The 72,089-nt window shown below is 42.2% G+C and overlaps 1 non-coding gene across 1 annotated transcript; it reads left to right on the plus strand.

Annotated features, from left to right (window-relative positions):
- Window positions 1-39,803: 39,803 nt before the first annotated feature.
- On the plus strand, window positions 39,804-39,941 carry LOC119930170. The gene has a single exon (XR_005451658.1). It is a non-coding gene; the product is annotated as a small nucleolar RNA SNORA7 (small nucleolar RNA).
- Window positions 39,942-72,089: the final 32,148 nt, after the last annotated feature.

The raw sequence follows: 72,089 nt of genomic DNA on the forward strand, positions 1-72,089 counted from the left end.
GTAGGGACTGTCTCTATATGTTGCCAACTTGTACTTCCCAAGCGTTTAGTACAGTGCTCTGCACACAGTAAGCGCTCAATACGATTGATTGATTGCAACCTCCCTAGAGCTTAGAAAAGTGCTGTAAGTGCTTAATAAATGCCATTATTATTATTATTAAGATCATACATGAGACAAGTAGTGGAACCCAGGTCCTTTGATTCCCAAGCCTATGCTTTTTCCACTAGGCCAATGCCTCGGTGCATTTTTGTATTTTGACATTGAAACACTTTGCTTTAGGCCCTACTTCATCCCCTGTGTAGGAGAGACAATGGGTGCCTGAAATCATGGAGTCTTTCTTCTGCTAAGATTGGATGGGAGAGGAATCTGCTTTATGCTATAAGGGGGTGAGCCTGGGTTAGGGAGGTTGGTGGTAAGTTCTGCTGCCCACAATGTCATGCTTCTATGTGTCCATCTATTCATTTTTCTGGGGCTATTGGCCTGAGTGCCCAGGGCCTGAAGGAATGAAGTCTGAGAACACTTATGGATATACATCTATAACTTTCCTTTTCTATCTCCCTCCCTCTCTCAGTCTGTTTCCAATAAAAATTGTGTGTGCCTTCGTAGACACAGAAATTGTTAAGAATCATTTTGAACTACAATTTTTAATGAGAGAACACACTTCACAAAGGGTGTGCTTACTCTGAGCTTCATGAAGCTCTTTGAATTTTTGTTTATTTGAACTTTGAAAGGCCAAATGTATTCACAGATTCTAGTCTATTTTCAGTAAGATGTCGCTAAATTATAGAATGAGTGAAAATTATTTCCTTATAAAAAATATATAGTTTTGTTCCAAAAACTGCTACCTTGATTTTTTTCATCCCCGTTCCTCTTTACCTTTTCCATTCATGGGGAAAAATGAAGTTGTCCCTGAGCAGCGTGGCTCAGAGGTAAGAACTTAGGCTTTGGAGTCAGAGGTCAGGGGTTCAAATCCCAGCTGTCCCACACGGGGCTCTCAATCTAAGAGGGAAAGAGAAAGGGTATTGAAGCTCCATTTACATATGAGGAACTCGGACACTAGGAAGTTAAATGACTTGCCTAAGATCAATCAATCAATCATATTTATTGAGTGCTTACTTTGTGCAGAGCACTGTACTAAGCACTTGGGAAGTACAAGTTGGCAACATATAGGGACAGTCCCTACCCAACAGTGGGCTCACAGTCTAGAAGATCACACAACAGTCAAGCGGTGGAGTCAAGATTAGAACAGAGGTCCTCTGATTTTCAGGCCATGTACTTTTCACTAGTCCAAACTGCCTCACAGCCATAGCCACTGGCTACCATGGATCTACCAACAGAAAGATTGCCTTACATTACTTAGCAAAATAAGTAGATTTCAGGGCAATACCAGGTGAGTGTGAGAGTGGGTGGTCCCACTTTCCTCTTCAATCTATGCACTTTGCAGAACCAAGAGGCTGCGTGGCCCCCATTTTGAATGTACACATCTAGGATGAGACTTTCTCCGTCAGTCAGTTGTTATTTATTGAGTGCTTACTGTGTGCAGAGCACTATACTAAGTACTAAGAGCTGGTAGACACGTTCCCTGTCCCCAACGCGTTTACAGGCTGAAGGGGAAGACAGACAGACATTCATGTGAATGATTTATGATTATGTACAAAAGTGGTGTGCAGCTGGAGGAGGGGTGAATGAAGGGTGAAAATCCCGTTGCAAGGGTGATGCAAAGAGTGGGAGAAAGGGAAATATCATGTGAGAAAGGGATGATTTCTTCTTAGTACACTCTCATTCTAGCTGTGTAGTTTAGATGCATAGATCGGAAGTGAACTGGCTCTTAGAATAAGTACAGGATGATATAACATCAAGAAAATTTGCAAATGAGAATTTAAAAAATGCACAAAAAGTGATATATATATAAATGACTGAAAATGCATTATGGCATTTGGCACATAGTAAGCACAGCGTGGCTCGGCTTGGGAGTCAGAGGTCATCGGTTCAAATCCAGGATCTGCCAATTGTCAGCTGCATGACCTTGGGTAAGTCACTTAGCTTCTCTGTGCCTCAATTACCTCATCTGTAAAATGGGGATTGAGACTGTGAGCCCCACGTGGGACAACCTGATCACCTTGTATCCTCCCCAGCACTTAGAACAGTGCTTTGCACATAGTAAGTGCTTAACAAATGCCATCACTTCCCCCCCTCTAGACTGTGAGCCCATTGTTGGGTAGGGACCGTCTCTACATGTTGCCGACTTGTACTTCCCAAGCACTTAGTACAGAGCTCTGCACACAGTAAGCGCCCAATAAATACGATTGAATGAATAAGCGCTTGACAAATACTATTATTTTTATTGTTATTATTATTATATAGCTTTGGCCACGATCGCACATACTCCAATGGTTTATACCATCTCACAAAGACCATTGTTCACCTCAAATCCTCCTGTTCACCATCAGAAGAGCAGCAGGAGATGGACCTCAGCTCTAAAATTTCAAGCACCTCCCTCCTCTGATCACCTAAAAAAAAATAAGAGCACTTTAAATCAAGGACGTGTTTTAAAGATGGCTGTGAATAACCTGATCCTATGCAATCAGTATATGGAGGATATGGAATTTATCTGTGGATAATGAATATCCTTGTGACTGTGGAACTCATAAATGATAAGGTCAACCCCATCTTGTGAAAGCAAATCCTCTATTTTAAGCAAATTAATAAAGTGAAGGACCTAAAGTTCTAGAATAAGAGTGACAAACCCTATTCAATTTTTGTCTTCCTCTGATTCCTATTTTTCCAGCCCTTTGGTTTTCTGAACACCAGGAGAATTCACTTAGCATGCATTTATTTGAATTTTCAGTTTCCTGCCTGTGGTTAAATGGAGATGCATTGTAAAATTCTTAAGAAGAGCACACCTGATCCCTGAATTAGATAATCTTTTTTTATTATAGATTTAATGAGTGGGACCTATGGCTATAGAAGAAAATTACTATACATTTTAATGGAGCTGCCCATCGTAGAGTCATTTGAGGAAGATGTACTGAAGGGTATTATACAATATTAACATCTCAGAAATGGTTTCCACTAAGTTCATTTGTCCTGAGTGAACTCATCTGCCCATGAAAACTATTTTCCATGATTGATTAATCTATCAATAGCATTTGAGCACTTACTGTGGGCAGAGCACTTGGGAGATTATACAGAGTTGATAGACACATTCCTTGCCCAGAAGGAGTTTGTAGTCTAGAAGGATATGTACATAGGGATATGGATATGTACATAAGTGCTGTGTGGTGACTATAAAGTGCTTTATATAGAGATGGAGTGAGAAGGACCGGGATTCTAATCCCAGCTCTGCCATGTCTGCTGTGTGACCTTGGGCAAGTCATTTCACTTTTCTGTGCCTCAGTTACCTCATCTGTAAAATGGGGATTAAAGTGTGAGCCCCTGGTGGGATGGGGCCTCACTTCTCTGGGCCTCAGTTACGTCCTCTGTAAAATGGGGATTAAGACTGTGAGCCCCACGTGGGACAACCTGATCACCTTGTAAATTCCCCAGCGCTTAGAACAGTGCTTTGCACATAGTAAGCACTTAATAAATGCCATTATTATTATTATTATTATTATTATCATGGGCACTGTGTCCAACCTGATGAGCTTGCATCTACTCTAGTCCTTAGAACAGTGCTTGGCACATAACAAGCCCTTAAAAAGTACCGTAATTATTATTATTAAGGGGTACAGTCCCAAGTAGATTCATTCATTCATTCAATCGTATTTATTGCGCGCTTACTGTGTGCAGAGCACTGTACTAAGCGCTTGGGAAGTACAAGTTGGCAACATATAGAGACAGTCGCTACCCAACAGCAGAAGTAGATGAGACACAGAAGGGTGTCTCAAAGGTGGAAAGAAAAGGCTAAGTCAGGGAAGGCCTCATATGATATGCCTGGGGCTTTGTAAGATGGGGAAAATGGTGGACTATCAGATATAAATGAAGAGGGAGCTGTAGGCTAGGAGGATGTGGGCAGGGGCTTGGGGGTGAGACATGAGATTGCGATTCAAGTTGCCAACTTGTACTTCCCAAGCGCTTAGTACAGTGCTCTGCACACAGTAAGCGCTCAATAAATATGATTGAATGAGTGAATGATATGTAATAATAATAATTGTGGTATTTGTTAAGTGCATACTATGTGCCAAGCACTGTTCTAAGTGCTGGGGTAGATACAAGGTAATCAGGTTGTCCCATGTGGGGCTCACAGTATTAATCCCCATTTTCTAGATGAGGTCACTGAGGGCAAATGAAGTGACCTGTCCAAAGTCCCACAGCTGACAAATGGTGGAGCCGAGATTAGAACCCACAACCTCTGACTCTCATGCCCAGGCTTCTGCCACTAAGCCATGCTGCTTCTAGGGGTAATTTGGCACTAGAGGAGTGATGTGTGTGGGCTGGGTTACTGTAGAAAAGTGATATAGGTGGGGAAGAGTTGATTGCCGGCCTTAAACCTGGTGGCAAGGAGTTTCTCTTGGGTGCAGTGGTTGATGGATACCCACTGAACCATCGAAGATTTTTGTGAAGTGGAGAGAGGTGGACTGAAATTTCTTTTTTTAGAAAAAAATGATCAGAGCAGCAGAGTGAAGTGAGGCCTGGAAAAACAGTAGACAGGGAGGTCAGCACAGAGGCTCATGTAGTATTTCAAGGTGGGATGTAATAAGTGCTTGGATCAGCATGGAAGCAGTTTGGATGGAAAAGAGGCAGATTCTAGAGAGGTTATAAAGGTAGAAAAGAACCAACACGATTTGACCACAGACTAACTGCAGGTTGAGAAGATGTCAAGGTTACGGGATTGTGAGACGGGGAGAATGATGGAGTTGTGATGAAATGTTACAGCAGGAGTTTCAATTTTACTCACTGATTGCACTTTGTGCTCTTGACTGTCTCCGACTCTGCATATCTGTGTTTGTTTAAAAGATAAAATTAAAAGGGTGAAAGGGGAAATGCAGTTTTTGTGAAGTTGCTTCTTATCTACATACACTATAGCCAGAATTTTCTGTTTTAAGCATCACCTAATTCTAGTTAGGAATGTCATCAGATCAGCTGAAACCAATATATATAGGTTTGAAAAAAATATATATATTTGAAAATATGTATATATTTTAGCTTGGTTGCTAAATTTGGGAAAGCAATAAGAGGGCACCTAAATCACTAGTGGTATCATCAATGATATTTTTTGAGTGTTTACAATGTGCAGAGCACTGTACTAAGTGCTTGGGAAAGTCCAGTGCAACAGAGTTGGTAGATATGTTCCATGCCCACTTGGGTCTTAATACCAGGACCAAATCACCAGATTTCTTCTTTAATTTAATTCGTGATTTTGTGCATCCGTGAAGCGTTAATGTTATTTGCAAAGTGTCAGCTCCATTTGAGGTAAGCTCCTTGTGGACAGGAAACGCCTTGTAGTTCCTATCGCACTTTTTCAAGTGTTAGTACATCAGTCTATCAATCATATTTATTGAGCACTTATTGTGTGCACTGCATTATACTAAGTACATTACATTGCATCCAATGGGTGCTCAATAAGCACAGTTTAATAATGATGATAATAATAATAATGAAGGTATTTGTTAAGTGCTTACTTTGTGTGAAGCTCTGTTCTAAGAGCTGGGGGGGTGGGGGGTACAAGGTGATCAGGTTGTCCCACGTGGGGCTCACAGGCTTAGAGAAGCAGCATGGCTCAATGGAAAGAGCACGGGCTTTGGAGTCAGAGGTCATGGGTTCAAATCTCAGCTCCGCCAATTGTCAGCTGTGTGACTTTGGGCAAGTCACTTCACTTCTCTGTGCCTCAGCTACTTCATTTGTAAAATGGGGATTAAGACTGTGAGCCCCCCGTGGAACAACCTAATCACCTTGTAACCTCCCCAGTTCTTAGAACAGTGCTTTGCACATAGTAAGCACTTAATAAATGCCATCATTATTATTATTAATCCCCATTTTACAGCTGAGGTCATTGGGGCACAGAGAAGCTAAGTGGCTTGCCCAAGGTCACACAGCTGACAAGTGGCTGAGCTGGGATTCGAACCCATGACCTCTGACTCCCAAGACCGGGCTCTTTCCACTGAGCCACGCTGCTTCTCTACTCCATTCCACGAGTTGTTCATTTCAGTACCACAAATTGAACCCTCCTGATTTCCAATGCACCAAGACTGCCAACCATCGGTAAACCAGTGCAGCTGTGCCTGCTGCTGAATGCTCAGGAATATTGGCATATTGAAGCCCACCACTGCCACAGGTTTTTATGGCCATCAGAATATTTTTTATGGGCTTTATAGAGATGAGCAATTTGGGCTCATTTTTAGAGAGTTTTTGTGAATGCACAGCTGCTCCACTGCTTTCGGCAGCAACGGCTGAGACATTTGAGTAAATTTCCCGGATAACTGGCACCCCTTCAATGTACCCAGTTCTGAATAACATGGAAGTTGCTTTCTTGCATAACCTTGAATTTAGGAAAACCTGGTTTTTAGTACCTGTTCTGCCCATGTTTCCATGGACTCTGTGCATGCAGAAAGGCTTTAGAAGAGCATTTCCTAATTCTGCTGTAGCATTCTATTGAAGGTGCAAGGTGAAAATACATGTTCTGGCAGGACTGAGAGCACTGAAACCCCTCAAAATGTTTTAGGTTATCTCTTCATTGTCCAACAGTCATCCGCTTCACAGTTTTTCAATAAATCTGTTCATTTTGTTAACCTTCTGCAGGAGACCCTTTGTGGAATCCTGTTATCTACTTCCCTTTGTTATATAGGGGTGAGGATGTCCCTCCTAATGTCCCCATCAAGCCCATACCTTAGTTTTCTGAAAGTCCAGATTTAATTATAAACTAATTACGTAAAGATATTTCCTTTATGAAAATTTATCCATTATAAATGGCTACAATCAGTAGAATACAAATTTAATCACTCAACTATGTCCAGTTGGTTGAATTAAAAAAAAAAAAGTTGATAGGAATTTCACTGCATCCTTATCAGTTCCTTTTTTTTTCTGAGGGAAGAAAATTTCCATAACATTTGGATTGAGAGGGGAGAATTAAATTCCCCAGATTCCAATTCAACAGTAATTGACAGGACTGTTTGAAAGATTCATGGTAACAGGTAGAATTAAATGAGTTATTATCATAGTGTTCAGAATGGCAAGAGTGAAGATTTATTTCTTTTCCAGTAGCACTATCATACTATTGAAATATGCTATTTTACATTCTTTGAAACTGTATTCCTCCACAGAAATCATTTCATTAAATGGGATTGAAAATGGTTACCCTATGGTCAAATTAATCACTAGCATATATGTACCATTTCTATAGTCCTAGTTATTCATTCATTCATTCATTCAGTGGTATTTGAGTGCTTACTATGTGCAGAACACTGTACTAAGCTCTTGGAAAGTACAATTCAGCAATCAAGAGAGACAATCCCTGCCCACACCGGGCTTACAGTTTAGAAGTGGGGAGACAGATATCAAAACAAGTAAACAGGCATTGATATAAATAAATAGAATTATATAATATAGACATCAAAACCAGTAAACAATCATTAATGTAAATAAAGAGAATTATAGATATGTACATATAGGCACAAGGTACATATATATACATCACCCATAAAAAAGGAAAAGTTAAGACTCTTTTGGGGGGGCTTCTTTTTCCCAAGGGCCTGTATGCAATACCATGATAAATAGAGTTATGAAAATGCTTCCTATTCCCTACTCCAATTTTCCAGATGTCCTGAAAATGTAGACGGTTAGGGGGCCTTCTTTCAAAAGTAATCCAGATCTCTATCACAATTAACAGGGGTTTCACTTGACCTAAAATTGAGGAAATCAATGAGTCAGTGGCATTTATTGACCCCTATTATGTGCAGAGCACTGTACTAAACATTTGGGAGTGTGCAAGGCAATAGTTAGAACACACTATTCTTTCTCACAAGGAGCTTACTGAAACCAACATTTCTTGTTTCTCATATGGGTCATCAAATGTTTAAAATCTTTTCAGAAATAGAGGAAAATTTTGCCAATCAGGTTTCAATACACGTTAAATTCTCTCCGTAAACATACTCCCCATATAAACCAGATTTGTGAGTTTTATTCATATCGGACCACCTTGATTGCTGATTTTATTTTGACTCCCTATAAAGTTTGACTCTTCAAAAACAAGAACTAGATAAATATTTCCACATTTTAAAATTGCATTTACATATTTTGTATGATGCCATTTAGGTTTCTTCTCTAGTTTTCTCTCCACAGTCACTGACAGGGGTCTTTTTTTACATATAACAAGCAGAAGAATAGGGAGAGAAATGTACTAATTGGTTCCTTTTCTAATGGAAACCTGTGATTTCTACCTCCCTCTTGATGTGCCTTGTCTGCCCTTTACCGCTGAGCCACATAAACAGGCAATTCCATCTCTATGATGCTGTTCAACTGAATATTTTTGACATATAATAGGCTGTAGTTAAATATTAGCTAGATTTTTTTTTATGAGGGTGAATTAACTCAGCAGATGAAATTTCTCAGATGCTCCCGGCTGTCTGAGATTTTGATTATTTTGATTTTTTTTTTCAAGCATAGGTTTTTCTCTCCTTAAGAAGAAATGTTAATTCTACTGGCTGTGTTAAAAGATCCAGACCACGGAGAATTGAAAAGAAATATTAAACCCCGGGGCACTTGGAAGTGCAAGCCATGGTCGACTAGAGACTTCAGCTAATGCCTAACAAGACCTCCCAAAGATGTTTTTATGAGGATTTTGATATATAGAGATCAAGAAAGGAACTTCTGTTTAGTTAGAAGGGAAAAGAGATCAAAATTACATGGAATATAGCTAAGTGGTCCATTTCTATGGAAGAAGAGGGTTGATGAGGTAAAGAGAGAGGAGTTAATCATGAAAATGATCCTCTCTGTTAATGTAAAGCAGACATGAAAACTATAATGGACTCTGGGCATAATCTTTTGACATCTTGAAGAATATTCATACTGATGAAGTACTGATTTAGAAAAATGAGAATGAACATAGTTTTCTTTTCCTGTGCTATTCAGCGTTTTAGGTATCCCAACCAAGAAGAAAGTCCATTTAGTATTTCATTAGAGAAAATAATATCCTGTTGTTGAAGATAATAAGTAATGTGGATGGTAAAAATGAAACACAAAACTCTTGATGAAGAGATGTAGTTGACAAGATGCCAATGAAAGAAACAATGTGTGTGATTCTAAGACAATGACCTGAAAAACTGAACCCCAGTGTTGAATTTGTGTGTGCATATTACAAAGTGATTAAATATCGTAATTGTAAGCCAGGCCCTGTGGTGAATACGACATAAACATCTTAAACACCTCCTTGAAAGGCATCACACAGCAATTCTTGCAAACGTATCCGCTTCGCTATATTAGCTAAATATACTGAAATGTCGCATTCATCACTTCTGTCGTCTAGAAAGGCAGAGTGAGACTGCTAAGAAATTTAGAAATACAGATCACCAAACTGTTCCTTTTTTATAGGTAGAATAGATAAGATTAGAAATTTAGCAACTTGCTTTTGAAAAGCCAAGAATATTCTAACGATCTTAGAAGTTTCACATCATATAGCCCTAAAAACACTAACAAGTCTGCTGCATGAAGTTCTGTTCCAAGGAAGTTCTACTCCAAAGATTTAGTCGAGTGCATATTAAGTTGCTCAGATATTTTGATCATGTTATGCCTCAGTGCTTTTTCAAGGCTGCCATGTAGAGTGAAGAGAAATACTCAACTCTGGCACACTTCTAAGCATAAGCCACACTTGCCCATCCAGCTGAATGAGGAAACCATATGTAGAGGAAGGCGAATGCTTTTGAAGGTAAAATAATGCAGATTATCTAATGTCTAAGTAGAGCTTTGGACAATTGGGAGACAACAGCAACAAGCACATCAACCTGGTTTATAGCTATTGAAAATGAGATGGTGTAGAGCAGAGGTTTTGAAAAAGATGCAACTCTAAGAGGAAGAAATGAAGAAGGTATCAGGCGCCGAGGTAGTAAAGGTGGCTATAGCATTTAGGCCAATTGCAAGGCTCTCTCAGAGGTCTTCCAATATTTGAGATGCTCAAAATTCTTGCCAGAAGAGAAGTGGAAAGGTATCATGGTCTAGTGGAAAGGGTGTGGAATGGAGAATTAGAAGACTGAGGTTCTAATTTCAGCTCTGCCACACACGAGCAATTTGATCTTGGGAAAATTCCTCAGTCTCTATAGGCTTCAGTTTTCTCATGTGTCAGTCAGATTGACTAACTGAAAACAGGGAGCCCTACCTACCTCTTAGATTCTGAGCTCAGGGTGCGATAGAGACTGTGCCAAGCCTGATTATCTTGTTATAAGTCTCTGGTAGGATAGATTTCAGCCTTGAAAGACAGAGCGTGAGTTTGAGGGTAAATCATTATGTTCCTGGGTAGCTGAATCTCCATTCATACAAGTGAAGGTGGATGTTCAGCAATGTTATGAAGAATATGATTGATAGCCAGTTTGAATAACTGCATTCCACTCCCCACCCTCCACCCGTCCACCTGCCACCCTGTCCATTTTTTCCTGAATATGAGAGTTTTGCTTTAAGTATCCAGATAATTATTTCAGTCCCCCATTTCACTTTGCCTGAGGAGATGCAGCTGGGGAGTGCACATTTTCAAAGCACTGAAAGTAAAACATTGGCCTTCTAAAAGGCAGATTTTTATCTACATTTAGAGGAAGACAGAACACAGAATAGGTTTGAAATGCACTTTATCTGTTATGAATAAAATTACCAAATAAAGAGAAATACCAACTGTACTCCCCATTATTTAGAAATAATGTTTAATTTTTCGCTAATATATTGGCCCATTTCTGGTGGCAACTCATGGTTTAGCATTTGATACGATACGTACTTTTAGAACAGAAGCCCAAGATAATGTGGCTCCTCATATTGCTGAATTTATTATCTTATGAATCAACTGATTTCTCCCGCATACTAGTTTCACTGGAGTTATGCTACAGAGCAGAGTAGGGAATCCATATTGAATCTGAATTTTTTTATGGTATTTAAGCACTTTCTCTTTACTAAGCTCTGAAGTAGATACAAGCCTATCAGTATGGATAGAGTCCCTGTTCTACATGGGGCTCCCAGCCTTAATCCCATTTTTATAGATGAGGTAACTGAGGCAGAGAGAAGTTAGGAGACTTGCCAAAGTCACGCAGCGGACAAGTGATGGGGGCAAGATTAGAACCCAGGTCCTGACTCTCAGGCATGTGCTCTAGCCACTAGGCCACGCTGATTCTCTGCTTAATTCCCAGTACTGCTCTGCATACAGTATGTGCACAATAATTACAACTGGTTGATGTACACTTTCAATTTCGCATGCAGCAGATGCTTGAGTATCCTGCTATCATACATCCTCTGTGTTTCTGCTAATTTCACCTAAATTTAGATGAGCTGGGTTCCATGACCTTGTTTTTGGTAATTTTTGCCTTGTTCTCTAATGGCTCAAAAATGCCATCAAAAGGAACCTGGATGTGCTGGGTTGTTTTTTTTTAAATATCTAAGTGCTCACTATGTGCCAAGCATTGTTTTAAGTGCTGAGGTGATTCATTCATTCATTCAATCGTATTTAGTAAGAGCTTACTGTGTGCAGAGCACTCTATTAAGCACTTGGTAAAGTACAATACAGTCGTAGAGAGAGACAATCCCTGCCCACATTGAGCTCACAGTCTAGAGGTCAGGAGACAGACATCAGTACTGGTAAACAGGCATCAGGGCATCAGTACAAGTAAACAGGCATTGATATAAATAAATAAAATTACAGATATATACATAAGTGCTGTGGGGAGGGGTGGGGGGGAAGAGAAAAGGGAGCAAATTAGGGTGATGTGGAAGGGAGGGGGAGATGAGGAAAAGTGGAGGGTAGTCTGGGAAGGCCTCTCGGAGGAGATGTGCCTTTAGTGAGGCTTTGAAGGGGCAGGGGGGAGGTAGGAGGGGACAAGGTGATGGAGAGCCTTAAAGTCAATAGTGAGGAGTTTTTGTTTGATATAAAGGTAGATAGGTAGATACTAGCTAATCAAGTTGGACACAGTTCATGTCCAACATAAGACCCACACTCTTAATCCCCATTTTACAGATGAGGTAACTGAGTCACAGGGAAGTGTGGTAACTTGCCCAGTGTCACACAGTGGACAAGCGGTGGAGCTGGGATTAGAACACAGGTCTTCTGAATCCCAGTACACTGTACTAAGTGCTTGGAAGAGTATAATACAACAGAGTTAGCAAATGTGTTCCCTGCCCATAACAAACTTGTATCACAGATATCCTGGAGAAGATTAGATATCACTACTACTTTATAGACCCCCAGTTGGGCATGAAGCTTAAAATCCTGTTGGCACCCAATTCTTTCTCACCCGATCTTCTCAAAGGCATGCTGACCATTTTGGGTGGCTGCTATATTCTACTTCTCTGTATCAGTGGACACCTAGGCAGTGTAATTCAGTGACAGGATTGGTTCTTTGCTGTTGTTGGAAATCTATGATGGTGAGTAGGTATAGAGTGTACAAAAGTATTGGTCTCCAAGTTCTCAAAATGTTTCAGATCAAGGTTTGAAGTTATAAAACTGTAAATATCTTGCCAGGTAACACTCAGTGAAAACTGGTTTCTAGTGGTAGAGGAACTGGAGAAATGCCTGTGATCCCTCCAGTCGTTATAAAACTCTCAGAGCTCAGACAGGTAAATTTAGTTTAAAACAGTGAAAGGATAGAAAGAGGAAAGTTATGCCCAATATAAATGCTTACAATTTCCTAAATACATAGGCTTCATTTCACAAGCAGACTGCCTTCAATACACTATAAATACTAAGGAAACTTCTTTCTGTAATACAGAATGTTTTCCAGGTGCTCAGTTTTCAAGGGTCTGAGCTAGTGTGAATTTTGATATCTTGTAGCATTTGCTAAACATCCCACATATTAAGGAGGAGCTTATATTAGTATCTGAGGACTAGTTCATTTTATTGTTTGTGGGTTTCGGCAAGAATGCTGTCAGATTAAGGTATTTACCATTTTCAGGGCTCCATGGAAAGTCCTACATCAAAAGTTTGAGGTAGGACCAGGCTTTCGCATGTTGGCTGGTTTTCAAGGTTTCAAAGGGACCCTTCAACAATAATAGAGAACATAGGTGGGATCACTGACAATGATCAGTGGCAGGCAGTGAGACTTAGAAGAAAAAGCATTGGACTGGGAGTCAGAAGACCTGGGTTCATGATCTGACTGCCACATGCCTGCTGGGTGACCATGGAAAAGTAACAACTTTTTTGTTCTTTAGTTTCCACTTTGTAGAATAAGGATTAGATACCTCCTCTTTCTTCCCCTCATTAATATTAGGGTAATTGGTAAACACTCTCTGTGTGTCAAACACTGTTCTAAACACTGGGGTAAATACAAGTTGTTAAGACTATACACAGTAATAATAATAATAATGATGATGGCATTTATTAAGCACTTACTATGTGCAAAGCACTGTTCTAAGCACTGGGAAGGTTACAAAGTGGTCAGGTTGTCCCATGGGGGGCTCATATCCTTAATCCCCATTTTACAGCTGAGGTAACTGAGGCCCCGATCAGTGAAGTGACTTTCCCAAAGTCACACAGCTGACAAGTGGTGGAGCTGGGATTTGAACCCATGACCTCTGACTCCAAAGCCCGGGCTCTTTCCACTGAGCCACGTTGCTTCTCTACTTCATCATCATGATGTGATGAGGATGTACTTCATCATCAGTACATGATGATGGTATTTGCTAAGTGCTTAATATGTGCCAAACACTGTTCTAAGCTCTGGAGTAGATATAGGTAATTAGGTTGTCCCACATGGGGCTCACAGTCTTAATCCCCATTTTACAGATGAGGGAACTGAGGCACAGAGAGATGAAGTGACTTGCCCAAAGTCACACAGCTGACAAGTGGCAGAGCCAAGATTGGAACCCTCAACCTCTGATTCCCAAGCTCATGCTCTTTCCACTAAGCCACACTGCTTCTCTCACATGTCCCACATGCGGCGCTCAGTTCGAGGAGGAGGAAGAGCAGGCACTGAATCCCCATCCTGGGTGTGAGGAAACTGAGGCACAGAGAAGTGAGGTGACTTGCCCAAGGTTACACAGCAGGCAAGTGGCAAAACTGGGATTAGAACTCAAGTCCTCTGACATCCAGGCCCATGCTTTCCCACTTTTTCTTTTTCCCCTTTTTTCACTAGGCCCTGCTGCTCCTTCTTCCCCTTGTTCTCGGAGTTCCACTCGTGATCAGAGGCTGTCCAATCTGATTTTCTCGTATCTACCCTAGTGCTTGGCACATAAGTGCTCAAAAAGTGCCATTATTATTATTATTTTTAAAATTATTTACTCAATCTACATCAACCTCATTTCATTCACATTTATCTTCTGGCTCTTGTTCTCCCTCTGGCCTAGAATTACCTCTATCTGCGTCTGTCAGATCACGATTCTCTCCATCTTCAAAGTCCCTCTAAAATCACATTTCCACCAAGAAGACATCTGTGACTAATCTCTCATTTCCCCCCTCTATTCACCCTCCCTTTTGGGTCATTTATACAGTTGGGTTTGTACCCCTTAAACACTTGGTTACCTTGCTCCACCCCCACAGTACTTTCCTACACATCTTTATGCTCCACTGCTTCCCTTATCTGTAGTTTATTTTAGTATCTGTCTCCCCAACTGGACTGTAAGCTCCTTGAGGGCAGGGAAGTTGTCTGTCAACTCTATTGTACTGTACTCCCACAAACTCCTACACAGTGCTCTACACACAGTAAGCACTCAGTAAATAACATTTATTATGATTATTATTACCACCACCTGCACAAAATGTCCTCGTAGTCTCAGAATGGTCCTATATATAGTATTTAATGTCAATGAGGGCCTTCTAGCTTTGGTGATGAGATGGGTTCTTAGTTTTGTGGTCAGCCAAGACCTCTGGAACACCTCAGCTCTAGCATCCCGCCACTAAGTCTCATGCTGCTTAGCTTGAGCTGCATTTCCTGATCAAGTTTTCTGTAGACCTCCTTTTTTTTTTACGAGGGAGTACTGCGAGGAAGCAACACGGCTTAACAGTTTGAGCATGTCCTAATCTCGGCTCCACCACACTTCTATTGTGTGACTTTGGACAAGTCACTTCACTTATCTGTACCTCAATTGCTTCATCTGTAAAATGGAGATGAAGAGTGTGAGCCCCAAGTGGGACAGGGACTGTATCAACCTGATTAACTTGTATCTACCCTAACACTCGACAAATATCATAATTATTATTATTATGATTATCATTTTCATGCTTCTACTGTCTTGCTGCCCCCTCCCTGAGTCTGGAAACTTTGGGTTGAGGACTTCAGCTCTACTTCTCTGTCAGGGGATTCAGAATGCTTTCCCTCCCATCAGCAGGATTTAGAGCAAAGAAAGGATGAGTAAAAAATATCCATCTTCCCATCCCTATGTGGACCATTCTCGGTTGAAATTTTAATAGCATGTATCAGCCGACAGCTGTACAGTCCCAAATAATGAAATTTTCTTGGTTAAATTGGCCCTTATATCCATCCCAACTGTGGAAGCAGAACCCCGGCTTGTGTTGTTATAATCTCCAGAATCAAGTGCCCTAAGGTGTGCTATGACATTTGATGAAATTAAAAAACAGTATTAAAGATAAGTGTGTCAAAGGACAAAGGAGAAACAACCTGACCTAGTAGAAAAAGCCCAGGCCTGGAGTCAGAGTAGTTAATAATAATAATGATGGTATTTGTTAAGCGCTTACTACGTGCAAAGCACTGTTCTAAACTCAGGGGGGATACAAGGTGATCAGGCTGTCCCACGTGGGGCTCACAGCCTTTAATCCCCATTTTACAGATGAGGGAACTGAGGCACAGAGAAGTTAACTGACTTGCCCAAAGTCACACAGCTGACAATTGGTGGAGCTGGGATTTGAACCCATGACCTCTGGCTCCATACTTAGGTTACAGCCCTGGCTGTAACACTTTTCTGTGGTGATTTTAGGCAAGTCAGTTAATTTTCCTGGACCTTGGTTTCTTCGTCTGCAAAATGGGAATTCAATACCCATCCTCCCTCCTACTTAAACTGTGAGCCGCACATGGGACAGTGACTGTATCTAACCTGATTAGTTTGTATCTACTCCACGGCTTAGTACAGTGCTCGGCATAGGATAAGTATTTTACCAATACCACAGTTATGAAATATTAGTCCAGAGGTGACAAACAAAGGAAACTCATCACCCAGGCCCTCTGATCGCTATGACTGATTTATTACTGCGCCGTCTTAATATTTGGTAAGCAGAGACAAAGCTTGATGTCAGGATAGGCCTTGGTGAGGAAGTGAAACCCTTTGATGTTCAGTCCTTAACTTCATTCTTCTTCTACCAATGAATGCACTGCCAGCTGATAGCTGTCATTCAGTCCAGACTGGCTCAGCTATCTGCCAATCAAGAGGCATGGCTAGAGGCAGGGCACAGACCCTAGCTCATAAACAATTTGGATGCTCTGAGGCCCCAATTAAATTTTAGCACCGAAACCATCTCTTCGTCATGGCAAACACATTCTTTCTCTATCTTGAAATTGACGAGGCCTTGGGAGAACAAATGACTTTCGAAATCCTTCACAAGGTGGTTGCAATTTTCCCCATCAAAAAAAGAAATCCCCTGTCAATATGTTAATTTTGAAAATGGCTGCTGTCAGGTAGGCCTGGGATCCAGACATTCTGGTTGGATACCCTTTTGCAAGCCACATAATCAAATTGACCAAATGAAAATAGCAATGGGCAGCAGCTGAAATGAAAATCTACCTGTCTTCAGCTGATACCTATATGTTAAATTACCTTTCCCAATTTAAGAACATTAGATTGTAAGCTCCTGGTGGGCAGTGAGCGTATTTTTAGATTCTGCTGTATTCCCCCAGGCATGTAGTTCAGTTCTCTGTGCTAAGTAAGAGCCCAAAAAATATGGCTGGTTACTTCAGTTGACACACTGTTATGTTTTTTCAAATTTCCTCAAAACTCATTAAGAGTCAGCACAGGCTGCATCTACAAACCACAATTTGAGAAATCCAGCTGTAGATCCTTTGCAGAACATGTGAATTTGGGCCAAGGTAATATGGAAGGCAAATTGTGAGTTTAGGGGAGGAAAAAAGTCTGAAAAATAATCTCCGAAGCTGGGCCTGTTCTGCTAAAATCAAAACCCAGTCTCTGGGAGGTGGATAATTGATGAAGATCAAGGTTACCGGTGGCCCATAGGAAAATTTCATACGTTGATAGGTCCCTTGGGTTTGCAGGAGAGGCTCTGATCCACTGAGCCAATAGCAAGAGTGTATGCTGTCCGCATTGAAGGCTAATTGCTCTTTTATTGTCTAATAATTATGGAATTAACACATGGTCCTCCTGTAAATATTGAGCCTCTTCCTGTGGAATTTAAATTCCTACAATGCTGGCAGCCTGAGAAGTGCAGCTGGAAGGAATGCTGCCCTGCTACCTGGCCGAGAAATGTGTTAGTGACACACTGGAGGATCCTTCAGCCCAAGCCCCTTCTGCCTGCCAGAGATTAGGAAAGGAGTATGGACCCAAGATTACTGAAGGTTGTCTAAACAAGTGAACATACGCTTCTGCAAAAAGGATAGGGGAGAGTGTGTGCGTGTGTGGGTGTGTGTGGCCTCCTTCCGTCTTCATTTGAAGGCTTAATTTGGAGATTTTTGCTAAGGAAAATATTACTATAGCAACCGATTCCCTCTCAACTCTCCCATTCCCATCCACCCCTAAAGAGGGAAAGGATGTATTCCCAGTGACTTCTTTCAACAACTCCCTCCCTGCCAATCAAAAGAAGAAAATTAAACCTAAGTTTTTGATTTTAGGTTGACAGCATTTTAGGGGGTGCTGAGTAGCTCACCAAAGCTCATTAGCTCTTTCAGACTGTAAACTCCTTGTGGGCAGGGGATGTTTTCCACCATCTGTTGTGCTGTACAGTGCTCTACAAAAAGTAAGCACTCACTAAAAACCATTGTTTTACTACACTGGTTCTCCAGAAAAGCTGTGATCAAAACCCAATTCAGACCCCAGGGTACTTTCCTCATGGCCAGATCCTCTCCTCCTTGGGTCTCATGCCAGCTAGCAAACGAGCAGGCAGTTCTAGTTTAGTTTAGTTTATCTCTGGAGTTCACCATGCTGATATGTTTCTGAAGACTGAAGTATGGTTTATTCTTAATGACCTGTTAAATGCCAAAGGAAAAGATAAAATTATATTTAGGGTAATGCTTGAAATTTGCCAGTTTGAGAGGTTGAAGGTTTTCTTTTGTGCTTTTATATGGAACTTCTTCTCCCTTTCCCAACTTTCCCAAGTAGACACCTTGTTAAGAAACTGCAATCAGTTAACAAAATATTTTATGACGTGTGGAGTTTGATTTTGGTGTGATAAATAAATAAATATATGTGTGTGTGGTGTGTGTGTATACGTATATACACACACACACACCACACACACACATAAAAACTATATACATATATATATAAATATATAAATATATTATAAATGTATTTATATAAATATAAATAAATGTATATATATTTACATGCACACCAGTAACAAGTTCCCTGATAGCATTTGAGGAATCGGGATGCATTTGTGAATGTCTCCATCAAGCCAATAAAGCAGAAATTTACCTAAGAAAATTAGAATATTTTTCAAATTGAAGCTTCTACATAGGACACATTTGCAAATGCAAATGTGTCCTATGAGTGGTATGGCTTTTACGCAATCACCTCGCGCTGTATCTAATACGGTCAAAATGAATGGCTGAAAGACAGGGATGTCTGGCAGAAGGTCATTTTAACTGGTAGTGCCAAAGTGACAATATCAAAGGTCACTACTGATTTTCCTAGTGGTTGCCAAACTGTAACGATGATTTATGCTATCCATCTTAACCATATGGGTTGAGACATCATCTTTAGTTGCAGCTCCATGGCAATAATGGATATATCTATAAAGTATATATTATAAATTATTGGTACTAATGTCTTTCTCCCCTTCTAGACTATAAACTCATTGGGGACAAGGAAGGTGTCTAGAGAGGCAGCATGGCTACAGAAGCAACATGGCTCAGTGGAAAGAGCACGGGCTTTGGAGTCAGATGCCATGGGTTCAAATTCCGGTTCCGCCAATTGTCAGCTGTGTGACTTTGGGCAAGTCACTTCATTTCTCTGGGCCTCAGTTCCCTCATCTGTAAAATGGGGATGAAGACTGTGAGCCCCACATGGGACAACCTGATCACCTGGTATCCCCCCAGCTCTTAGAACGGTGCTTTGCACATAGTAAGTGCTTAACAAATACTATCATTATTATTACCAGCTCTGTCGTACTCTCTCAAGTGCTTAGTCCAGTGCTCTGCACATGGTAAGCTCTCAATAAATACCATTAATGATGATGCTGCCACACATGACATTGAATTATAATGATGATAAAAAATTATGGTATTTAAGTGCTTACTATGTGCCAAGCACTGTAATAAGCACTGGGATAGATACAAGATAAGCAGGTCCCCCATGGGGCTCACATTCTAAGTAGGAGAAAGGACAGGTTTTGAATTCCTATTTTGCAGATGACGGAACTGAGGCTCAGATGAGTGAAGTGACTTGCCCCAGGTCACCCAGCAGACAAGGGGCAGAGCTGGAACTAGAACCCAGGTCCTCAGACCCCCAGCCGCGGGCTCTTTTCACTAGGCCAAACAAACAAATCTGGGGTTGTGGTTACTTGGAAGAAATGTGGACTAGATCTCTGGTGTCTTCACGAGGCTCCAAGGTATGTGTTCCCAAAAGACTTGCCAAGTGAAAACAGTCCAGTCAATCACATGTATTGATTGAGTGTCTACTGTGTGCAGAACATTGTGTTGAGCTTTTGGGAGGGCACTGTAGACTGGTAGGGGGAATGTTTTCACTCCAACCATTTTACAAGCTCTTGAAAATATCCTCAATTTTTCATCTGGCAAATGGTACATGATTAGTGGGACTGGGCTTGCTTTCTGTGTAAGTACTTTGAAGGCACAGCCCTGGAGAAACAGCGTGGCTCAGTGGAAAGAGCCTGGGCTTTGGAGTCAGAGGTCATGGGTTCAAATCCCGGCTCCACACTTATCAGCTGTGTGACTTTGGGCAAGTCACTTAATTTCTCTGGGCCTCAGTTGCCTCATCTGTAAAATGGGGATGAAGACTGTGAGCCCCCCGTGGGACAATCTGATCACCTTGTTAACTTTCCCAGCTCTTAGAACAGTGCTTTGCACATAGCGAGTGCTTAATAAATGCTATCCAAAAAGGCAGGGATTACATCAATCAATCATTTATTGAGTGCTTACTGTGTGCAGAGTACTAAGCACTTGGGAGAGTACAGTATAACAATATAGCAGTTACATACACTGCCCACAATGAACTTACAGTCTACAGGGGGAGAGAGACATTAATACAAATGAATAAATTACGGCTGTGTTCACAAGTGTTGTAGGTCTAGATGGGGGTGTGAGGATGATGCAAAATAGGGTGATGCTGAAGAGAGTGGGAGAATAATAATTTCACCTCCTTCATCTCCCCTTCCTCCCCCTCCCCATCTCCCCCGCCTTACCTGCTTCCCCTCCCCACAGCACCTGTATATATGTATATATGTTTGTACATATTTTTTACTCTATTTTATTTGTACGTATTTATTCTATCTATTTTATTTTGTTAATATGTTTTGTTTTGTTGTCTGTCTCCCCCTTCTAGACTGTGAGCCTGCTGTTGGGTAGGGACTGTCTCTATATGTTGCCAACTTGTACTTCCCAAGCGATTGGTACAGTGCTGTGCACACAGTAAGCACTCAATAAATACGATTGAATGAATGAATGAATAATAGCGATGGTATTTGTTAAGCGTTTACTATGTGCAAAGCACTGTTCTAAGGGCAGGAGGGCGGGGGATACAAAGTGATCAGGTTGTCCCTCGTGGGGCTCACAGTCTTAATCCCCATTTTACAGATGAGGGAACTGAGGCACAGAGAAGTGAAGTGATTAGCCCATGAGGGCTTATTCAGGGACAGTTTCTTGGAGGAGATGTGCCTTCAAAAAAGCTTTGAAGGTATTGAGAGTAATTGTCTGTCAGATATGAAGAGGGAGGGTGTTCCAAGCCAGAGGCAGGAAATGGGTGAGAGGTTGATGGCAAGGTCAGAGGTAGATAAGATAGAGGTAGAGTGAAAAGATTGGCATTAGAGGAGTAAAGTGTGTAGCCTGAATTGTTGGAGAATAGCCAGGTGAGGTTAGGAGGGGGGAAAAATGATCTAGTGCTTTAATGGTGAGGAGTTTCTGTTTGATGAGTAGACGGATGGGCATTCACTGGAGGTTATTGAGGAGTGGGAAAACGTGTCCTGAGCATTTTGTAGAAAACATTTGTGCAGCAGAGTGAAGTGTGGATTGAAATGTGGAGAGAGAGGAGGTAAAGAGCAAGGAGGCAGATAAAGTAATCAAGGTGGGTTAGAATACGTGCTTGGATTAACACGATAGCAGTTTAAGTGGGGAGGAAAGGGAGGATTTTAGCCATGTTGTGAAGGTTGAACTGACAGGATATAGTGATAGATTGAATATGTGGTTTGAATGAGAGAGAGAAGACAAGGATAACAACAAAGTTATGGGTCTACCATCATTTTATATTGTATACCTCCTAGTGCTTAGTACAGTGTTCTGCACACGTAAACACTCAAATACTATTGACTGCTTTGGGAATCCTGTCTGCTAACTCTGTTGTACTCTCTCAAGCACTTAGTGCAGTGCTCTGCGCACAGTAAGTGCTCAGTAAATACAATTCATTGATCATAATAAATGCAACTCTGTCGTCATTTGGTATTTTGAAAGAAAATAATAATAATAATGATAATGGCATTTATTAAGCAGTATGCGCAAAGCACTGTTCTAAGCGCTGGGGAGGTTACAAGGTGATCAGGTTGTCCCACGGGGGGCTCACAGTCTTAATCCCCATTTTACAGATGAGGTAACTGAGGCCCAGAGAAGTGAAGTGACTTGCCCAAAGTCACACAGCTGAAAATTGGAGGAGCCAGGATTTGAACCCCTGATCCAAAGTTCCAAAGCCCGTGCTCTTTCCACTGAGCCATGCTGCTTCTAAAAATGTGTGGCTTGTCCCTGATCCCCCCTTCAGAATATTTCAAGGGAAGCAAAAGCCAAGGCAGCTGGTTCAAAGGTACATGGTAGCCAAGTTCTCCATTGCCATTTGGATGAAAAGTAAAGATTGAATTATAATAGCCATTGGGAAAATCTCCTAAAGCATTTAGCATCGTGGTTTTCAAACTGAATTCAATTCAGGGGAGTTTAATTTACTAATGATTACATTTATAGGGCACTTACTATGTACTAAGCCACGTACTGTGTCCTAAGCACTGGGTTAGATACAGACTGTAATAATGATAAATAATAATGGCATTTATTAAGTGCTTACTATGTGCAAAACACTGTTCTAAGTGCTGGGGAGGTTACAACGTGATGAGGTTGTCCCACGGGGGGCTCACAGTCTTCATCCCCATTTTCCAGATGAGGTAACTGAGGCACAGAGAAGTGAAGTGACTTGCCCAAAGTCACACAGCTGACAATTGGCAGAGCCGGGATTTGAACCCATGACTTTTGACTCCAAAGCCCTGGATTTTTCCACTGAGCCACGCTGCTTCTCCTACTCAATCCCTGTCTGGTGCAGGGCTCAAGTCAAATCAATCAATCAATTGTATTTATTGAGCGCTTACTGTATGTCTCATTCCCATCTGACACAAGAGGAACCAGAGGCCTAGAAAGCCCAAGTAACCGCTGGCCAGTGGCAGAGCAGGGACTTGAACCCAGCCCTTCTGACACTGAATCCAGACTTATAGCTGACAACCGTTAAGGAAAATTTATAAAGAAAAAGATACCAATGGTGCAGAGTCTTCCTGGGACACAAGGGTAAATTTTTTCATCATGAAACCTATCTTTTGAAAATTCAAGAGAACATTAATCCTCAGTGTTTTAATTAAATTTCCTTCATTGTTCCATATATTTGATTAGAAAACAATGTTCATTGATTTACAGGAAGTAAATGATTGAACCATTAGCCTCAGCCCTTTTGGATTTTATTGAATTAAAATTATTTGGTACAAATGGTAATTACATTTGACGAGTTCCAAACAAAACTACAGTGCTCTATTCCTCCTTTTTTTTATTAACCAAATTCATAACTCAGGTGTTAATTGATGGGGTTTTCTTGGGGGAGCCATGTGGATTATTTTTCATCTACTGACAGTTGATATTTTTTCCAACAATTCCCCAGGAACCTGTGTTTTTTGTCAAATTGACTCCATACCCCTCCCTAGTCAGCCAGTAGTATTTGAGTATTTACTCTGTGTAGAACACCTTACTAAGCGCCTACCTAATTTTGGTCCCTTAATCCGGATCCACAGAAAGAATTATCCCAAGTGAGCCCCGTCAAGACCTCTCAGGCCCCAGTCTGTTTTGGAAGATTCTTTAAAATGACCAATTTCATGTTAATCTCCGCAGCTCTCTTTCCCATATGAGCTGTTCCCTCCAACACAATGGCCTCTATGTAGTCAGTCGATAAAATGTGTGATGATATCTGTCAAGGGCCATTAGTAGCAACAAACAAAGTTTATGACTGAATGCAGCAGAATATGTTTTTGACCTTCTGAAGGAGTTGTTGCTAGGGTCGGGTCTGCCTGTGTTCTGACTGAGGCAGGCTCTGATCTTGGTTTGTTGGGTGCAATTTAGTATGTAAAATGGGGAAATAATTCCACATGCCCTTCACCCCCCCATGTTTTCCCAGCTATCACAATTTCTTCAAGGCTACCTGCATCATAGACAGATCACCTACAAGGCTTGAATGCTTTTCTCCAAAGGGCTGAACACAAGATCAGAAATCCCACGGGTTCATTCAGCTGAATAGAGCCATTGAAAAGCAATGCCAAACACAACCAGCAACAGCCCCCCAAATCTTGCCCACTCAGTGCCATTTGCCACAAGATAACTTGGTGAAAGAGTGTCGATGGCTGCGTGCAAGCCAATACCATCAATGGACAAATAAATCAGGGGCAAGGCCCTTGCTGATGGTGGAGAATCCATCAATCAATCAGTGGCATTTATTGAGCACTTACTATGGCAGAGCACTGTATTAAGAGCTTGGGAGAGTACAATATAACAGAATTAGCAGACACATTCACAGTCCATAATGCGTCTTGGGAGGGTCAGACATTAATATGAAGAAACCCCCAAATAAAGAATTTGTAGATGGGCCTTAATTGCTTGAGACAAATGCCCATTTGAAGCCTCTAGAAAAAGTACCCTAACATTAGTCAACGGTTTTTGATCAATTATTGTGTGCAGAGCACTCTACTAAGTGCTTGGGAGGGTACAATGCAACACAGTTCGTAGACATGTCCTTTGGCCACAGGAAGCTTAATGTAGAGGGGGAGACATGTTAAAATAGATTATGAATACGTGCATAAATGCTGTGTGACTGAAGGTGGGGGTGAATATTAAGTGCTTTAAGGGAACAAATCCAAGTAAGGGAAATGAGGATTTAGTTGAGGAAGGCCTCGTGGAGGTGTGATTTTAATAAGGCTTTGAAGGTGAAGGGAGAGTGGTGGTCTGTTGGATATGAAGTGGGAGGGAGTTCCAGGCCAGACAGAGGATGTGGGCAAGGTGTCAGAAGTGAGGTAGATAATCTCACCGTACAGTGAGTAGAACTGAATTAGGGGAGTGAAGTGAGTGAGTTGGACTGTAGAACAACCCAGGTGAGAACAAGCTCAATGAGCCCTTTTGGTAAGGAGTTTCTGTTTGATGCGGAGGTGTATGGATGAACACTGGAGGCTCTTGAACAGGAGGAAAACCTGGACTTACTGGTTTTAGCAGAGTGATGTGTGGACTGAAGTGGGAAGAGACAGGAGACAGGGAGGTCAGTGAGGTGCCTGATGGAGTAGTCAAGGTGGGATAAGAGAAGTGGTTGGATCAGGATTGTAACAGGTAGCTAGGAAAGGGAAGGTTTTAGCAATGTTGTGAAGGTAGAACCAGCATTTTTTGAAGACAGATTGAATATGAGAGTTGAATTCACAAGATAAGTTGAGAATAATGGCAAGGTTATGGGCTTGTGAGACAGTGAGGATGATGGTGACTTTTCTTTTTTTTAATGGTACTTGTTAAGCACTTACTACCTGCCAGGCACTGTACTAAGTGCTGGGGTAGATCAAGATAATCACATTGGACACAGTCCATGTTCCACATAGGGCTCACAATCTTTAATCCCCATTTAACAGATAAGAGGCACCGAGACATTAAGTGACTTGCCCAGGGGCACACAGCAGAGGAGTGAAGCCAGGATTAGAACCCAGGTCCTCTGATTCTGATGTCCAGTCTTTCTCCACTACGCCACGCTGCTTCTCATTGGCCATGCTGCTTCTCGTGCTTTCTGCAGTAATGGGAAAATCAGAAGGAGGGCATGATTTGGGAAGAAAGATGAGGAGTTCTGTTCTGGACATGTTAAGTTTGAGGTGTTAGTGGAACATCCAGGTAGAGATGTCCTGAGTGAGAGCATTGTACTAAGCACTTAGGAGAGTACAAGTCATCAAAGTCAGTAGACACTCATCTCCTTGTCTGCAAAAACCCAGTGAAAGCATTTCCAGTTCCAACATGCCAAATTATACGATGGAGAAGCAGTGTGGCTCAGTGGAAGGAGCCTGGGCTTGGGAGTCAGAGGTCATGGGTTCTAATCCCTGCTCTGCCACTTGTCTGCTGTGTTACCTTGGACAACTCACTTCACTTCTCTGGGCCCCAGTTACCTCATCTGGAAAATGGGGATTGATTGTGAGTCCCACGTGGGACAACCTGATCACCTTGTATCCCCCCAGCGCTTAGAACAGTGCTTCACACATAGTAAGAGCTTAACAAATGCCATTATTAGTATTATTACTATGTATTAATTACCAAGCCTCCTTCTTTAGCTAGAAAACAGGGATGATATCATTGGCACTGTTAAGTGGGATCTGTTTGTTTTCTTTTCCTTAAAATTGCCATCAACATCCCTAATGCAGACGGGGTCTGCATTATTTCTTTTTCATATACTCCACTTTGAATTTTTTCTGGCTTCAATTGCTTTTTTTTAATTGAAAAAAACCTATTTCTAGTTTAAAGAGTTGATTAATAAAGGGCAATGGCAGTGATAAAAAGATCCTTTTTTTTCAGTGTGATTAAATTATTAGAACCCTCCAGGCAGTGATTGCGGACATCTTAATACTATAATGGAAGGTGTTTCTTTCTGCTCCAGTTCCTGGTGAAGTGCACTGAGGATTGCCAGTGAAATCTGTCCTCAACTTTTCAGTAGTGCGAGACACCCGATGAACAGTTGTGCAGGAATCAAACAGATTGTCTGTGAGTAAACCTTGATGTCCCAAACAATTGTCTATAACAGGAATGATCACATCATTGTAACATCATAAGCCAAGACTCTTAAGAGCTAGAAGTAACGCATTCTGAAATTAAAAATTGAAGGTATCTTAAACGGCTAATTTTAGCAAGTTGAACTTCACGGAAACATATACAAATTAATCTCCAAATATCTGACTGAATTTCTCAGAGGTTTTCCTTGATCTTACTTGAGGTGAGACTGTTATTTAATTAAGTTTGACTGAAGAAAACATAAAAGAAAGCATCAAGGAGGAGCAGATTTTTATAGCTTGTTTCAAAGTACATAAGGGCAGCATATTTACATACATCAGCATATACTATTTTCTTAGATTTAATAAACATGAAGAACTATGGATGCTTGAAATGTATTTGTGGAAAGATGAAAAAGGCTTGCATAGCCAGGATTCTAAACAACTCCCAGCTTTCTCCATCCAAGCTAACTATGCCATTTCCCCTGGTCCCCATGGCTTCTTTCTGCTTTCACTGTCTCCTGTTTCCATGCCAATACTTATCCCTCTGTATGGAGTTGCATTCCCCATGATCACACCCTGGTGGTTCTTAGTCATCTAGTGGTTTAATTATGATATTTATTCCAAACGTGTGTGTGTGTGTGAATCCCATATGCAAACTCAAGACCTAGATTTCCAGTATATGTAGCTAAAAGTCCAAATTGTTCCAGTGCCTTTTTGTTCTGTGAAAGTAAGATTTGTCCTGTGTCTCAAAACCTCCTTCTGCCCCCAAATCCACTGATTTTGTGGTCTAGTTCAGTGTTCTAATGATAATAATGATGGTATTTGTTATGTTCTTACTATGTGTCAAGTACTGTTCTAAGTGCTGGGGTATACAAAAAGTAATCAGGTTGTCCCCACAAAGGGCTCACAGTCTTAGTCCCCATTTTACAGATGAGGTAACTGAGGCACAGAGATGTCAAGTGGCTTGCCCAAGGTCACACAGCAGACAGGTATCTCCAGCCTTCTGTATATACATTTATTCAATTGTACATTCCATTTATTCTGATTACCCTGTAAATATTTTCACATCTGTCTTTCACAGTAAAGTGCCAACTCCTTGTGAAGAGAGAATGTAACCTTTTTGTTTGTATTAAGGACTTGGGGAGCACTGGTCACCTAGTGCTCAATAAATGCCATTATAGCTAGTAAGCACCCTCTAGACCACAAGCTCGTGGACAGGGAATGTGTCTGTTTATTGTTCTTTCATTCATTCCATCATAATTATCGAGTGCTTACTTGTGTGCAGAGCACTGTACCAGGTGCTTGGGAGATTACAGTATAACAATAAACCAATATATTCCCTGCCCACAACGAGCTCACAGTCTAGAGGAGTTATTGCTATATTGTACTCTCCCAAACACTTAATACAGTGTTCTGCACACTGTAGGTGCTCAGCGAATACAACTGACTGACTGCCGACTGCTACTACTACTAATGATGGTATTTGTAAGCACTTATTATGTGTCAAGCTCTGTTCTAAGTGCTGGGGTAGATACAAGCTAATCAGGTTGGACATAGTCCCTGTCCCACATGGGGCTCTCAGTCCTGATCCCCATTTTACAGATGAGGTAACTGAGGCACAGAGGAAGTGAAGTGACTTGCCCAAGGGCACACAACCAACAAGAGGCAGAGCCAGGATTAGAAGACCAGCTCCTTCTAACTCCAGGCCCGTGGTCTTTCCACTAGGCCATGCTGCTTCCCTTCAGCAAGCACTCAACTGATGTTGGCTAATGCTATCCTTAAGGATAGGGCATTCCTGAATAAGAGGATATAATGAAGAAGGGACACCATTCAGGGTGGACTTGGGAAGAAGTGTTTGCAATTTGTAGAACTGGAAGGCAAACCTCTACTGAATATTCAAGTTCACCAATGGAGAAATCCCCTAATGGTGGAGTTACTGTGGTTGTCAAGAGTAGAAGTGCCTCAGAGAAGCATTGGGGCAAACATTACTTCCACTTCTGTACCCCTCTGCTCAATTTCTAAGCTCCTTGAGAGCAGAGATTGTGTCTAGATCGAGACTCCCAAGGGACAGGGACCTAATCTAATTCTCAACTGAATATTCTCTCCTAGCGCTTAGAACAGTGGTTGATACATAGGAAAAATTTAAGAAATGCAATAATAATAATAATACTAACACTAATGTATTCTCCTAAATGCACTGCAAGCAGTGCTCGATAAATATTATTGATTGACATATTTCAGAGGCAATTGCTTCTTATCTCGAAAACATTTCCCTTAATACTGTAGAGGTGGAGTAAGGCATGCCTAACATATCTTTATCAGAAGTTCTTATAACATTATTATAACCCTCACTGTTAAAACAGAGAATGTTTCAGCTCTAAGCTTCCCCTGAGTTTTCAACAGTGGCCGAGCATATAGTTCCATTCCTTCACACTTACCGTCTGATGGTATTAAGTTATCAATACCTTAGATTGTACTGCTCTGCCTTAGGGACCATAAATCTTTGGGAGTATCTACCGCACAATAAATAACTGTCAGATGTGTACACCCATTATGCATATATTAATAATCAGTCATGGCATCCATTCATTACTCAGTCTGGCCATGGATTCTGCCAACAGCGGTTCACATTATTTATTTGGAGAGCGACTTCAAAACCTAGCCCTCTGAGCATTCAAAATCAGCTTTGTCCTAGAAGTTTGTCAGTTGGTGAAGAAACTTCGTTGCTTGCTAATCGTGACAGACTGTGTAAAGTCATAACTCTAGCATGTTGCTCATTTATCCCCACTTTTCCCTCATGAATTTTAAATTGCAATAGGACATTCTACTGCTTCTGGACTAAAACGAGATATTCTCCTTTGAACTCATTAATGAGCAAAATGGAACATGCGTTAGGGCTCTTTTGTGGCTAAGAGAAGCAGCATGGCCTTGTGGACAGAGTACGGCACTGGAGTCAGAAGGCCCTAGGTTCTAATCCTGCCTCTTCCACTTGTCTGCTGCGTGACCCCAGTTACCTCATCTGTCAAATGGGGATTAAGACTTTGAGCCCCACATGGGACAACCTGATTACTTTGTAATCTACCCCAGGGCTTAGAACAATGCTTGGCATATAGTAAGTACTTAACAAATACCATAAAAAAGAGTTCCCTAAGGGAATGGAATGTCAAAAGAACAGCCCCCCCCCCCCCAATTTTATTCCATATAAAAAGCAAATGTGGCAATTATCCCACGAATCAAAGGACTGTAAATCAAGGGAACCAGGACCACTTTGAGACCCGTTCATGATTTCAGGACCAGCTTGAAGCTCAGAGCTAGGCTCACAAAGATTTAAGATCTTTTCTAGCAGGACACGCTAGGAATTATTGAATCTGTGGGTATCCTTTTGGGGAAGGCAGAATGAACAAGTCTATATACTGCTTCTGAACCCCATGTTGCTCTCTGTTGACTTCTGGTAATCTGGGCCTTGCCTAAATTGGGGACGTGTCAGGGCTGAACTTAGAACCTGAGAGGCGGAAGAGAGGCTGCAAAGAGCCAAAGTTCATTCATTCAATTGTATTTATTAAGCGCTTACTGTGTGCAGAACCCTGTACTAAGCACTTGGAAAGTACAATGCAGCAATAAAGAGAGACAATCCCTGCCCACAATGGGCTTTTTAACAGCACCTTTCACTTACCTAGTTCTGAGAGCCTTGGCCAGTTGGCAGGTTCAGGGGTGTAAAAGAGGAATTTCAGGAAAGTGTGTTATAAAATCCCATGGAAAATAGTGTCCTGTAAACACTGCCTCTCAACTGTGTTGAATCTCCACAAACTGATGCCACCTTTCCTCTTCTGTTGCTGTTTAAGTTCTTCTGAAAACTATTTTTGCCAGTCTCCTCCCATCATATTGTAATAATAATAATAATGGCATTTGTTAAGTGCTTACTATGTGCAAAGCACTTTTCTAAGTGCTGGGAGCACTGTTCTAAGCCTTAAGGGCAGGGAAAACATATCTTGCTATTTTGTACTCTCCCACACACCTAGTGCAGTGTCTGGGGCTCAGGAGAAGCTCAGAAGTGGGACACTGACAAAAAAACAAACAAATGAAAAGCAGAAGTCAAGAAAAGTTCTTGAAGGTGGGTTGCACTTGTCCACGGGGTTAAGGAGAGAATGGCTTTGGCCTTGGATGCCTCCAGAGCGGTGTCTTTGGGCAGGACTTGGCACAATTGGAGTATTTAGACCCCATGGAGTCCTGTGTTCCCTGTGTTATGGCTACTGTTGATTTTTCCAGCAAAGTTCTCTGCTCCTTCAGCGGGAGATCTGGAAATGCTGAGAATAATTAAAAAGTCATCTTCAAAGAAAGTTGACACTCAGTTCCTCCCCGTTGAGAAGCATTCCTTGCCTTTTAAACTGCTTGTAGGACCACAGTGAAAACAACTGGTGAAATGGGTTTTAATAATAATAATAATTATGGAATTGGTTCTAAGCTCTGGGGTAGATACAAGCTAATCAGGTTGGACACAGTCCATGACCTACAGAGGGCTCAGAGTCTTAATCCCCACTTTACAGATGAGGTAACTGAGGCACATAGAAGTTAAGTGACATGCCCAGGGTCACACAGCCGACATGTGGCAGAGCTAGAATTAGAACACAGGACCCTCCAACTCCCAGGCCCATGCTCTATCCACTGTAAAAATTGATCTGTAAAATGGGGATTAAGACTGTGAGCCCCACATGGGACAACCTGATTACCTTGTATCTTCCCCAGCGTTTGGCATATAGTAAGCGCTTAACAAATATCATCATCATCATCAATAGGCCATGCTGATTGGTTTTCTCTTCCTTCCTCTTTGTTTCCCCTTCCCTCCCTCCCCCACCACCTAAAACAAACAAAACGTTTCAGTGATCCATAAGCAGAAAGCTTCAGGTTGCCAATTTAAAAGCCTTGGTATCCTGTAAGCTGCTATTGTCACAGATCTATATCTCTCAGCGGACAGTTATTGAACACAATCAGAATTCATGAAGGCTTTTATAAAAATCTCCTGGTATTATTCCCTTAACAAGAAGCTACGTGATAAATACTGAAACAACAATAGGCGCAAGATTTAAGTGTTTCTTATTTCAACCTAGCCATCATATTTTGGGAGAGACCATTTTAAAAATAATATCAATCAATCATGTGAGTGCTTACTGTGTGCAGAACCCTGTACTTGGGAGAGTACAGTATAACAGAGTTGGTAGGTATATTCCCTGCCCACAGTGAGTTTACAGTCTAGAAGGAGACCGACATTAATATAAATAAATTATAGATATGTGCATAAGTGCCGTGGGGCTGAGGGAGGGATGAATACAGTATGTAAGTTCAAGTGAAAGGGCGATGCAGAAGGGAGTGGGAGGAAATGAGGGCTTAGGCGGTTAAGCCTTCTTGGAGTTGATGTGCTTTAAATAAGGTTTTGAAGGTGCGGAGAGTGATTATGAGGTATGAAGAGGGAGGCTGTTCCATGCCAGAGGCAGAACATGGGCCAGAGGTTGGCAGCAAGATAGATGAGATCAGGTACAGTCAGTAGGTTGTCAGTTGAGGAGCAAAGTGTACAGTCTGGGTTATAGTGAGAAATCAGGGGGCAAGATGATTGAATACCACAAAGCCTGTAGTAAGACGTTTCTGTTTTATGTGGAGGCGGATGGCAACCGCTGGACATTCTTGAGGAGTGGGGAAAGAAGGACTGATATGGAAACAGTGAGGAGGTTGGCAGCGGAGGAGGTGTGGGCTGGGCTGTAGAAGGAAAGAAGGGAGGTGAGGTAGGAGGGGGCGAAGTGATGGAGAGCCTTGAAGCCGAGAGTGAGAAGTTTTTGTCTGATGTGTAGGTTGACTGGTAGCCACTGTAGATCTCCATCTGGATGTCTGCCTGCCATCTAAAACTCAGTATGTCCAAGACTGAACTCCTTATCTTCCCTCCCAAACCCTGCCTTCTCCCTGACTTTCCCATCACTGTGAACGGCACTATCATCTTCCCATCTCACAAGCCCGCAACCTTGGTGTCATCCTCAACTCTGCTCTCTCGTTCACCCCTCACATCCAATCCATCACCAAAAACTGCCAGTCTCACCTCCACAACATCGCCAAGATCCACCCTTTCCTCTCCATCCAATCAATCAATCAATCAGTCATATTTATTGAGCACTTACTGTGTGCAGAGCACTGTACTAAGTGCTTGGGAAGTACAATTTGGCCACATATAGAGACAGTCCCTACCCAACAGTGGGCTCACAGTCTAAAAGATCTGCTAATACAAACTGCTACCCTGCTGGTTCAATCTCTCATCCTATCCCGACTAGATTACTGCATCAGCCTCTCTCTGATCTCCCATCCTCCGGTCTCTACCCACTTCAATCTATACTTCATGCCGCTGCCCGGATCATCTTTGTGCAGAAACGCTCTGGGCATGTTACTCCCCTCCTCAAAAATCTGCAGTGGCTATCAGTCAACCTATGCTTCAGGCAGAAACTCCTCACTCTCGACTTCAAGGCTGTCCATCACCTCACCCCCTCCTACCTCACCTCCCTTCTTTCCTTCTACAGCCCAGCCTACACCCTCCGCTCCTCTGCCACTAACCTCCTCACTGGGCCTCATTCTCACCTGTCCCACTGTCAACCCCGGCCCATGTCCTCCCCCTGGCCTGGAATGCCCCCCCTCTGCACATCTGCTAAGCTAGCTTTCTTCCACCCTTCAAAGCCCTACTGAGAGCTCACCTCCTTCAGGAGGCCTTCCCATGCTGATCCCCCTCCTTCCTCCCCCCTCCCCATCCCCCCCCGCCCTACCTCCTTCCCCTCCCCATCCCCCCCCGCCCTACCTCCTTCCCCTCCCCATCCCCCCGCCCTACCTCCTTCCCCTCCCCACAGCACCTGTATATATGCTTATACAGATTTATTACTCTGTTTTACTTGTACATATTTACTATTCTATTTATTTTGTTTCGTTAATATGTTTTGTTTTGTTGTCTGTCTCCCCCTTCTAGACTGTGAGCCCGTTGTTGGGTAGGGACCATCTCTATGTGTTGCCAACTTGTACTTCTTAAGTGCTTAGTACAGTGCTCTGCATACAGTAAGTGCTCAATAAATATGACTGAATGAATGAATGAGTGAAACATATGGATGATATTAGCTGTGCTTGATTTTCATAAATTGGAAACCCCTTTCCTGCTTGTTCTTGTTAGAGTAACAAGTATTTGTGTCTTAAGTGGGATATAGTCCAGTTTTCAAGTGGATCGCACAGGCTGTGTGGAGCCAATGACAGCCAACCCCAACCCCATTGATGGATTTCAAGGGTCCAGCCTGTACCCTGTAAGTGTCAGTGCAGTCCTTACCATGCTCAGCTCTAAGTGTGGAATCGACCCTCGGGAGACCCGCAAACAGCAGCTCACAGCATAAATGGAGCAGAGACAAAGCTGGAAACTGGCAAATTTTCATTCATGGGCCCCGGCTTCAAAAGTGCTTTCCTGATTTTTCTCCTCCCTATTTCTGCTTCAAACCTCTTGAAGAGTCTTGCTTGACACAGCTGGGATTGGTTTGGCATGGCTGAATATGGTTTTCTAGAGGAGGGAATTTCCTTGCCCCTGCTAACAAAAGGCAGTGCTAGTAGTACACCTAAACTTCCAAACCTTTGGACAATCTCCTTCATGGTGGGCTAGAAAACTGTCACTTTTTTTTTTCCAGGGATTGATGATGATGATGATGATGGCATTTGATTGGTGATGAAGTTAAATTGCCCAGATCCTCAGCACACAGTTTGCACAGGACTTCCATCCTCCATTACCTGTTTCAGTGACAGCCTCCTTTTAATAACCAGAAGAGCCAAATAAATTTAGTATGCGTTCCCTGCAATAATTTTCAATACCTACAAATGGCTCTCAAAGTAAGACAGCGCAATACAAAGAAGAAACTATCCACTGTGGAACCGTCCCATATAAGATACCCTAGTATTTCATTTCTATTTCGGGCAGAGCGAGTTTCAAATTTACCCATTTCTGAAATGGCTTATCAGGCTCGACGCCGCGTGGGTTTTTGCTTCCATCAGCGGAGGCTCTCCAGTGGCAGCTGCAGTGCCGTCATTCCTTGGAAATGCATTTTTGGTGACACGGAAGCAAAACGAGACACACTGCTCTTGGCGCCCGGGTGCCCCAGTGGTGCTGCGGATGATTTTTGAGGTGCTTTCTGACCCTGAAATCTCATTCTGCAGTATGAGCTTGTCCAACTCTGTGGAAGAGAACAACTATTGATTCCTACCTGGGGAAAGGTAAATGGCCCAGGTTAAGTGGATGGAGATTCCAGGTCTAACAAAATGTCCATAGTCACTCAACTCCTTCTGGGCTGCAAGTGCCTCAAATTGTAAAACAGGCGGGTATGGATCTAATCCATCTGAGCTAATGGTAGCTGCCTCTTTAACTGTCTCTTTATAACACTGCTGCACTTTAGAAATTGTAGAACTATCGGGTGCTTTAGCATTGTCGCCTTCTCTTTCACTTTGTTTTATTTTCATATACCTGTTCAAAAAAGAGGAAGAGTTCGTGATTTAGAGAATAGGATTTAGGAATTGGGAGACCTGGGGTTTAGTACCACATTTGCTTCTGGATATGTGGTCCTTGGAAAGGCAATTAACTTCCCAGTGCTTCAGTAGGAGGAGGAGGAGGAGGCAGATCTCCATCTTGGTGAAGGACACTGAACCAGGTGCTTGGGAAGTACAGAATAACAAAGCTATACATTTTCTCCCCACAAAGAGCTTACACACTAGTTTCTTCCTTTGTAAAATAGGGATCAAATTGCCTGTACATGCCCTTCTAGGGGCACAAGCGAGGTGGTGAAGATGAATGAGTTTTGTTGTTTCTATTATTCAATTTCCTTGAAAGAGGAAAAAAAAGTAGTAATAATAGATCCCCCGAAGAAATAGACTAGCTTTAGTTCTCATAGTCTGTGGTTGAGAAGAATGGATTTCTGTTTTATTGTACTCTCCCAAGTGCTTATATGGTGATCTGCACAGAATAGGCTCTCAGTAAATACAATTGATCGATTGAAGTTCTGGATGATTTTATAGGTCTGAATCCAACTTAAGCATGTGCGTCCTTCAGGGGATACACATATAGAAATGTATGTAAAAACAGCCAAGCTATCAGTAATCGAAATACAAGCAATAAGATCCACCGCCATGATTCCCTCTTTGTCCCTTCCTTGTTTCAGGAATCTATTAGATTTTGCTTTTATCTCTTCAAGTTTCTTCTTACTTCTTCCTCCTCTAGGGGATAGAGTAGAATTTTGATGTCGTGATCAATCCATCAATGGTATTTATTGAGTGCTTGGGAGAGTACAATACAGAAGAATTAGCAGACTCATTCCCTGCCCCTAATTAGCTTGAGCTGAGTAATGGGGTTATTCAAAAAACTTCCCTTACATGGGATTGTGCAGAAGGAATGGGAACTGGGAGGCGATGCTGCTTGCTTGTAATGCCGCACCAGAGCCAGGTGGTTGAGCCTGGTGGGGCAGTAGTTGGTGACAACTGGAGTGAGCAGCTGTGTCTGTTTGCCAATACCCAAATGCCCCTTCTGAGCATAATGGGAGCTTTTGTGCATCTGGATGATAGGCTTCTGAAAATGCCAAAAATTCCCATTCAAGCTCTGGAAAAGCTGTTTCAGTCACAGCAGCAATGGTGGGCTAGGCAGAGGCTATTATTGCCGCCACAGCAGAAGAGGAAGAGAATTCTCTGTACCTCAATTACCTCATCTGTAAAATGGGAATTGAGACTGAAACAGGGACTGTGTCTTACCCAGACTGAGCCCCCTCCTTCCTCTCCCCCTCCCCATTCCCCCGCCCTACCTCCTTCCCCTCCCCACAGCACCTGTATATATGTTTGTACAAATTTATTACTCTATTTTACTTGTACATATTTACTATTCTATTTATTATATTTTGTTAATATGTTTTGTTTTGTTGTCTGCCTCCCCCTTCTAGACTGTGAGCCTGCTGTTGGGTAGGGACCATCTCTATATGTTGCCAACTTGTACTTCCCAAGTGCTTAGTGCAGTGCTCTGCACACAGTAAGCGCTCAATAAATGTGATTGAATGAATGAATGAATGAATGAAAGGCACTTGATAAATACTACTAATTAATAATAAATGATCACGGTGGTATTTAAGCACTTGCTATGTGCCAGGCACTGTACTAAGTGCTGGGGTAGATACACACTAATTGGGTTGGATGCAGTTCCTGTCCCACACGGGGCTCACAGTCTTAATCCCCATTTTCCAGATGAGGTAACTGAGGCACAGAGAAGTGAAGTGACATGCCCAAGGTCACACAGCAGACAGGTGGTGGAGCTGAGATTAGACTCCGAGGCCCCTGCTCTATTCACTAGACCACGGTACTTCTATAATAATAATAATAATAATAATGTTGGTATTTGTTAAGTGCTTACTATGTGCAAAGCACTGTTCTAAGCACTGGGGTAGGTACAAGGTAATCAGGTTGTCCCATGAGGGGCTCACAGTTTTCATCCCCATTTTACAGATGAGGGAACTGAGGCCCAGAGAAGTGAAGTGACTTGCCCAACATCACACAGCTGACAAGTGGCGTAGTCGGGATTTGAACCCATGACCTCTGACTCCAAAGCCCGGGCTCTTTCCACTGAGCCACGCTGCTTCCCCTTCTGTAGCTGTAGCTTTCTGTAGCTGCTTCTATACTACTTGACTGGACACCACCTAATAGGTCCTGCCTTAGACATTTCAGAGAGAGAGAGAGAGGGCCAGAGCCCCTTTATTAGACTCTACTAGACTGTAAAATTCTTGTGGGCCGGGATCATGTTTACTGACTCTGTGCATTATTATATGGCTCTGCACATAGTAAGTCCTCAATAGATACCACTGATTGAATCCCCAAATCCTGACTCCCCTTCCCATATTAACATATATGGTCACTTTACTGAATCTTGAAGATAATTTTCTCGTTCATGTATGAGAGTCCACTATGTAGGAGAGTTGGAAGAAAGGGTAAGGAATATATCTGAAGTCGTGACCCTCTCCACAACCTACCACCCCTCACTGACTGAATCAAGGGTTGAGTATTGTTTTACCTAGATCCCTGCTGAACCTCCAAAGAGATGCCATTTATTTCAGTCAGGGCAAAACCAATTAGAATAGTGTAGCCTAGTATCAAGATTACAGGACAGGAAATCAGGAGACCTGAGTTCTAGTCTCAGCTCTGACTCTGGCTTTCTGTGTAAACTTAGAAAAGTCACCAAATCTCTCTGGGCTTCAGTTTCCACATCTGTGAAACGGGGATAAAAGTACCTACCTCTCTTACATCACAGGAGTGTTGAGGAGGAAATGAGGTAAGTGACATGAAAATGCTTTGGAAACCCAGCTCTTTCCTAGTATAGTAGAGCTGGAGATATTTGGAGTCTTCCAAACTTTCACCCTCCCCTTGGTTTGTTTCCCTGAGGGTGTTTCCTGTTTTATCCTCTATGTTTTCTTTTTCTCCATCCTGCAGCAGTAACTGTGACGTTGTCAAACACCTACCCAAGCTCCTTGAAATCCACCTTGTTTTGGATTTCTGGGAACAGTCAGCCTTTATTGTGCAGCAAATTAATTCTAGTAATGAACACCCAGCCCAAATCTTTGCAGGTAATTAGCAGCTCTGATTACCCTAGAGCCACGGTCAATTTCTCTTGGAGCTACTGGCAGATCAGAGAAGCAAGCCCTGTGATTTTTAGCACATCTCGAGTTTGGAAAAAAATAAAGTGTGGATTGCAGGTGCGAAAAGTGTTGCTGAAAACATTTTCAAAGTATAGTCCTTGGGGAACAAGGACCATAATGGTGTGGCAGAGTTAGTGAGAAACCTCAGGGCTCTGTTTGCAAATGAACTGTTGCTTTTGCAGTTCTGGGAAAGTCTTCAGCAGTTTTTGGGCAAGTGAATGCATTTTTTTTTTTGGCCCAGGAGTTTCGTAACAGCCTGATCTTGGATTTTTCCTATAACAGAAATTAAGGGCAATTCGACGAAGGAATTGCTTGAGATTCATTAGCGATACCACAGACAAGAACATATCATTTTCACGTTGTGACTTCTCATTAAATATACAATTTAATAAAGCATCAACGGTCTGGAGGGCAAAGGTTCCTCTAAACATATGAAGGGATTCCTGGAAGAGGGAAAATCAAGATGGTTAAACTTATTATCAGAAGATTAGACTATGCATTTTTTAAATTTTATTTTAAGAGACCATTGGTGCTTACATAAATATATCCTTAAAGCAACTTGGGTAATGGGACAAATGGTCTATTTTACATCCTTTTAACATCACCTTGTTGGCACAACCAATCTCTCTCTGCTCAGGGCATCATGCACAGCATACATCTGACACCTTGGAAATGATGTCTCAAGTGAACCTAGAGGCTACTAAAAGTAATTTGAGCTCAAGAAGGTGTCTGGAAAAAGGAAAAATGAAAATGGTAGTCTTGAAAGTCAGAAATTATTCTTGCTCAACTTAAATCTAATTCAAAATGGATACAGCTCCGGGGGAGAACAGCAACCACAACTAGGATATTTTGTATAATAGAAAACCCAGACATGGCTACTTAATCAAATAAAAAATGATCGTGTTTGGAGGCTCCCAAATGAATAACAGCCAAGTGCCTATCTGTCATAATTGGGGCTGAACGCATATTTATGAACCGGGACATTACCCTTGAATTGTTGCTGGATTCACATGTCGGTTCTCGTTGTTTGAGCAGCAAAGAATCTGACTTCCACAGAGCTGACATTTCAAGGCTCCTTCCTCAGCCGGGTGAGGTGCATTGGAATTGCAGGTGCTGGTATCGTCATGAGGTGGCTATGGAAACTTTTCGAGTGACTTCTGTGCTTTTTTCCTGGTGTCTGTTCAAATAATTTCTTGTCAAATAGTTACTGAGGACTTATTTCTGCCAACAGGCCTTTTATTAAGCAGTGTGGCTCAGTGAAAAGAGCCCAGGCTTTGGAGTCAGAGGTCGTGGGTTTAAATCTCTGCTCCTCCACTTGTCAACTGTGTGACTTTGGGCAAGTCACTTCACTTCTCTGGGTCTCTGTTCCCTCACCTGGAAAATGGGGATGAAGACTGTGAGCCCCACGTGGGACAAAGTGATTACCTTGTATCCACCTCAGTGCTTAGAACAGTGCTTGGAACGTAGTAAGTGCTAAACAAATACCAACATTATTATTATTATTAGAGTTCAGCTGGAGAAGGTGATAGGCCTTTCTCCCCAGAGGGAGATTATGAAGGCTTTGTAGACCTAATTATTTATGGTTTGTTTAGTGAAGTAAGCACCTCTCAGGGTTTTACCTGGAGAGTTTCCAGTACTCTACTAGTCTCAGCTACGTGAGGGAGAGTCAAGCAGAGGCCTACCCATTCCACTCCTAACTTGGACAGTGGCTAGTGAGTGGAAGGCAATCTGCCACAAGTTAAAACTCACCCATGCTGGGCAGCAGTGGGATGGGAGAGACTCAAGGGCGGATACTCGAGTTTACTGCATGCAAGGCAGCAATGGTAAACCAGTTCTGTATTTTTACCAAGAAAACTCTGTGGATACACTATCAGAAAGATTGCAGATGGAGAGTGGGACATTCTGGGAGAGATGTATCCTGACAAGTGAGGTGAAGCTCCTCTCCCTCAGATTTCCACCCCACAACTAACCCTGGATGTCCCCTTCCCCAGACCTTGGGCTCAATCCTCCAGACTACTCCGTGGTCTCCCACATTTTTATGTGAATGACAGTCACTTTAGCTCATAGTCCTGCCATCCAATATTCCAAGGGTGAAGATGGATGAGGCAGCAGCTGGAGGGATAAAGTGAGGGGAGCCTTTGACTGAGAGCCTTGTGGTGCCTAACAGGAGGACATGGTATAAAAATATGAAAAAGAAGTGTTCATAAGCAGTGACTGAAACAAGGGGTCAAGGAATTATGCCAAAGGGAAAGATCATTATTATAATTATGTTAAGTTTTTACTAAGTGCCAAGCACTGTACAAAACACTGGGGTGGACACAAGATAATCAGGTTGTACACAGTCCCTACCCCACATGGTCCTGGGAGTCTAAGTAGGAGCAAGAACTGGTTTTGAATCCTCACTTTACAAATGATGGAGCAGAGGCCCAGAGAAGTTAGTGATTTATCCACAGTCACACTGTAGGCAAGTGGTGGAGCAGAATTAGAATCCAGCTTCTCTGACCCCTAGGTCAATATTCTTTCCACTAGTCTGTGCCACTTATTCTGAACTATATATTTTTGCTGTCAGTATAGTTGATGTCCTTTTGCCCATTATGATGCTTGATCTTGTTTTAAAAGCTTAGTACAATGCTTGGCATGAAGTAAGCACTCAGTAAATTATGTATATATTAAGTATATTATGTATATATGTTTGTACATATTTGTTACTCTATTTTTATTTTACTTGTACATATCTATTCTATTTATTTTATTATGTTAGTATGTTTGGTTTTGTTCTCTGTCTCCCCCCTTTAGACTGTGAGCCCACTGTTGGGTAGGGACTGTCTCTATATGTTGCCAACTTGTACTTCCCAAGCACTTAGTACAGTGCTCTGCACACAGTAAGCACTCAATAAATATGATTGATGATGAGTAAATACGATAGAATGAATTTTGTGGAAAAAGCACGTTAGGAAATCAGTAGACCTGGGTTGTAGTCCCAGCTCTGCCTCTTGCCTGCGGGGTGACATTGACCAAGTCACTCAATTTCTTTATGGTCCAGTTTCCTTATCAGAAAAATGGAGATAAAATGACCTATTCTCCCTCCCTATTAGACGATCAGCTCCTTGTGGTACAGGAACAGTTTGATCTAATTTTGTAGCTATCCTAGCTCTTGGCATATAATAAGCACTTAATCACTCTTATAGTTATCTGTCCTCATCTTGCCTACTGGAAGGTTAGGAGTTTTCTGAGGAACAGCTATGAGACATATAAAAACCTAGTATGTGGAAATCTTATTTTTGGACATTTTCAATAAGACATATGCTTTAATAATAATAATGTTGTCATTTAAGTGCTTACTATGTGTCAAGCACTGTTGTAAACACTGGAATCGATACAAGCTAGTCAGGTTGGATACAGTCTCTGTTCCACATGGTGCTCACCATCATAATCCTCATTTTACAGATTAGATAATTGGGGCAGAGAAAAGTTAAGTGACTTGCCCAAGGTCACATGGCAGACAAGTGGCAGAGCAGGGATTGAAACCACTATGAGCTCTTCACCACACTGAGAGACCATCCCTGTTTCTAACTCCAATCTCCCATTTATTTGATACTCTCTAGTTTTCCCTGGAGCTCGACTGTATTCATTAGACTTGCATTGAAAACCAAGCCAGTCTGCAGAACATGATGAAGTGCTTAATGCCAAAGAGTCTTTTTTTCTTTCCTTCTTCAATGAATGGGATCATTAATTTCACAGGAATCAGCTGGGTGTTTGAGGGAGGGCCTCCAACCTGAGGAACAATTAGCAGGAGGCCACTGCCTGGTCTGTCTCTGTGTCAGTAGAAAGGGAAGAAATTGAACCCCACTGCCTCTAAGGCAGTGTGGGGGAAAATATGTCACAGTTAATAGATGGGAATTGAAATGAAGCACCAGGATCTAGCGTTACTGCTACCTCTACTCACTCTTGCTGTTCTGCCTCTCAAAAACCTCTCCACCAAAGAGGCCAGGGAGGGTCCGACCGAACTCCCAAACTCAGAGTTTTGTGGTGAGCCCACAACGAGCTGCCTTATCAGTGACTGTTTGTGATCCTGCAAACATCAAGAAGAAAGAGACTGGTGAAAGCAGTTATGTGCTCTACCTGAGGCAGGTGAGGCAGGCCTGAAGGGGCAGAGCATGGAGGGAGGTGGAGCCTTCGCTCAGTTCTCTATCCAGTAATGGGCCTGGGCCAATTAGTGACTGTCACATAGAGCCACAGCTGTGATGCCTGAGGCACATCAAAGGTGCTCATTTTGAATCACAGCAGGCACCGAAGAGCATGTGGAGGAGAAGCATGCAGAGAAGCAAGAAGGAAGCATGCTGAGAGCAGCACTGAAGCACCTGCAGCAGAAGCAGCGGGAAAACAACACTTGGAAGTAGAAAGAAGACACATTGGCAGACCGGGCTCCCTTTGACCACAGACTGGTATTGGACCCTTGGTGGAGTGGAGTGAGTGAGAGTGTGTGTGTATATGTCACTCCCTTGCATGCTGGTAAAGCCAAATAAAAAGCTTTCCACGGTAACCTTGGTGATCAGAGGTGTGGTTTAAACTCTACTGCGTGTCACTGAGACTTCCCCGGTCCAGGAAGGCCCTGATTGGTATGAACCGGGGGCTCGTGACAGGTCTTTTGCTTCAGTTGTCTTTTGAAGCAGAATCGAATCAATCCACCAGTCAATGTGTATGTGTGTGTGGAACACCGTCCAGAGTGGTTGGGAACATTAGATGCTTCTTCTTCCACAGAGTCGACAGTATAGAAGGGGAGGGGATGAGGTCAAATCAGGCAGGGGTTAGATACAGTTAGTGGAGGGAAAACAGAGGTACAGTTGGTTATATTAGGAGAAGTGGGTAAGCAAAATAGTGGTATTATTATCATCATCATCATCAATCGCATTTATTGAGCGCTTACTGTGTGCAGAGCACTGTACTAAGCGCTTGGGAAGTACAAGTTGGCAACATTATTATGATAAGGATTCAGCACATACTGTGTGCAAAGAGCTGGGAAAAAATAATATGCAGGTAAGAATTAGCAGTGATCTCTGGGCCCAAGGGGCTCCCATTCTCATAAGAAAGGGGATTGGCAACAGATACTTAATGGAAGATGAACAATAAATACTACAGTGTGTAGTTTAATACGTGTATAAGTGACTGTAAGTAGATAAACGCTGAGGAAGCTGTTGGGAGGGGAAGGATACTAATCTTGGAAATCCTCCCGGAGGAGGTGGGACTTCAGGGGAATTTTGAAACTGGTTTGAGTTACTGACTGTCAGATTGGAAGAGGGAGCAGGAAATTCCTGGCATGGTGAAGAGCAAGCCTGAAAGGTGTCTGTATTACTGCTACACCCTGCTTAGCATCTAAACGTGTTCTATGGAATAGGAATGTTTCAAGCACTAAACAAAGCAGAGTTTCTACATAAGGAATGTAAAGTGAAGTAGTAATTTCTAAGGCCAAAAGAAAATGAATCTGTTTAAAAAAAAGCAGAAGTTAAAGCACAATTAGTGTTACATGATCCAATAACAATGAAAATATCTACCGATATTAAAATGTTTTGATTTCAATTTTTAATTTATGTATATGTAAATAGTTTTCACAGCATTACATTTCACATCCTATTCAGCAAGGCATTGCATTAATTTTCTAGTACCTGTTATTATCTATACAAAAGTAGATTTGCCATTATCTAATGCTAAATTGAAATGGGTTTTAATGGGTCAGACAAAATACTTCAGATGTTGAGGCACTTAAGCGAAAGTGAACCTTGCACTCTGGGAAATATAGGCGTTAAATATCAAAGGTGCATGAAAAGAATACATAAAGAAGAACATAGTAGAAGTGTTGGAAGAGATAAACATTAAAATAATTACACGTAGATCAGTCACCCTAAAAATTGACCATGTTTGTCTCTTCCATTACAATGAAAGTCCCCTGTGGGCAGAGATCATGTAACTTGGTTATTCTGTAACTCCCAAGAGCATAGGACAGTTCTGCGCTCCTCATGAGCTCTCAATAAACGCTACTACTACAAATATCACTCTATTCTGCATAAAATTGGTTAAAGGTAACCTATCCCTAGCTTAAACTCCTTCCTCTTGTCTCCCCATAATGTTTGTACAGTTGTTCTTGGTGCACAACCAGAACAGAAAAGTGATTATCCATGCTAACAAATTTAATTTCATGTTTTCTTCCATTCTAATGTTTCTCGCTTGTCATGCCTCCTAGTTTCTCTCCATCATCATCATCATCAATCGTATTTATTGAGCACTTACTGTGTGCAGAGCACTGTACTAAGCGCTTGGGAAGTACAAGTTGGGAACATATAGAGACAGTCCCTACCCAACAGTGGGCTCAGAGTCTCACACTCTCCAGGATATTTATGTATGTCAGTGAGGTATAGATGCATTTTATTTCTTTTATCTCACTTTCAAATGTTTTTTTTTCATCTTTAATTCCCTCAACTATTGTTTTGCCTCTGAATTTATTAATTCTGTTATGTGCCAGGTTAACAAGTGACTGTTTCTTTTCTGTCTGGTGAAATGGTTGTTTTTGGGGGAAAGATTTTGGGGCAAATCTCACATCTTATTTACTGCCCACTGATACTTCAGAAGTCTTTTTCTGCATTACTCCCATTGCGAAAATCCCATTAACTTATTTTTTACTCCCACTTCCATATCATGAATAAAAATATTGAATTGAATGGACCTAAACTTGGTAGCACGGTGATACCCTACTAGATTTTTTTTCTCCACAAAGGAATCTACTGTATATTGACAATGCTTGATTTCCATCTCTCTAAGTGATCGTGGGACTGAGTTGTCCTCTGAATAACTTTGAAAATCTTTTAATAGCCCAAAGTTTTGGACCCTGGTGCCCTTGGCATTCAGAAAGTTTACAGACTGTCTGTTTGCCAACAATTAGGTTTTTTTATTAATACTACTAAAAATCACAGCAATAATAATGACATTGTATATCTGCCTTCCAGGTTCAATGACAATATTGCGGGTGGTGAGAGTCCATCTATCTGCAAGTGGGTTATTGATAGAGACTATGTCTTTGACCATTCCTTTGGCATAATAAAATGCTTCTTCCTGCTGACAGCTTTTGCTATGCAAAATCCCTGGGGCTGTTTTCATTCTGTATCCTTCCTGTCATAATCTCAGTGCTCCTGTTAGTAGTCAACCCATTTCTGATGGTGCTTTGCCAGACTATATAGCTGTCAGTTTTTTAAAGGGAGGTCTGATGTAAAGTGAAATGCCCTCTGAAATTATTTACAAGATGGTTTGAATCCTCATGCCCCATTATGATTGGCCCCTTTGGAAACTTAACCTTCTAATTGCCACAGCCATGCCACCATTTGCTTCTATCAGGTATTAAAGCAGTAGTAATAATAATAATGGCATTTACTAAGCACTTACTATGTGCCAAGCTCTGTTCTAAGCACTGGGGAGGTTACAAGGTGATCAAGTTGTCCCACAGGGGGCTCACATTAATCCCCATTTTACAGATGAGGGAACTGAGGCCCAGAGAAGTTAAGTGATTTGCCCAAAGTGACCCAGCTGACAATTGGCAGAGCCGGGATTTGAACCCATGACCTCTGCCTACAAACCCCCTGCTCTTTCCACTGAGCCACAGTACAGTCTTCCTTCATTACAGTTCCTCTTCAGTTCACCCTATCCTCAAAATCATAGGATGTGTTAGAGGCCTTTGAAACATTGTTTCCATCTTTTGAAGATTTCCTCAATTGATTAATCAATGGTATCTATTGCATGCCTACTGTTCTGATCTCTGTAATAAGTGCTCAGAAGAGTATCAGAGACAAACCTGTATTAATGGAGCTTATAGACTAATGGACACAAAATAATTTGTGGAAGCGGAGAATGGGAAGATGGATGTATGGATAAATCAGTATTTAGTAGAATGAAAAGAGCTATGATTGCTTCTAAGTATATAAAGGCTGAGGTGGTAGCTAAGAAGATTTAACGTCGGGAGAAGAAAACATTGAGGAAAGTTTTCTGAAAATGGGGGGATTTCAGGGGGGCTTTGAAGATGAGAGTTGTAGTCTGGTGGATTTGAAGAATGGGAAGTCCAGGCAGGTGCAAAGATGTCAGAGGAGTAAAGTCAATTGTATTCTTCAATAGTAGAGGTAGCAGTGTGGTTGAGCTCAAATATAGTCTTCAGGGATTTAGAGATGTCCTTGTTTGGTTTAGCTGTGTTATTTTATCCTCAAGAATAGTGGTACATGCATTTCTAGAATCATTCTTTTACTGCTGAATTGTTACTCCCATAATTATTTGAGTTCTACTGTCTACCTAGTTTTTATGACTTTTTAAAAAATTAATCATGAGGGCCAAGAATTCCATCAAACATTTTCAAATAATTTCTATATTGGTTGACTTTTTATGGCATCTTAAAACCCCAATATTTACTTGTCCTCTGTGTAAAACTCCCTTATTTGAAATTTGCCTACGTTTGTTCCCTTCCCCGCTTCTCCTCCGCCCCCTCCACCCCCCGCCACTTTTAACAAGATTATAAAAAGGACATTGACATCTCAGTACTCTCTGCTGTTCATGATATTTTTCATCTCAACAATCGGCACCAAGTTTTCTTCCCTTCTTCTGTCAAGTCTGCATTTCTATGATTTTTGGGCAAAATTCCTTGAAGAGGTAAAAGTTATTCACAATGTATCAGAACTAGGTGGCTTGAAAGTGTCTCTTACTGGCATGTAATCTGAGAGGTTTTATTTTGTTAAATTCATGTCCCCAGGGTTCATCAAGAAGGGAGTGCCTATTATTTTATGGTACTTCTCATATAGAAATATCAATCATATGTATTGAATGCTTACGGTAGAGAACAGCACTAAGCACTTGGGAGAATACAATATAACAGAATTAGTAGATATGTTCCCTACCCAAAACGAGTTTACAGTCTAGAGGGACAAACTTGCAGCCTAGAGGGAATTAGCTTAGGCCTTTAATAACTTATCTAAGGGATCAAGCACTGTCACTTCTCTATGCTACTGGCAGAGTTAGTCTAGGACACATTTATGCCCAACACTGATTCAAGAACTTTGCATATGACAAATTTAAGGACAAAACAAATTATGCTTCCTTTGCACACCTATTAATATGAATGAAATAAAAACAGACAGGAGCAGACGAAAAACAGCTAGTTCTAAAATAAACATGAAATTTAGATGGATTCACTAAGTAAAGCACTATCAAGAGAAACAAGTGATTATGAAGTGGGAAAGAAAGGCATGTAAATCGTACTTACCAAAGTACCTGGTGGAGTCCATCTGTAGGAAATGATGAAGAGAACCCTGCGTCGTGAAATACTTACTGAACATAGGAATGTGTTCACTGTAATAAAAATGAATCTGAGGCTTGACTATTTTAGCAGCTCATTTCTAAATCAGCAACTTGATTTTTTATGAAGATGATTAAAAAATGCTTTTACAGAGGAATAGTCTAACACTGATATAGTGCCTGCACTGAAAGCTTGCAGAAATGCTGTCAGATCACTCTATCAGGTGAGGTTTACAGCTCCACTTCCATACTTGAATTTGACTGGCATGAGCTAAATAATACCTGCCTTGACAAATGCGCTGACAAATGAGCAAAATGTCTATTAAAACATTATGCTATCCATTTCACTCTCGGCACATTTGCACGGACTCCTGGATGCTTATCTGATTTATGTAAGATTTCTTGCAGAGGGAATTTTGAGCATCTGGCTATTCTTGTAGAAATGATCTCTGGAATCCACCCAGAATTAGACATCCTGGTTTTTCGGTAGCTTTTTGAGCCATTTTCAAATTCACAAAACATCTTTATTATCTACTTTAAACTGTATCTTTCACTCTATTTCAGGGCACAGTTTTGAATTCAACTGTTCTCTCTGCCCTACCTGAGCCCATTCAGGTCCATTGGGCTGAGTGACACAAGCATGCCCTAAATTTAGTAGTGATCTGTGTCGAGAAAACATATCAAAATCTACATCTTGTCTATCTGTGAACAATTTTGTGCTGAAAGATTGTAAGTATCTAGAGGTCGGGGAATGTATACCTTGCGGCTCTTGTATTTTCCAAAGCAACTCAATGCAGTGTTTGGCAATCAGGTGCTCAATAAATACTGTTGATTTGATTTGTGGATTAGGAGATCAGTGATGGAGCCAAATCACCTTGAGTTCTGCTCTTTTCCCCCAGGTGGAGCGGAAGGAGATATCTTCTGCCTGGAACATAGTAAGCCCTTAACAAATACCATAATAATAATAATAATAATGATGATAAACCATCAGGAGGAGACAACCTAATGTGTGAGTACATCAGATGATCAGTCAGTCATAGTTGGAGTGCTTACGCTGTGTGCCGAGCACTGCACTAAGCACTGCACTACAATTCAACAGATACATTCTCTGCCCACAACAAACTTACAGTCTATAGGGGAAGACAGACATTAATATAAAATACATACAATTAGTACATTTAGGGTCTCTAAAATCCTGAAAGAGAAAGTGTCTTAAACCCCTCTATGGAGTTGTAGCATTAGGTAATGCAGATAAAATTAATGGGCACATAATAATAATAATAATGATGACATTTATTAAGTGCTTACTATGAGCAAAGCACTGTTCTAAGCGCTGGGGAGGTTACAAGGTGATCAGGTTGTCCCACGGGGGGCTCACAGTCTTCATCCCCATTTTACAGATGAGGTAACTGAGGTACAGAGAAGTGAAGTGACTTGCCCAAAGTCACACAGCTGACAAGTGGCAGAGCTGGGATTTGAACCCATGACCTCTGACTCCAAAGCCCGTGCTATTTCCACTGAGCCATGCTACTTCTCTTGCCTTTCTTTTCCGGGCTTGGCTACATTCGAGTTCAGCAGTGATTCAATAATCTCAACCATCTGTGTCAAGATCGATTTTTTTTTTTTTTTACCTGCAATATTCCCCATCATCTACCAAAGAGAAAGATTAAACATGTACTACCCTCAGGACGTGTGTCGGGTGCTGTCCTGTTTCTGTGGCTGTTATGTTGATCATATACAATCATGCAACATCTCGACGTGCAAGATAGGGAACTAGAAAACACAAAATCAACCTAGCGTTACACTGTGGTAAAGTGTTGACTGAATTACCTTGCGATACTGGCTGGTGTTTTTGTCTTGAATGGCAGTTTTCGTTTGAAATACATGGCTCTCAGTAGCTCACAGAAAAACCTGGCCCATCACCGCTCGATTATTTCCTGATAGTAAGGCAACAACTCCTGCACTCAACTCTGAATTTATGACTGAGCAGCTTTTCCTGACTAATTAGCATTATATGAACTGGCATCAATCACAGAGGTCTTAAAGGAAATTCAGGCAAGAGCAACAAAAATGATTAAAGTGCTCAACTTATGGGAAATGATTAAACAGGCTAAATATGTTTAACTTGGCCAAATGATGTGGTAGGGATGTGGAAAGAAAGCACAATGACCTACAAGTATTGTAAAAGCAAAAACACTCCAGAAGATGACTGAATAGGGTAGTAAGAAATAGGATAAAATGTAGTGAAGCCAAATTTTGCCTATTAAGAACAACTTAATCATGTGAGCTACTGTTATTATTAATAGTTTTTTGGTATTTATGTGGCAACATAATCATATATAGGCTGGGAAATAAATGAAACCATATCACGCAATAATATGCTCCTTTCAGGTTGAGTAGAATGAAGCATAGTTATGCAAGGTCCTTCCTTAACTGTTTCTATTTTGGTTTAGGTTTGTGTGTTGTAAGGTTAAATAATAATTGAGGTATTTGGTAAGCACTTAGTATGTAGCAGGCACTGTACTAAATGCTGGGGAGGGTACAAGCAAATCAAGTTCGCAGTCCCTGTCCCCTAGAGGGTTCACAGTCTTAATTCCCATTTTACAGATGTTGTATTTTCCAAGCACTTAGTACAGTGCTCTGCACACAGTAAGAGCTCAATAAATATGATTGAATGAATGAGGTAACTGAGGCCCAGAGAAGTTAAGTGACTTGTCCAAGTTCATACAGCAGACAGGTGATGGAGCCTGGATTGGAATCCATGACCATCTTGACTTTCCAGCCCAAGCCCTATCCACTGTGCCATGATGCTTCACAAAGTGTTTAATTATCTTAAACACAAAGATAATGGCTGGACATAATGAGGTCCTTTCATATTGTCCTTTGAATTCCCTACCACCCATTTTTCCAGGGCTGTGGCTAATTTCACTACCATTCAACTCCCCCTTCCTGAGCCTGTTATGGTACTGCTGCAGAGAAAAATCATTCTGCATTTCCTTTGCATCTCTAAATGCCAGTCTACAATCAACATTCTTGCTAATTCCTGTATGGAACCTCCTTTCTAACCTCTACTGTCTCCCGATGGCCTTCCCTTAAGAGCTTGGCTCAGTGCTCTGCATGGTGGAGGTGCTCAAATGCCATTCATTAATTGAAGTGACTTACTGCCATGGATTCCCATCATCATCATCAATCGTATTTATTGAGTGCTTACTATGTGCAGAGCACTGTACTAAGCTCTTGGGAAGTACAAATTGGCAACATATAGAGACAGTCCCTACTCAACAGTGGGCTCACAGTCTAAAAGGGTCTAAAACAGTCTAAAACAGTCCCACTGTTGGGTAGGGACCATCTCTATATGTTGCCAACTTGTACTTCCCAAGTGCTTAGTACAGTGCTCTGCACACAGTAGGCGCTCAATAAATATGATTAAATGAATGAATGAGTGAATCATGTGCTAATTTCAAGTTCCCCAATCAGAAGCAGCATGTCTCAGTGGAAAGAGCCCGGGCTTGGGAGTCAGAGGTCATGGGTTCTAATCCCGGCTCCACCACATGTCTGCTGGGTGACCTTGGGCAAATCATTTCACTTCTCTGTGGCTCAGTGGAAAAGAGCCCGGGCTTTGGAGTCAGAGGTTATGGGTTCGAATCCCAGCTCGGCCAATTGTTAGCTGTGTGACTTTGGGCAAGTCACTTAGCTTCTCTGTGCCTCAGTTACCTCATCTGTAAAATGGGGGTTAAGACTGTGAGCCCCCTGTGGGACAGCCTGATCACCTTGTAACCTCCCCAGCGCTTAGAACAGTGCTGTGCACATAGTAAGCGCTTAATAAACGCCATCATTTTTTTTTTCCTCTGGACCTCTGTTCCCTCAGCTGTAAAATGGGGATGAAGCCTGTGAGCCCCACGTGGGACAACCTGATTACCTTGTATCCCCCCAGTGCTTAGAACAGTGCTTTGCACATAGTAAGTGCTTAATAAATGCCATAATTATTAGTAGTAGTAGCGAAAGTGTTGATAAACTGCCTACTGTGAGAAAAGCATTGTACTTAGGCCCTGGGGAATATCCAGCTATATATCCATATCTATATATAGTTATATAGCATGATGTAGTGTGTAAAGCCCCCTCTCAGGGTCACAATTGGAGAGTTTCCAGTACTCTACAGTCTCGGCTATGAGAGGGAGAGTCAAGCAGAGGCCTATCCATAACATTCATAACTTGGGCAGTGGCTAGCGAGTAGAAGGCGATCTGCTACAAGTCAAAACTCATCCATGCTGGGCAGCAGCATGGGCGAGAGTCGAGGGCAAAGACAAGTTTATTTTGCGGAAGGAGGCAATGGAAAACCACTCCTGTATTTTTCCCAAGAGAACTCCCTGGATACACTATCAGAACGATTGCAGAGGGAGAGCGGGGCATTCTCGGAGAAATGTGTCCACAGTGTCGCTATGGGTGGGAAACGACTCGACAGCATAAGGCAAGACAACTGGATAGAGCACAGGCCTAGGATCGGAGGGTCCTGGGTTCTATTACTGGCTCTGCCACTTGTCTGCTGTGTGACCTTCGGCAAGTCACTTCCCTTCTCTGGGCCTCAGTTATTTCATCTGTAAACTGGGGATTGAGGGATTGGGACTGAGTGCCCTGTGTGTCACAGGGACTGCATCCAACACAATTTGCTTGTGTCCACCCCAGCACTTAGTATAATGCCTTGCACATAGTAAGCACTTAACAAATACCATAATAAAAAAGATAATAATAATTATTATTATTGTTATTATATAACCATAAATGTGTATAGATATACAAGATACATATGTGTGTATACATATATATATATACACACACATATGTATACACAAGATATATATGTGTGTGCATATATATACCTTATATATTTGTATGCGTGCGTGTATATATATACACATATATATATGGACTGTGAACCCACTGTTGGGTAGGGACCGTCTCTAAATGTTGACAACTTGTACTTCCCAAGCACTTAGTACAGTGCTCTGCACACAGTAAGTGCTCAATAAATACGAATGAATGAATGAATGAATATATACGCACACACATATATACAAGATATATATATACACACACACACACACACATATATATATATATATACACACATATATATATATATACAAAATATATGTGCATATATATACCTTATATAAAGGAGCAGTGTGGCTCAGTGGAAAGAGGATGGGCTTGGAAGTCAGAGGTCGTGGGTTCTAATTCCGGGTCGGCCATTTATCAGCTGTGTGACTTTGGGCAAGTCACTTAACTTCTCTAGCCTCAGTTCCCTCATCTGTAAAATGGTGATTAAGACTGTGAGCCCCACGTGGGACAACGTGATTACCTTTATCTACCCCCATGCTTAGAACAATGTTTGACACTTAGTAAGTACTTAACAAATGCCATCATTATTATAATATAGATATAAACATATAGAGAAATACACACAGAGTTGAAAATCAGATGCAGATACAGTCCTTGTACCTCAGAGGGCACAAATTTAGGGTGGAGAGGGTTTTGGTGACAGGCACGTAAAGAAAGATACAGCAGTGAGAACAACATGAAAGACAATATTCGAGGTCCAAGTTCGGCAAAAGAAGAGAATCAAGAGAATGGTCGTAACTGTCGCTCAGGTCATCCCCAGTCCAATCAATCAATCAATGGTATTTGATCCCTTACTGTGTACAGACAGCACTGTACTAAATGCTTGGGGTAGTACAATATAGCAGAGTTGGTAAACACGATCCCTGCCCACAGTGAGTTTGCAGTCGTAAGGGGGAATCCAATCACAACTAAACCTTAGCTAGCATTCTAAATTGTGTGGAGGCTCATAATAATAACTATTGTTATTTTCATTGTGGTATTTAAGCATTTACCATGTGCCAAGCACTGTACTAAGTTCTGGGATAGGCAAAAGATAATCACAGTCCACATGGGTTTCACAGTCTAAGTAGAAAGGAGAACAGGTATTGAATACTCATTTTGTAAATGAGGAAATTGGGGCACAGAGCAGTTCAGTGATTTGCCTAAAGTTGCACAGAGAGTAAATGGCAGAGAGGGGATTAGAACCCAGTCCTCTGATTCTCAGCCCTGGGCTTTTTCTACTGGGCCACACCACTCAATATGCTTCACCCTGCCATTAATTTCAGATTTGCTGCCAGAAGCAGCATGGTTTAGTGGATAGATCTCGGGGCTGGGAGTCAGAAGAACCTGAGTTCTAATCCTGCCTCTGCCACATGTCTGCTGTGTGACCTGGGGCAAGCCACTTCACCTCTCTGGGCCTCAGTTTCATCATCTGTAAAATGGGGATCAAGAATGTGAGCCCCATGTGGGACAGGGACTGTGTCTAACCAGATTAAGAACAGTGCATACAAGGTAATAATAATTACAGTACCTGTTGAGTGCTATGTACCTTGCAAGCACTCAACAGCTACCGTAATTATTATTATTATCCTCATGGTTCTCGTAGTTGGTAGAGGGCAGGTTGGAAACCAAGGCCCAAGATGAACTCCTTAGTAAGGGGCGGTGAACAGGTTGGCTTTTCTGTGGTGTTGGTTGGTGGTCCGATGGGGTGGGAAACTGAAGGTTCCCAGTGCTGTAGTTTGAGTCCTTAGTACAGTGCTTCACTTAGAGGAGGTGATCAATAAAAATCACTCACTGAAGTATGAACAAAGGTAATGATATTCACCATGCTACAACCTAAACACCTGTACAAGAACTCCAAAGATTAGACATGTCCCCTGCCCTCACCTACTTAGGCTCTAAAGGAGAAGCTGATCCTTTAGTGTGAAATGACCAAATTTTTGATCTTTGACTGCTCCCTTCTTTGTATCATTCTGGAGTCCCCACCTCTCTTAGGCTTTTCTGCTGTTCCTTCATCTTTCCAGAACTGCCTGTTTCTCTTTGTCTGTCATGTTCTTTTAGAGTCTTTCCCTCCAATGGAACTGTCCCCACCGCTTGCCTCCTCCATCCCTGATTTTCCAAGCAACTTGCTTTCTTAACTTGATTTGAAAAAAAAAAATCTAGACTCTAGGTTCCTCTATCAATCAGTCATCAGTCATTTATTTTTGAGTACTTACAGGTTGCGGAGCACTGTACTAAGAGCTTGGGAGAGTACAGTATAACAGAGTTGATGGACACGTTTCATGTCCACAACAAGTTTACAGTCTAGCTTCTCTAGCAGACAGACATTAATAGGAATAAATTGTGGATATGTATATAAGTGCTGTAAGGCTGAGGAAGTGGTAAATAAAGGGTTCAAATCCAAGCACAGGGGAGTGGGAAAACAGGAAATAATGGCCAGTTGGGAAAGGCCTCTTGGAGGGGATGTACCTTCAATAAGGGTTTGAAAGTGGGGAGAGTGATTGTCATGAAATCATCCTCAGTGGAAAGATCACTGGCTGGGAGTCAGGGACCTGGGTTCTAATCCCATTCTGTGTGACCTGGGGCAAGTCACTTAACTTCTCTGTGCCTCTGTTTTCTCATATGATAAAATGGGGATTAAATGCCTATTCTCCCTCATCTTCAGACTGTGAGCCCCTTATGGGACAGGGACTGTATCTAACCTGACGAACTTGTATGTACTTTAGTACTTGGCACACAGATAAGTACTTGACAAATGATACAAATGTCATTATAATTATTAACAGCAAGTTTTTGAGGTGAAAATATCTTGCTCTGCGCCTCTACTTATTCACCTATTGTAGGGCTCACACCACATGATGTATTGGTTGGAAATTTAACTTCAATTTTTCAGTTATTCTATGGAATCTGTCATCTTATTTTTCAGTGAGATGTTCAGTGACTGGTGTCTTTCTGTCCAGGCTTTCAATCACTTAGTTTATCAACTCTAAAAGGACAGAGCAGTGAGCAGGTGGGCCCTTCATGTATGCTCCAGTGCCTGGTAATGACGATGAACACAAGCTCTCAATTATTGCTGATATGTGGCAGAGACTCTGATCCAGATCTCTTTGTTGGTGAGAACGGGGAGAGCGAGATGTGGAATGGACAGTTGGCTGGCCAGGAGACCAGAGAGTGGAAGCCAGGACTGACTTTGAAATTATTAATGCCTCATTTATAATGGGCCTGGTATTCTCCCGGCTTGCAAAACTTCCCTTGGATGCCAGGTGATTTTAGCTGCCTCACATGCATTTGAGCAAGATGGGGAAGCAGGTACAAAGCAGGCCATGGGAGGCCAAAATGGAAGAAGGCTTTTGGTGGGTAGCTTTAGAGAAATCGCTTTCTTTTTCCTCTCCAGCAGAAAGATGATGAGAAACGTTGAGTGACCTGAGAAAACTTTGAAAGACTATTCTGGAGGGAATAGTGGAAGAGTGTCTCCTTTGAACCAATCATCATCATCAATTGTATTTATTGAGCGCTTACTGTGTGCAGAGCACTGTACTAAGCACTTGCACTGTACTAAGCACTTATAATAATGATAGCATTTATTAAGCGCTTACTATGTGCAATGCACTGATCTAAGTGCTGGGGAGGTGATACGGTCATCAGATTGTCCCACGGGGTGCTCACAGTCTTCATCCCCATTGTACAGATGAGGGAACTGAGGCACAGAGAAGTTAAGTGACTTGCCCAAAGTCACACAGATGGCAATTGGGGGAGCCAGGATTCGAACCCATGACCTCTGACTCCAAAGCCCGGGTTCTTTCCACTGAGCCACGCTGCTTCTCAACTAATCCTTCTCAATTCCCTCTTTGGCTGATTCTGGCAAACGCTTCTTCCTGGAACTCCCTCCCACTTCATAGCTGGCAGATTACTATTCTCCCCATCTTCATGGCCCATCACCTCCAGGAAGCCTTCCCTAGTTTCTGTCCCATCTTCCCACCCTAGCTACCCCAACTCAAAGATCACTTCACTTCTCTGTTACCCAAGTACTTTGGGTACTCAGATCCCAAAGGTCTGCCCTTGTAGCTGTACTGAACCTACCTATATAATCTGTTGTATCCTCCTACCTATAATTTATTTCAGCATCTATCTGCCTGCTTGATTGTAAGCTTTTTGAGTGTGAGGATCATGTCTACTCAATCAATCAATTGTATTGATTGAATACAATCAATGGTATTTATTGAGTGCTTACTGTGTAGGTATTATCCTCAGTGCTTGGGAGCATACGACACAAAAAGGAGGTAGAAACGATCCCTGCCCACAAAGTACTTATAGAAGGGAGACGGAGACAGACATTAAATTGCATTACAGATGGATAGGTGCATAAATGCTGTGGAGCTGGGAAAAGGGTGAAAATCAAACTGCTTTAGGGAACAGACCCAAGTGCATAGGTAACTATAATAATAATAATTACGGTATTTGTTAAGTGCTTACTATGTGCCTAGCATCATTCAAGGGATGGCTTAGACAAGGAAGGAGAGTTTAATCCGTGAAGGCCTCCTGGAGATGTGCTTTTAGGGGGATTTTGAAGGTGGGGAGTGAGATGATCTATTGGCTATGAAGGGGAAGGAAGTTTCAAGCCAGAGGGAGGATGTGGGCAAAGGGTTGGTGGCTAGAAAGATGAGATCCAGGTTAGTTGTAGCGTAACGAAGTGGGCAGGTTGGTTGGGTGGTGGTAGATCTACTGTGCTCTCCCAAGTCTCAGTACCAAGGTACTCAAATAATACTGACCTATTTTATGGCTCTGAGAAGACCATCAGAAGGCCAAGGGAGGAGGAGGAGGAGGATGAAGATGATAAGGAGACAGGAGATAGAAGAGGCCTTCAGTAAGACTAGAGCCACACACAAGGAGTCTGCTATTTAAGCGATAACAAACCTTTTTTGGGGAGTCACAGGGCTTGAACTTAGTTCCTGGGACACCTCCCAAATTGGGCAACAGAAAGTCTTGAAGCATTTTCTAATGAGCACAGCAGACGTGGGGGAGCCGGGATTAGAACCCGTGACCTCTGACTCCCAAGCCTGTGCTCTTTCCACTGAGCCATGTTGCTCCTCTCCTTGACATGTACCATAAAAAAAAATCCTCTCTCCATGATACCTTCCAAATTGCCCACAATTTAGACTTTCCTACTCCCCTGTATGCCCATCCTGCAGCTGATTTGGGAGGCTTCCTGGTCCAGTTGGGCCTGACCTCAGCTGGGCAGACCCTCTGGCCAGCTGTTTATTGAGAAGCATTCTCTTCGGGAAAATCCCCTTCTGTGGATGGTCCCAACAAAATACTTTTCAGTATCCCTTTGTGATTGGCACCAGCAGAGACCCCTTAGTCACACACGTGCATTATAATCCTCCTGGAAGGGAAATTATTTTCAGGGTCTTAGAGAAGCAGCATGGCCTAGTGAAAAGAGCATGAGTCAGAGAGTCAGAGGACACAGGTTCTAATCCCACTCTGCCACTTGTCTGCAATGTGACCTTGGGCAAGTCATTTTAATAATAATAATAATAATAATAATGGCATTTATTAAGCGCTTACTATGTGCAGAGCACTGTTCTAAGCGCTGGGGAGGTTACAAGGTGATCAGGTCGTCCCACGTGGGGCTCACAGTCTTCATCCCCATTTTACAGATGAGGGAACTGAGGCCCAGAGAAGTGAAGTGACTCGCCCAAAGTCACACAGCTGACAATTGGCAGAGCCGGGATTTGAACCCATGACCTCTGACTCCAAAGCCCGGGCTCTTTTCCATTGAGCCACGCTGCTTTTTACTTCTCTGGGATTTGGTTACCCTATATAATAATAATAATAATAATAATAATAATGTTGGTATTTGTTAAGCGCTTACTATGTGTCAAGCACTGTTCTAAGCACTCGGGTACACACAAGACAATTAGGTTGTCCCACATGGGGCTCACAGTCTTAAGCCCCATTTTACAGATAAGGTAACTGAGGCACAGAGAAGTGAAGTGATGGCCCACACTCCGTCCCACACGGTGCTCATTGTCTAAAAGTGGCAGATGAGAAGGGGAAGGAGGATTAGTGCCCCTATTTTAAAGATGAGGAAACTGAGGCCCAGAAAAGTTGAAACTCGGCCAAGGTCCCAAAGCAAGCGATGGAGCTGGGCTTGAGAATTCCAGCCCGACGGTCTATCCAGGCCCTTGAAGGAAGTGCAGCTTTACAAACTGCTATCTTGCTCTGTGGCGAATTCCTCTCACACTGTCTCGTTAGATCCTGTCTGTGGTAACCAATCAGGAAAAGTAGCCTCTGGGAGGCCCTTAAAACAAAGCTTTTAACTGATGGAATATGATCTTCCAGAAGCTTAGCAGCTCGTCATGTATGGGATTTGCACACTTCCCCTCTAGAATGTAAGATCCTTCGTGGACAGGGAATGTGTCTACCAACTCTGTTATATTGTACTCTCCCAAGCACTTAGTACAATGCTCTGCACACAGTAAGTGCTCAATAAATACGATTGATTGATTGACCTGTTCTCCTGTCTCCATTATTCATTCAACTGTATTTATTTAGTGCTTACTGTGTGCAGAGTGCTATACTAAGTGCTTGGGAAGTACAAGTTGGCAACATATAGAGACAGTCCCTACCCAACAACGGGCTCATTAGGCCTTTCTGCTTTTCTAATTAGGTTGGCATTCCGACTCTGATTCAGCCCAGGATCTGAAGCAAATATATGAGGCTGTGTTGTTTTCCATCCTTCCTCAGACATGATGATTGTCTCACGGGACAGTCTGAAGTGTGCAATGAAGATCATTCATTCAATCGTATTTATTGAGCACTTACTGTGTGCAGAGCACTGTACTAAGTGCTTAGGAAGTACAAGTTGGCAACATATAGAGATGGTCCCTACCCTACAACGGGCTCATTAGGCCTTTCTGCTTTTCTAATAAGGTTGGCATTCAGACTCTGATTCAGCCCAGGATCTGAAGCAAATATATAAGGCTGTGTTGTTTTCCATCCTTCCTCAGACATGATGATTGTCTCACGGGACAGTCTGAAGTGTGCAATGAAGATCCTATAATGTTGGTGGCCAGAGCTGGCAGTAGCTTGATTCTCTAGTACTGTTGGCCCTAAATGTAGCTCATAATAACTGTGGTATTAAGCGCTGTACTAAGCACTGTGGTGGATACAAGCAAATTGAGTTGGGAACAATCCTGTCCCTTGTAGGGCTAATATTCTCAATCCCCATTTTACAGATGAGGTAACAGAGACATGGAGAATAGTAATAATAATAATAATAATAATGACATTTATTAAGCACTTACTCTGTGCAAAGCACTGTTCTAAGCACTGGGGAGGTTACACGGTGATCAGGTTGTCCCACAGGGGGCTCACAGTCAATCCCCATTTTACAGATGAGGTAACTGAGGCACAGAGAAGTTGTGACTTGCCCAAAGCCAACAGCTGACAATTGGCGGAGCCGGAATTTGAACCCATGACCACTGACTCCAAAGCCCGTGCTCTTTCCACGAGAAAGAAGGGATTTGCCCAGGGTCACGTAGTGGACAAGCAGCAGTGCCGGGATTAGAACCAATGACCTTCCGACTCCAAGGCCTGTGCTCTATCCACTAAGCCTCGCTGCTGGAAAATAGATATGGGAGTTTTTGCTCCTTAAAGGCAGCATTGAGCCCACTGTTTGATTGTACCTAAGAATATATAGGATGTTACTAAGATCGATTTCACTAAAAGCCTCACAGAGAAAGCACATATGCACTGTTTGTATCTGAACAATCATGTAATGTCATTGCAAGTAAGTTAGAAAAAATATGGCGCATGTAAAGCTCTTCTAGTCAATTACTAGATGATACATAATGCAGTTGTTATATTTAGTGCACATCTATTTCATTTAATCTCGTGCCTCCTCATGAATAACGAATGACTAGACCTATATAAATTGTGTTAATCGCTACCTTCCTATGCATAGAAGACATGATGGTAAATTGTTGCTTTGAAGAAGGGTTTTAGGATTTCAGTTGAGAACAAAAAATATTAAAATATGTACAGCACTCTGTATGGAGTTATGCTAGTTCTGTCAACCTCTGAGGATTTTTTTTCAAGCATTTGAAGGTAACTCCTCAAACGGTTTGTCTGCAATGTGACTTTTAGACTGTGAGCCTGTTGTTGGGTAGGGACCGTCTCTGTGTGTTGCCAACTTGTCCTTCTCAAGCGCTTAGTACAACGCTCTGCACACAGTAAGTGCTCAATAAATACGATTGAATGAATGAATGAATGCAATCAGGCCTGAATATATCATAAAGGCTTGTATATAATTCATTCATTCATTCATATTTATTGAGCACTTACTGTGTGCAGAGCACTGTACTAAGCGCTTGGGACAGACACACTCCCTACCCACAACGAGTTTACAATCCAGAGTAGGGGAGATAGACATTAATATAAATAAATTACAGATACGTACATCAGTGCTGTGGGGCTGGGAGGGAGAAAATCCTGGCTCCGCCACATGTCTGCTGTGTGACCTTGGGCAAGTCACTTAACTTCTCTGAGCCTCAGTTACCTCCTCTGTAAAATGGGGATTAAGACTGTGAGCCCCACGTGGAACAACCTGATCACCTTGTATCCTCCCTCAATGCTTAGAACAGTGCTTTACACATAGTAAGCGCTTAACAAATGCCATCAAAAAAATTAATAAATAAAGGGAGCAAATGAGGGTGATGCAGGGGATGGGAGAAGAGGAAAGGGGGAGCTTAGACAGGGAAGGCCTCTTGGAAGAGATGTGCCTTCAATAAGGCTTTGAACGCAGGGAGAGTATGTAATATTATCATCATTTAGTGAAATGCAATAATTTTCTCCTATTGACTATCCACTAATACAGGCACAAAGCGTAGCTTGAGGTGAAGCCTATTTTGTCACACACTTTTAGCCAGTAACTTTCTGACTCACAATGCAATGTTGACTAGATCAATCAATCAATCATATTTATTGAGCTCTTACTGTGTGCAGAGTACTGTACTAAGCGCTTGGGAAGTACAAGTTGGCAACATATAGAGACAGTCCGTACCCAACAGTGGGCTCACAGACTAGATGTTTGGGAAGGGTGTGCTGCTCCTCAGAAATGTCTCTTGGGATCTTTTGTGGGCCCGTTTTCAGCTCAACATTGCTGGGAGTTTCAGTGGCACCCATAATAATAGTTAAGATTTGGGCTATTGAGTAGGGTGTTGCGTTCAGACCATAATAGATTTTTTAAAAAAGAAGTGAAGGGAGAGGAAAAGTTGAGAGGCTGAAGAGCAGGAAAGAGAGAGAGAAAGTGTGTGTGTATGTTTAGGCAGAGGGTTACAGAGGTTATGAGCAACTTGAGAGAGGAAATGGCCATAAAACCTAGAGATCTCTCTGGTATCTATCAAGCTGTCTGGTACGCAGCTCAATGGAAAGAACACGGGCTTGGGAGTCAGAAGTCATGGGTTCAAATCCCACCCCTGCCAATTGTCAGCTGTGTGACTTTGGGCAAGTCACTTGACTTCTCTGTGCCTCAGTTACCTCATCTGTAAAATGGAGATTAAGACTGTGAGCCACATGTGAGGCAAACTGATCACCTTGTATCCCCTCCAGCACTTAGAACAGTGCTGTGCACATAGTAAGCTCTTAACAAATGCAATTATTATTACTGAGTGCGTAGTGTGTGCAGAGCACTTTGCTAAATGCTTAGGAGAGTACAATACAACAGCGTTGGTGGCCATGCTCCCTGCTCGTAGCTTGCAGCGCAGAGGGAGAGAAAGACATTAAAATCAATTATGGACCTGTATATATGTGCTGGGGGAGAGAGGGTGGGGTAACTATCAAGTGCTTAAAAGGGTGGAAATCTAAATGTGTAGGTGACACAGAAGGGAGAGTGAGCAGGGGCGATGAAGATTTAATTGAGGAAGGCCTCTCGCAGGAGATGTGGTTTTGATTAGGCTTTATGAGGTGGGGAGAGTGGTGGTCTGCCATTAAAAGGAAAAGGGGAAGTAGTTCCAGGCCAGAGGGAGGAGGTCATGTGCAGGGGGTGGGTGGCAAAACATTAGAGAAGCAGCGTGGCTCAGTGGAAAGAGCACGGGCTTTGGAGTCAGAGGTCATGGGTTCAAATTCTGGCTCTGCCTGTTGTCAGCTGTGTGACTTTGGGCAAGTCACTTCACTTCTCTGTGCCTGTTACCTCATCTGTAAAATGGGTATTAAGACTGTGAGCCTCCCCCCCACCCCCCCCCCGCCGTGGGACAACCTGATCGTCTTGTAACCTCCCCAGCACTTTGAACAGTGCTTTGCACATAGTAACTGCTTAATAAATGCCATTATTAAAACAGATGAGATTGAGGTACAGAACGCGTGTTGGTGCTAGAGAAGCCAAGTGCTTGGACTGGACTGTAGTAAGCAGTCAGTGAGGTAAGGAAGGTGGGGCCCAGCTGATTGAGTGCTTTAAAACTGATGGCAAAGAGTTTCTGTTTGATGTGTGATGTAGAGAAGCAGTGTGGCTTAGTGGAAAGAGCCCAGGCTTGCGAGTCAGAGGGCGTGGGTTCTAATTCTGGCTCCCCCACTTATCAGATGTGTGACTTTGGGCAAGTCATTTAACTTCTTTGTGCCTCAGTTATCTCCTCTGTAAAATGGGAATTAAGACTGTGAGCCCCACGTGGGACAACCTGATTACCCTGTATCTACCCCAGCACTTAGAACAGTGCTTGGTAGATAGTAAGGGCTTAACAAATGCCATCATTACTATTATTAACAATACTATAATATATAATTTTATCAAGCAAAAACTCCTCACTCTCAGCTTCAAGGCTCTGCATCACCTCGCTCCCTCCTACCTCACCTCCCTTCTGTCCTTCTTCAGCCCAGCCTGCACCCTCCACTCCTCTGCCACTAACCTCCTCACTGGGCCTCGTTCTTGCCTGTCCTGCCGTTGACCCCCAGCCCACGTCCTTCCCCTGGCCTGAAATGCCCCCCCCTCCACACATCTGACAAAGTAGCTCTCTTCCTCCCTTCAAAGCCCTACTGAGAGCTCACCTCCTCCAGGAGGCCTTCCCAGACTGAACCCCCTTTTTCCTCCCCTTCCCATCCCCCCCGCCCTACCTCCTTCCCCTCCCCACAGCACTTGTATTTATTTGTACAGATTAATTACTCTATTTATTTTACTTGTACATATTTACTACTCTATTTTGTTAATGATGTGCATATAGCTATAATTCTATTTTTTCTGATGGTTTTGACACCTGTCTACATGTTTTGTTTTGTTGTATGTCTCCCCCTTCTAGACTGTGAGCCCATTGTTGGGTAGGGACCATCTTTATTTGTGGCCTACTTGTACTTCTCAAACAGTTAGTACAGTGCTTGGCACACAGTAAGTGCTCAATAAATATGAATTAATGAATGAATATAATGATTATTATTATTATTATTATTATGTGGAGGTGGATGGGCAATCACTGGAGGTTCTTGAGGAGTGGGAAGATGGGGACTGAATATTTTTTTAGAAAAACGATCCGGGCATCAGAGTGAAGTGTAGACAGAGTCTACATCCTGGTGCATTATGCTTGGTTAGTTTGAGGCAGTAATGGATTGAACTAAAGCATCCTGGCCTACTGGATTGAGCACAGGATTGGGAGTCAGAAGGACTTGGAGTCTAATCCTGGCTCCACCGCTTGTCTGCTGTGTGACCTTGGACAAGTCACTTCACTTCTCTAGGCCTCAGTTACCTCATCTGTAAAATGAGGATTACTACCACACAGGACATGGACTGTGTCCAAACTGATTAGCTTGTGTCTACTCCAGTGCTTAGTATAGTGCCTGGCACATAGTAAGCACTTAGCAAATACCATAAAAAACAAATGAAAGAAACCACTAAAGTATACCACATGCATCCTTCTTCTAGACCCTTTTTCCAAGCCTCTGATGAAAGTCTGAGAAGTCACGACCTCTTTATTTGCTCTAACGAGGATCTTTTCTTGCATTCTGTGCTTCTGAAATTTTTTTTTTTAATTACACCGCCCATCTGCACAGGGTGGTGTTGACTATTATTTTTCCTCCTTCTGTTCTCTCTTCTGGAAAACTCTTTTGGTAAAGCATATTTGCTCATGAATAACTGTTTTATTATAGTTTCACTGTTTGCTGAGTGTTGCTGACATAAATACTGCTGTATAAGCAAATTATTTGGTTCCTGGTTCAAAGGCATGCAGTCGAAGACCGGGTGACTTGGCAATTACAAGAAGATGTATTTGATTAGAGACTTGTAGATGGAGTGAGGTCTAACAGAGGACTTTCAAAACTTCTTTTTTTTTTCAGGAATGTCACAGTGACATCATGTTTAATGCAACAAAGAAAAGTAGAGTGTGGGTGTGCGAATTATTCCCCCTGAGGAATGGAGACTTGAAGCAGAAAATGGGCTAGAAACAAATGCTGTTCCTCCCTTAACTGAAGGACCAGTCTTTATCTGGAAGGGCAATCTGACTTGAAGGTCATAAAGATTTTCTTTGGAGACAGCTGAAAAATTCGATAGTTGAGATTAATTCTGTTACTTATTCTTCTGTTAACAGGCATTCATTTTCATCTTATAGTCCTCCAGGAGGAACACGCTCCACTCTTTTTTATTTACAGCATGAATATGTGAACCAGGGATAGTTCACATACATTGATCCTTGTTTTTTTGTATTTGAAGGTGACACTACAGACTGTGGTGGTGTTTCTGCCTGTGAGGATGGTGAAAGGGTCCGCGTAGCCTGCAATATTTGTCTTTGAGACTGCACAGGCCTACATCACTTGAGAAAAATGGGTGCCGGACCCATTTTTTTTTAACAGCCCTTATGTGATCTGCCAATTTACCTAATAATAGGGGAGTTTAGATTAATACTTCTAGGTGTAATTTCACCATGGAAGACTAACATTGGGTAGATATGGTCAAGGGAGATTTTTTTACGTAGAATTGCATATTTGAGCACAGGCTTTCAGGTAGCCTAGTGACCACTTTATCAGTACTGGCTACCTGTGGGAAAAGTGGTCCTGCCTCATTCTCCTGGTTCTTTCTCTCTCTTTCTCTCTTCCCCCACACCTACCTCCAACCCCCGGTGGTCTACAGGGTTGATGTTAGGGCGGGGATTGGAAATTCCCAAAGGTCTGTCAATCAGTGTGTCCTGTTGATCTCAAATGGCTAGACTGAATTCATAGCATCAGAAGCTTAATCCTATCCCCTGGGGACATCTTGGTTAGTATGAATTTGACACTTGATGTTAGACTTGCTTTGGGCAAACTGGTCTCAACATGGACTTTTTCAGGGGAAAATTCCTTCCCTGAAATACTTCATTCCCTGTATAGCCACAATCATTAATTATCCATGTAGTGTGGCTTGGCTTTAACATCTAGGCTTCTCTGCAGCTTCTCTCTTTTCCCCCTCATAGGCTGGACGACTCCTGGGTTTGGGTTGATCCTTTTCTGATGGCTTCATGTCAGATTGCCTATCTGGCCTCTGGCTCTTTGTCATTTGGAATCCTTTTGTTTTTAAAATTGCAACCTCCTGCTGTGAATTACTTGTCTTCTTCAGGCTCTGGCCTTAATTAGTCTAGCTGAGAGGATGGATAAACAAATTAGCAATTTAAAATGAAATGTCTTTGTCTCACAGAGATTCATTTTTTGTAAAAGGAATGATTTTCTTCCACATATTGTCATTATCTTACAGATATCTGGACACACCAATAAAGATCCAGAGATAATTATTAATAATAATAATAATAATTTTGGTATTTGCTAAGCCCTTACTATGTGCCAAGCACTGTTCTAAGCACTGGGGGAGATACAAGGTAATCAGATTGTCCCACACAGGGCTCTCAGTCTTCATCCCCATTTTCCAGATGAGGTAACTGAGGTACAGAGAAGTTAAGTGACTTGCTTAAAGTCACACAGCTGATCAGTGATGGAAGTGGGATTAGAACCCATGACCTCTGACTCCCAAGCCTGCATTCTTTCCACTGAGCCATGCTGCTTCTCTGATATTGATGCTTGATATTGATGATATCAAAGCATTTAGCCTTGAAGTTTCAGAGGCATGATGGGCCACTTTCAGAAATTTTTGGATGAGTTAACTCAGAATATTTTTCTCTCTGCTTTACATAATTATTTTTAACAAGTCCTGCTTTCTGAATGCTTGGCAGAAATTAATGTCCTGTTTCTGCAGGAGCCTTTACAAACAAGGAAACCAATTTCAAAATTAAATGTTTCCTAGGCCCTTCTGAGGCTGGCAAAAATGATGTATTCCACCCAGAAACTAGACCTTTATGTGTGTATGCGTGTATAAAATTGCCATTAAAACTTGAAGGTGGGAGGTTCAAAACAAACTTAAAGAGGCATTACTTCACCTACTGGATAGTCAACTTTGGATGCAATAACACAGCAAGGTGGGCAGGCTGAAAATATCACCAATTCAAGAAGAAGCTTAGATAAATTAGTGGAAAATTGGTTTTTTACAGAGAAAGGTAGATATATTAGGCCAAAGAGAGAGGTGGATTGATTTATGGTTAAGCTCACTGAGGGAAGGGACTGTGTCTGGTATATTATACTCTCCCAAGAGCTTACACACAGTTACTGCTCAATAAATACGATTGACTGACTAACTGACCCACAGGTAGGTGGGAGGATCATCTGGGAGTGTTTGGAAAAATAAACCAGTATTCTGTAATTGGGACTGCCTTGGCTTAACTTGTCAGCCTACTTTGTTTCAACTCACGTATGCTCTTTCTCATTTTAATACAGGAATTTCCAGGTCCATAATGGAGCATATTTTGTACAGATTAAATTTAGGACATTCAACATTCTGGGACTTGCAGTACAGAAGTCCCAGAATAATAATGCACACCCCCAAGTGCTTAGCACAGTGCTCTGCATTTAGTAAGCACTCAGTAAATATCATTGGCTGATTTGTTAATTAGGGTAGGAACCAACCCTTTCAACAAAAGCTTCAGCGCTAAAGGCAGGAAGTGGGAGCAACCGATCGATGATATTTATTGAGCACTTCTGCGCAGAGCACTGTAATAAGGGTTTAGGAGAGTGCACACCACAACAGAATTAACAGACACATTCCCTGGCCATATTAGAACATTTAGTTAGGTCAGACGTACTTTTTGATTTGATGTCTGATCAATAAGAAAGCATGATCCTGTAAGAGAAGGCTTGGCAACTTTTTTATGCAGAGAGCCAAAGGGAAAACCGTTGAACTAATAGTACCATTTAAACACATTCTAATGTCTCTTACTTTATTATGGAGTAGTAATCAAAAAGAAGGAGCATTTATAGTTGATGTTGTACTTTCCTTACCATTTTGGAAAGAGCCCGGGCTTGGGAGTCAGAGGTCATGAGTTCAAATCCCGGCTCCACCAACTGTCAGCCGTGTGACTTTGGGTAAGTCACTTCACTTCTCTGGGCCTCAGTTCCCTCATCTGTAAAATGGGGATGAAGACTGCGAGCCTCACATGGGACAACCTGATCACCCTGTATCCTCCCCAGTGCTTAGAATAGTGCTTTGCACATAGTAAGTGCTTAACAAATGCCATCATTATTATTATATGAGAAACAGCGTGGCTCAGTGGCAAGAGCCCGGGCTTTGGAGTCACAGGTTGGAGATTCTAATCCCTGCTCTGCCACTTGTCTGCTGTGTGACTTTGGGCAAGTCACTTCGCTTCTCTGTGCCTGTTTCCTCATCTGTAAAATGGGGGATGAAAGCCCCACGTGGGACAACGTAATCACCTTGTATCCCCCCCAGTGCTTAGAACAGCGCTTCGCACATAGTAAGCACTTAAGAAATGCCATCATTATTATTATTATTTTCTAATGGGACATAGAGGGAAGAGATAATTAACAGAAGGATGGAAGAGGGAAGATAAAGAGGAAGAAAGAAAAAGGTGGGAGAAAAAAGAGAGTGAGATAAAGACAGAGGACATGAACTCACTCCTAGTGGTTTTTCCCATTTGGGAAGAAGAAAGGACATGTGCCAAAGTTACAAAGCACTGTGCCTGTTGCTACAGATGCTTCATCCAATCCCTCCTTCTTCTCCCTCTCCGCCTCCTCTTGCACTACTGCCTCTGCCACTTGGCTGGGTGAATCTGCAGTTACCACGTGCATCATCTGGTACTTTCCCTATTCATTCATTCATTCATTCATTCATTCATTTAATCGTATTTATTGAGCGCTTACTGTGTGCAGAGCACTGTACTAAGCACTTGGGAAGTACAAGTTAGCAACATATAGAGATGGTCCCTACCCAACAGCGGGCTCACAGTCTAGAAGGTAGGCCCAGGGCTTCTCTAGCTGATGTGTGTGCAGCCCAGCCACTGTTGCTATCGGTGTGTATGTGTGTGACACCCATCGAGGCGTGCTCTTACCCAGGTTTTAGTGCCCTTGGTGGGGAGGACTGGACTCTTTCCCTGACCGGATTGGTCAGCTTGCCCTGCCGTCTGGTGAGGATGATGGGAGAATGGAGTTCCCGCCTGGGTTTGAGAGACAAGTTTGGTTTCAGGAAGTGTCAGATGAGATTCCAAAGCCTTAGGTTACCGATCCCCAGTATCAGGGGGATGGGAACATGGTTGGGAGCGAGCCCCACGTGGTGCTATGAGAGAGCTTGAGGGGAGGCGAGAAAAAGTGAAAAAGACAAGGAAAATGCACTTTGGGAAAGTAAATTTTATAATACTCGTGGGGGATCTGATACTAAGGAATGCTGAGGTGGAGGGGTGTGAGGGAGCAAGCTGACAGTTCTGTAGGTACAGAGAACAAACTAGACTAGGCTGATAAGCCTCCTCACCGTGCCTCATTCTCGCCTGTCCCACCGTCGACCCCCGGCCCACATACTTCCCCTGGCCTGGAATGCCCTCCCTCCACACATCCGCCAAGCTAGCTCTCTTCCACCCTACAAAGCCCTAGTGAGAGCTCACCTCCTCTAGGAGGCCGTCCCAGATTGAGCCTCCTTTTTCCTCTCCTCCTCCCCATCCCCCCACCCTACCTCCTTCCCCTCCCCACAGCACTTGTATATATTTGTACAGATTTATTACTCTATTTATTTTCCTTGTACATATTTACTATTCTATTTATTTTGTTAACAATGTGTATATAGCTATAATTCCATTTGTTCTGACGATTTTGACACCTGTCTACATGTTTTGTTTTGTTGTCTGTCTCCCCTTTCTAGACTGTGAGCCCGTTGTTGGGTAGGTACCGTCTCTATATGTTGCAGACTTGTACTTTCCAAGCGCTCAGTACAGTGCTCTGCACACAGTAAGCGCTCAATAAATACGAATGAATGAATGAATGAATGAAAATCATGGAAGCAGACTGACAAGGAAGGTACAGAGCCACTATCTCTGAGGATCTTCCTGCAAAGAATAGACAACAATGTGTCCTGGCTTGTTTACACATTCAAATTCCTGGAGGCAGAGGGCTGGACCAGATGACCTTTTAAAGACTGCAGGGTAACCCCAAGAGTATTGCAATTCTGTGGCTTAGAAGAGGGGTTGGGAGTGAGAGTGGAGTGGGTGGTACTACCGTATGTTTTCATATATAAATGCTCAATAAATATGATTGAATGAATGAATAGACTGCAGAGGGCTCTGACAGCTTCAGCATTCCATGACCAACCCTGTGGGGAATGTTTAACACACTCAGAGGTTTATGTCATATTTGGCATCCAGCTCAGACACTGAACTATTGTGTTGGGATGGACTGGCACACATTAAAATTGTGGTATTTATTAAATCCTTATTTGCCAAGCACGGTGCTTCGCCCTGGGATAAATACAAGATAGATCGGATGCAGTGTCTGTCTCACACAGGTCAGGAGAAACAGCTTGGCCTAGTGGATAGAGCCTGGGCTTGGGAGTCAGAAGGACCGGGGTGCTAATCTTGGACCTGCCACTTGTCTGCTTTGTGACCTTGGGCAAGCCACTTAACTTCTCTGAACCTCAGTTACCTCATCTGTAAAATGGGGATTAAGACAGTGAGCCACACAGGGAACAGGGACTGTGTCCAGTCTGATTTTCTTTTATCCACCCCAGTGTTAACTACAGTGCCTGACACATAGTAAGTTACTGAAATACCACAATTATTATTATTGTTATTATTCATCTAAGGAGGAACAAGACAAGGTATCTAATTCTCATTTTACAGATGAGGAGACCTGAGGCACAGAGAAAGTCAAGTGACTTGTTCAAAGTCGCACAAGAGACATGTGGCAGTCAATCACATTTAATGAGCACTTACTGTGTGCAGAGCACTGTACTAAGTGCTTGGGAGAGTACAACACAATGCTAAACAGACACATTCCCTGCCCACAGTGAGCTTACAGTCTAGAGTGGAAGACAGACATAACTCTAGCTCTCAAGAGCATGCTTTTCCTACTAGGCCACATTGCTTCCTTCACATCCAGATTAGGTGTAGTGAGAAATCACCAGGGCTGATTGGCTCCAACAAGCAGATCTTTTTCCTCTCTTTACAGAATACTGTCATTTGGGCATGGCTTTGTTTTACCCAAGGATTTTCTGACCTATTTATAAAAAATGCAAATAATCTCAGAGTGGAGATTATTTTGTAGTTCTTGTTCAAGTGCAAATCCTTTATGTGTTAAAAATTATTTGGCCTAAATTAAGACTGAAGAAGAGACTCACTAAGAGTATCTCAACAATGAGTAATGATACTTCTCTTTCTAAATAGCTATGAGTTATAATAGCCAATCATTGTATCATTTAAATATGAGCTTTTCCTTGGAGAGTGCAGGTTCTTATGCCAAGTTTGGTTCCTCTTTGTACTTTCCTTCACATAAAAGAAAAAAAAATATCATTATGTATGGAACACCAGTTGTGTTGTAAAACACCAGGTCACAAATGTTACAACTGTTGACGGTGAGCATATTTTACTTTTTTAAGTTCAGAGCCTGTGAGAGCACATCCCTGAAAATGAAACTCATCATTTATCTGTCTGGATTTCATGAAGGCAGAAAATGGTGTGAAATTCTAAGTGCCCAATGCTGCAAAGACCTGAGGGTTTTATTTGATTTTATTTTTTGATGCTGGCATTTCCACAAACTGGGCCAATTCTATGCTTTCCTTGTCCATGACTATTTCAGCTCTTAATTAACGATGAAGATGACAATAAACGCCAAGAATGTGGTGCAGGAACTTCTGGGTCTGCTTTGAAGAGCCCATTTATTTCTCCTTTCTTTCAGAATGAAATATGTGTTACTAGACTCCTAGGATATTTCTACGATAGCCTGACATTATAAATGTTTGCATCTCCCTGCCAGGTATCCACCTTATCGAAGTGGAACTGTATATTTGGAAGCACGCTACCTATGAAATTGATTGGAAAGTCTTTCTCTGTTGCATCGTTCTGACAGAGGGATTTTGCATTGCTGAAACTGCAAAGTTGATTGGCTTCCCCTTTTTGCTTTGGGTGGATAATTTTGACTTTCCATAAGGACACCTCTTGCTTTCCTATTTGCAAAAGCGATTGAGTGGAAACTGCTAACCTTGATTCAGTAAATGAGAATTTGGTGTCATAATACTGGGCTTAGAGAGAACATAATTATGACAATTGTAATAGACGATGTTGGTGGTCTGAATATAAATATCACTCTGCAAATTGCTGCCAATGAGTTGAAAATTCGATCAATCATGGAATTAAAATACA

This window comes from Tachyglossus aculeatus, chromosome 6 (assembly GCF_015852505.1).
Source record: "Tachyglossus aculeatus isolate mTacAcu1 chromosome 6, mTacAcu1.pri, whole genome shotgun sequence".
Lineage (NCBI taxonomy): Eukaryota > Metazoa > Chordata > Mammalia > Monotremata > Tachyglossidae > Tachyglossus > Tachyglossus aculeatus.